The sequence below is a fragment of the Microchirus variegatus genome (genome assembly GCF_963457635.1).
Source record: "Microchirus variegatus genome assembly, chromosome: 13".
Classification (NCBI taxonomy): Eukaryota; Metazoa; Chordata; class Actinopteri; order Pleuronectiformes; family Soleidae; genus Microchirus; species Microchirus variegatus.
The window spans coordinates 22144064-22205011 of NC_139814.1; the positions used below are offsets into that span (position 1 = coordinate 22144064).

The 60948-nt window shown below is 41.0% G+C and overlaps 4 protein-coding genes across 4 annotated transcripts; 3 read left to right on the plus strand and 1 right to left on the minus strand.

Moving 5' to 3' along the window:
* Positions 1 to 22791: 22791 nt before the first annotated feature.
* On the minus strand, positions 22792 to 30934 carry LOC310935838 (tubulin beta chain-like). Its single transcript, XM_083899801.1, has 5 exons — positions 30806 to 30934; positions 27441 to 27549; positions 26416 to 26526; positions 25577 to 25821; positions 22792 to 23933 (listed from the first exon to the last, which is right to left on the minus strand). The coding sequence occupies exons 1-5, from the start codon at positions 30860 to 30862 to the stop codon at positions 23121 to 23123; spliced, it is 1335 nt and encodes a 444-aa protein (XP_083755927.1). The 5' UTR covers positions 30863 to 30934; the 3' UTR covers positions 22792 to 23120.
* A 2164-nt stretch (positions 30935 to 33098) lies between these two features.
* Positions 33099 to 37217, plus strand: flot1a (flotillin 1a; the record flags this gene model as incomplete). Its single annotated transcript, XM_083900248.1, has 12 exons — positions 33099 to 33141; positions 33405 to 33480; positions 33997 to 34087; positions 34223 to 34366; positions 35012 to 35131; positions 35237 to 35332; positions 35688 to 35840; positions 35924 to 36105; positions 36249 to 36294; positions 36400 to 36537; positions 36695 to 36859; positions 37092 to 37217. 12 exons carry the CDS (start codon positions 33099 to 33101, stop codon positions 37110 to 37112), a joined length of 1275 nt encoding a protein of 424 aa, XP_083756374.1. The 3' UTR covers positions 37113 to 37217.
* Positions 37218 to 40218: 3001 nt separating this feature from the next.
* Positions 40219 to 53057, plus strand: znf384a (zinc finger protein 384 a). The gene is made up of 11 exons (XM_083900016.1): positions 40219 to 40323; positions 43906 to 43973; positions 44597 to 44879; positions 45672 to 45794; positions 46809 to 46972; positions 47055 to 47131; positions 47615 to 47839; positions 49111 to 49278; positions 49795 to 49873; positions 49997 to 50155; positions 51325 to 53057. The coding sequence occupies exons 2-11, from the start codon at positions 43911 to 43913 to the stop codon at positions 51724 to 51726; spliced, it is 1743 nt and encodes a 580-aa protein (XP_083756142.1). The 5' UTR covers positions 40219 to 40323; positions 43906 to 43910; the 3' UTR covers positions 51727 to 53057.
* Positions 53058 to 55324: 2267 nt separating this feature from the next.
* Positions 55325 to 59723, plus strand: kifc1 (kinesin family member C1; the record flags this gene model as incomplete). Its single annotated transcript, XM_083899776.1, has 16 exons — positions 55325 to 55414; positions 55762 to 55861; positions 56147 to 56200; positions 56313 to 56396; positions 56806 to 56998; positions 57095 to 57260; positions 57364 to 57531; positions 57631 to 57744; positions 57827 to 57913; positions 57992 to 58189; positions 58420 to 58584; positions 58668 to 58806; positions 58900 to 59039; positions 59132 to 59205; positions 59353 to 59428; positions 59679 to 59723. The coding sequence occupies 16 exons, from the start codon at positions 55325 to 55327 to the stop codon at positions 59721 to 59723; spliced, it is 1893 nt and encodes a 630-aa protein (XP_083755902.1).
* Positions 59724 to 60948: the final 1225 nt, after the last annotated feature.

The window sequence follows — 60948 nt, forward strand, 5'->3', positions numbered from 1 at the left end:
AAAGAGTAGCGCTACAAATAACCAGCGTACCTGTGTACTGCGTATATGTGCCTCTGTTTTTAAAGTTTAAAGTACAGACTCATTTTAACAATCTGGAGTTACGTAAACATGATGTCACGCGCATCTTTTTCCAGTCAGTCGTCATGGAAACGCGTCATGGGCTAACGTTGACGCCGTTAAACGCTTTTGTTGTATTGAATTTCTATACGCAGATTAAACCTACACACTGGACATTAGAATAATGCAGGATGAACAGTTATGAAGAGTGCCTTTGAATAAATTTACATGAGGGTAGATGAGAACATTCAGATGGGAACTAAGACCTCCCTATAGTGTGATAGTTATGATTTACTTTAACCGTTAATTTAGTATAGTTTTAGAGGTGGAAAATCGCAGGGAAACTCATGATACAACGGCCCATAATGGTGATTCTGCTGTAACGGACATATTGAAAGATAATGATATAAAGATATGTCAGGAAATCTGTCTGACTGAAGGATCAAAGTAGACATAAATAGGCAAAAGTCCAGGATTCGTAGGCGTTGCGTTCCATTTTCCGTTGTGTGGAAAATGTGTTTTTCAATCGCATCGTCTGGAAATCTGATGAGACGACTGTTTTCGCTTGTTCTTTCACGTTAAAATATTGATATTTGGTGCCCGTGTATCAATTATCAATGAGAATGACCTCCTTTTCTATTTTTCATCGGCCAAACAGACCCGTACACCTCCACTGACTGTGGAACGTCTCCTTTGTTTTCCTCTGTGAAATACTCCACACTGCGCACACACAAACACTCATAACCACTTCTCAGGCTCTTTCCATCAGCGGCGGTGTTATCGCAGATTGATCCGACCGAGTGTCTCTCTCTCGACGGCCTCTTCAATTTTTGGAGAAACAACCGCGGCCGACAATAATCCGAGTTGCTCCACGAGGCCGAGATGAAAATAGGAGGCTTTCAATCATGCAGGCCATTTATTATCTGCTCTCCTGAATAGCGCCGCGTTCCATCACTGTCGTCGTCCTTTATCACCGCTCCTCGCCTTTATATACAGTCTGGATATAAATGTATATACGTGTGGTGCCCATGAATCTGTCTGTCCGCAAATAGGCTGAGAATCCAATTACGTTCTCCGGGAGTTGTTCCAAACGTCCTGAATGCTGTTCAGAAACGCTCCGTCATGACAAAGGAAAAACACTCTGCATTTCATCACTCTTGTGTGTGAGCGGGTGATGTTTCCACTTTTTCGATTATTTCAAAACGGTTAGGATTTGCTCGCAAAGTCAGTCGTCGCGTGCTGATACTCGATCTGTTTTTTTTCCGTGGAGGGAAGTTTTCGTCATCGGAGTGCTGAGACGAGCACTTGTATCTGGAGACAAAGGCGGCTTCGTTTTGTTGTTTTTTGTTCATGAGTGACATGCTTGTAGTGTTCATAATAGAGTCTGTGAGTGTGTGTGTGTGGGCGGGGGGGCGGGTGGGATGAAATGCAATCATCGCGGTGTTTATGTGATGCTGTCGGGGAGGCAACGCGTGAAGTTTCAACCAGGGAGAGACTTTGTTTTTGCTGCCGTTGTTGCTCTTCAGTCAAAGTCTGTCAAACTCCTGCGTTTTCGCGCCGTTTTTCGACATCATTCGAACCCCTAATAAGTGCTAAAGAGTGTTTCCGCGACGTCTTTCATCACATGCAGGTCAATCTACTCTAACGGCTGCAACGTCCTGCAGCTCTGAAACTATGACATCTACTTAAATGTTGAATTTAAATGCATGCATTTAACCATACGCACAAAACTGCATTGTTCTTCTTTCGATGGGAGCTTCGTGGGTGAGGGAGGTTGTTTACACTTTGCATATCATCTTTCCAGTGCATAGTGCAGTAAATTTTTGCATTGTGCATTTTTGTGCGACATACTTTTTGTTATTTTTCATCCAGCTCCAGGCATGAGTATTTGTGTTGTTGTTGTTTTTTTTTGCCGATGCCATGATCAAGGACTTGGTGGTGGTGTTTGGATATGATGAAGGTTCTCAGAAACGCCAGATGTGGAACATCAACATAGAAACGACACCCTCTCAGGTGCTCTGAGCAGGTTCCTCTTTCAGCCCAGCTTCTCCACTCTCTCCTCCTTCTGTCTTGACTGAATCCGACCCGGTGGTGTCCCTGGAGGCCGTCCCCGGTGACGCAGCTCCATGCAGGCTGCCGTCGGGGGTCGCGGCTGCCAGCGCGCGAGGGTTGGAGGCCGGGCTGGCGCTCATGGCGGAGTCGAGAGTCCGAGCGGCGCTCAGGTCGCCGTCGGGGACGGCGGTGGCCTCCGGGCTGTCGGCGTAAACTCCATTGGTCACGGCTGTCGGGGAGACGGCGTTGAGGAGTGGTTTGTTGGAGGCGTAGGTGATGGCGGCGTCAGTGTCGCTGTCAAGCGGGAGGCCAGCGATGGTGAACTCCACACCGGAGTCACTCATATCCAAGAAGTTGTCTGAGTTAAGAGCCTGGTAGCGACCTGGTTTGGACACTTCAAGGCCCTGGTTAAAAAAAGAAAAGTGAAATAAGGAAGTATAGAGTGGAAAAAAACAGGACAAAAGGAGGGAAATGATGGTCAGACGAAAAGATTTCTTCCCCATGCAGACAACAGGAGATGGAGGAAGGAAAAAGGAAGGAAAAAGAAGCCATAAAAAAAAAATTGAGGTCAGAGAAAAAGCAACGTGAATAATTGATGTTCATGTTGCTGGGACCACATTTATAGATTTACTGTCCACTTACACGCAGCCAACACGACTAATTTCTCTCGTTACATGGAGACAACGGGACGTGTACGTGAATGAAAAGCATAAATAGACGTCTGGAGGAAAATCAATGAGATTTGTACAAAAGGTAAACACACGCACAAACACGCCTGCTTTATCCATTAAATATAGAGCATATTTATTTAATCATGTACAGAGGATGGATTGAATGTCTATGCTCGGTCATAATGTATAGTAGCACAAGCTAAAGCCTTATGGTGTGAACGTTCACTTACATGTAAAGTCAATTGGTTGTTGTTTAACTATTTTGATAATTGATTCATCGGATTGTGATTGTTTCAGCTTCTTAAATGTGAATATTTTCCTGCTTTCTTTGCTCTGTACAAAACAAGACAAAGATTTGAGAACATTATGATCATTTCCAGGTTTGAAAAACACTGTATTCAATCCTTCTGTAAGAGCTGTGACGTGCACAACTTGACAAGGTCACTTCCTGTCCATTTAAAATGAAGACTTATCGGTCATGTCACAATTATTGGGATTCTTAAGTAGCAGAACTGATTAGTAAAGGATTGTATTGGATAGTAATGTTTTTTTTTGGTTGTATTAACATTAATTTTACATTAAGCGTTTCAGCTGAAGGCTACATTATGCATCTGTACCGTTATGAAACACCATTAGTGGAGTCAGGTCATCCATTTAATAGTTGATTCAGAGTGGGCCATATGTATTTTACATATAAATATATTTATTAGTTTGGGATTTTATTTTGAAATACATTTCGATGTGTTTTTGTCCATTCGTGGTTATCTCTGTAGCATTAGCTTCTTAAACTATGTATTGACACAAATGTGTGTGTGTGTGTGTGTGTGTTCTTGTACTTGCGACATACTGAGGGGTTTTTAACCAACAAAGTGAGGTCATTTTTACGAAGTGAGGGCATTTTGGCCGGTCCTCCCTTTGTTTTCATTGAAATCACTTCCTTAGGATGTACACATGCTGTACTCTGTTTTTAACTGAGGTCCTCAATTTGGTATAAAACCCCGTTTTCCAGCCCTGGTGTTTCACACACTTTTTGCTCTAGGGCTCCACCTGCAGACATTTTATGGTACTGCACCCAGTAGTTCTTTATAGATGTCATTCATGAAGTAAATATTTGTAATTGTGTTGATTTATAAAGGGGAAATGCTGGTCCTCACTTTGACAGCACTTTTACCCGGTCCCCAGTATGCAGCAAGTACAAGAATGTGTGTGTGTGTGTGCATGTGTGAAATGTGCAAAGCAAATAAAGTTTGCTTTGACGTTCTGAGCTCCTTCCAGTTAACTGTATTTATTATCTTTTTATCACTTGGTTTTCACTGGCTCCGGCACTGACCTTGATGGTGACCTCTGTGCTCTCCGTAGGCTGCTCACACACAGACTGAGCCAGCGACTCCTCGGTGAACCTGGTGTACGCATCATGGACGACCTGCAGAGCCACGCGTACACACATAAAACAACAACACACATACACACAAACACACAGAGGAGGACGACACACAAGAACGAGAAGAGACTTGTCAAAATCTTCGTCATCATCAAAACTACAACAACACTGCTGCAGGGACATAAACACACACTACTTAAATAATCATACAGCTTCACAGAAATACACACACGATGCAGAGGACGACACTTTTTTGAGAGACAAACAGTTTTGTTTTTGTCTTCACAGTGAGGCTGGAGGTTGAGAGGAAACAGCCTAAAATCGTGTCGTGTGAACGTCAGGAACGATAAATTAAGGGAGGACCAAGAGGCAGAAAAGAGGAAACTTGAAAATTGAGATGGATACGTTAAGACAAGAGAGGTAGATTTATTAGTCAGAAGAAAAATGGAAGGAGACAGGCAGCAGGTTTGCTTCATTTCAGAGAGAGACACATAAAAAACGGTGCCTCAACTGAGAATCATTCCCTAAAGAACTATAACCATCATTTAGCCGGTAATTTACGATGAATAAAACACTTATAATTAGTACAATTTATTGCTTCTTTCCTCTAAAACACCAAGTTTTTTGTTAGTTCCCTGTAGTCATTATTTTTATCCTTCCAGTGTTACAGCACTTAAGCAGCAGCAGCAGCAGCTATATCACAGAGTGTTTTATTTCTAAAAAGGTAAAACGCCACTACACTATCTAAGAAACAAATAAAGCAGGGGAGTATATGTATATTTATGTTAAGAAAGGGTTGGGTATAACAAGCGTCAGGTGAAAACAATTAGGGGCGGGGTTAGAAATAAGGCCACAGGAAGTAAATTATCCGATATGAGAGAACAAAAGCAATACCAAAATAAAACAGGAAATCAACGAATGAAGAAAAGAAAACATCACCTTTTGCACTTCAAATATATATAAATAAAATTTAAGGACATTCTCGCTAAACTGTTCTTGCTGTGGACGGACATATGCTCATCGATTTTTAATACCTACTCCTGTTTGAAAAGTGAGGACAAGGAGGAAGCAGTTAGCCACCAGGGGGCGACTCTGCCTGACTGCAAAAAATAAATCAGTTTGAATGGAAGTCAATGGGAAAATTAGCTAGTTTCAGGTCGTCTTCAATCAAACATTTAGTCAGTTTTGTCAATTATGTTCCTATTTAGAAGAAAATGGATAATAAAACAACACAAGGTGGGGGGAGGTAGAGACCGAGGAGGGACGGTGGCGAGGACACTGATACGAGTTTTGTGTCGGCCTCTCGGGTTACGTCGCGAAAGTTTCCTGACACGTGTTTGTCTGAACCTGAAAATCTATAACGTGACATCAGGGCTGACTGCTGTCATCTCAACCTCCACTGTCGATAAACACACACACACACAGACACACACATTATAGACACCTAAACACAAACGTAAGGTGTGTTTCTGTATTTATGCATAAACACACACAAACAGGGACACACAAACAAAACACACTGAGATAGAACCTGTGTACGAACCTGCTGCTTTAACATTTATCCCAGTGTTCAGTGTTAGCCTAACTATTATGTTGGTGAGTGTTAGCCTAAGTATGTTAGCTGTATGTTGAACACGAAAAATAAATGATTAATAAGTTGTAGTGTAGAAAAGAGGAGGTAGTAATGGTAGTGAAGTCACCTCAAAACATGGACACAAACGTATCTAGGCTAGCCTCTGTTAGCCAATGTTAGCAATAGCAGTGGATAGCAACACGCTACACCGTATATTGTGCAAAAGCAGCGTAGCAACATGTCCACGGATAAAACTATGTGTACGACTTATTTAATGTGACACAATATTGGAGTTAACGGTAAAAGTAGAAAAGTGTTTTTACTATTTACTATTAAAAACGGCAGCCATTTTGGAAAATCATATAGTTAAATCTGTCACATTCACATCAAGAAATGTGTTTTTCAAAGTAAATAAACATTGAAAGCAGCTTATTTCTGGACGAGAAAAATGATTGTAGTCACTAAAATGTGAATATCTTTGGTGACTATGACGACATTTGGGAATAAATGTAAAAACAGCAGGTGTTTTCAATGTCAGGTCACATGTATCTCTTATCTATTTCTTATAGTTGGAGTACGACCACACGGACATATAAACATTGACAGCACATCCACAGACAAGTAGAAAAATAAATCTACAAGATATTACGTGAAATGTGGTTGTATGAGGTACTGACATAAGGTTGGGATTTTCTCCATATGGACTTTGGTGCGGGAGAAAACGTGAATGTATACGGTTTACTTTACAGCCAGAAAAGGCTGATTAACATCAAGATCAAGCACTTAGTCACAGCATTTATGCATCAATACCTCATATAACCACTCATAAAAACTTCAGACGTTGTTTTAACAAACGCACATAAAGCAAGAACACACCGTACACATGAAATATTTACCTCATAAATCAAACGTCACAATAAAACAACACCAAAGTCAAGAAATAAATGTATTCATGAGCTTTGAGCTGACGAAGCATTACATTTTGTGCTGCTGTGTGTCTAAACACAGCAGAGCAGCTCTGATGGCTTCAGTTACCATGACGAGTAACTGCAGAGCGACGTCCTACTTCTTTATCAGCGGTGAAGAAGAGAAGAAGAAGCGAGTCAAACAAAAATAAAGCTGCTAAGCCACAGAGAGCAGAGGAAAAAGGAGTATTTCACTGATGCTGAGAGACACAAAGAGCCTCACATCAGTGATCAGACTTTCTCAAAGCTGCAGTTATACACACACACACACACCAGCAACAAAGAGGTTTAAACCATCTCGAGACAGTTTGTCCCAAGTCCTGGTGCCAGATTCACTTAACGTAATTCATTGACTTTTTGTCAAATTAGATCTTTGATCAACTCCTGCTGGTTCATTAAGATCGGCAGCAGTTTCTCCTCAGCGTCCGGGGTTTACCTAATCGATCGCCGTATCGCCGTAAGCTTAGAAAATGTCACCAATAATCTCGTCACGAACGCAGCGAGTTGATCAAGGAACTGATTTGCCCGTAAAAAAGCAGCACATTTCTCTTCTCTAGACACCGATACAAGGAGGGGAGGAACAGAGAAGCCACACCAACACATTGCTCTCACCGAGAAGAGGCTCCGCGTGAGGCTCCTTAACATGAGAGGGAGAAACGTAACGCACAGGCGACAGCGTTAGCTGGGCCGACAAACATACGGTACATACATTAATATTATACTATGCTTAAGTCAATAATAGCTTAAGAAAAACACTCAGGAATGTTTTTTTTGTGTTCACCAAACTCCATTGAAAAAATCTGTGCTTTTAGCTCGCGTTGACACAGGATTTATTAGTCCACTGCTGCGTTGTTTGGTAAGTTAGCGTCACTGAAGTGAATCCAAATAAAGGATTTCAAAGCAAAAATCACAAAAGAACACATTTGAAGTTAGTGATAGATACAGCAGTGGATCAACAACTCCTGTGTGTGTCATGATTTTAAAATCGCTGATTTTCTCTATGGGGTTTGGTGTGGGTGAAAACTGACCTGTCCCTTTAACACATACACCTGAATGAATAAGTAGGTCATGTTACATCTACCGTTATAATGTGTTTAATTCCTTAGCAAAATCTACTGAACGTCCATGGTTCTCAAACTGTGGTGCGTGAACCACCAGTGGTACGCCAGCTTCCTCGTTGGAGGAAAATCAGAAATACTGTTCTAGGAAAATAATAATAGAAACATTTGAATAATTAAGTCACCTTATCTCTCTTAATCTAAATTAATCTTGATCTAATTTCACTAAACTTGGGTTTGGATAAATCTACCTCATGTGAAAAAGTCTGTAGAAAAGAATCTAAAGAATTCAAAAATTGCTAAAATAAGTTATCGATTCCATCTTAACAACCTTATCTTATATTTCATACCTACACAACATATTTTCCAGTCTCTTCTCCAGGCAATTATCTGTCTAGTTAATTAATTTAATAAACGGCACTCGGGGAACGAGGGGTTAACAATTCCTATCTCACAAAGTCAATCATCAATTAAGAAAATGGGCCGCTGTAACAGATTATTCAATTTGTTTACGTTGTGCGTGATTAATAGAAAAACCCATGAGTCGCGTTGTAAATAATGATAATGTGATGAGATTTATCACTACTCTTATTAAGCGCTTATATAATCAATCTTGGCCTATTTCTTTATGCCACTTTGTTGTTTGCGTCGAACGACTTTCCGCCGGTACACAGATCAATACCTGAGCTTGATGTTCAGGTGTCTCCTATAGGCGAGTCATCGGTTTCTAATGGCTTTTAAATTGGTCCATAAATTCCGTTGGTTAACATACTCCCAACAGAGCCCGGGGCCTGATGAATGGCGCTGTGTTGACTGGAGGTTTAACTGTCAACTGGTCTAAATTTTCCATTCAGTCAGTTAAATCAGCAAGTATTGAGCCGTGGCTGTGTGGAGCGGCGGCATTTTTAAAAAATATGACCGACGCGATCGATGGAAGAAAGAAAAAAAACCTTCATAATCCATTCACGATTAAAGAGGTTCATTGAAAACTGACAGGACCGAGTGAGGAGGACAACGTCTCACACCACACGAGTCACTTGAAATTTAATTTTAAAAGTGTACAAGGTGTTTTCTTATCGTAGAAATATCCATTTGCCCACATGGAAATAGTGACATATACCAAGGAGGTATATGTTTTTGCCGGAGTTTGTTTGTTTGTCTGTCTGTTAGCAACATAACTTGAAAAGTCACGGACAGATTTGGATGAAATTTTCAGGAAATGTCCACAATGGGACCAGGAACAAGTGACTACATTTTGGGCGTGATCCGTACACGTTTTAACTATTTCTATCGCTATTTTGTAGGCACTGAGCTGCCTTGGAGGAGGTCTGCGCTCTCCGAGTGCTTTTCTCTACACTGTCCCTTTAAAACAAGTAGCATTTAAAGCAATCATGACACTTTTTAAGTTTGAGTTACCAAAGTAAACTTTCGTCAAAAGTATTTTCTTTTGTACGTGAGGACAAAAAGAGGGACAGCTGTTGTGTGGACGCCTGTTTGACATGCTGTTTAAAATGGGCCAAAAAGGACAGATCCAGCACTGTGGGGGACAAAGTCGGCCATCTGTCCAATCAGCGGCCAGCGCCACCACCTCAATCATTTCCCCATCAACACACAAACAAACACACACTTTGCTTTCAAACCCACTGCAGCCCCCAACAACATTCCTCCATCACAGGATGATGGCGTTACCTGTCTGAAAGCGTCGCCGTCGCTCTTGCCCGCCTGCTGCGCGATCAGCGCCAGCTTCTTGCTCTTCTCGTTCCTCTGGTGCACTTTGAAGAGGCAGGACAGCAGGCACACCAGCAGCAGGAAGGCGATCAGGCCCAGCATGGACAGGATGGTGACAGTGAGACGCGGCAGACGGTAGGCTGAGGAAAAATAAAAACATGGGTTTGTCATGGGGGGAGAAGGCCTCCATCCTTTCATATGTCTCCTTTAACAAAACTGTTTTAATCTGCAGAGTACGGCTTATGAAATTTAAATAAAAATTTGTTGGATAGAACAGACTCATAGTCTGGGACGCTCTGCGACACCCTGATGAGAATGTTAGCATGTGCCACTGTGATTGATTTGATTGATCGTCTGACATGGCGACCATTGAGAAAGTCAAAATTACAAAACATAATGTAATCTGAACCCGACATAAGTCAATGCAATCATGTCACTCACTCATAAATATGGATGACAGCTTGACTGAGTGTTTTCTGAGCTCTGGTATTTAAAATAGCACTTTAATAAAAGATTATATATATTTAAAGGCAAAGCAGGATTTAAAAGAAAGAGAAAACCCTCCATACCAAAGTACATAGAGAAAAACGGCAAATTTTCATCATGGTACATAGGAGTTGTTGATCCACTCCTGCCTCCGTCAGTAAGTTCAAATGTCTTATTTTGTATTTTTGGTGTTTGAAATCCTTCATTTAGATTAATCTGAGTGACACAAGCTAAAAGCATTGATTTTCTCTATGGACTTTGGTGCAGGAGAGTAATCGGTTTGCAAACTTCAGTTTTCACTCAAGAGTCTATTCAATGGCGAGATGATGCAGCGTGTATAATCTAAAGAAGTTGCATCTTCTTTAGAAACATCTACATACCCTCCACCTCTATGTAGACGTGAGCCACAGCAAATCCAGCCAGGTCGGTCACTTTGAAGACGCCACTGTCCGCCTCATGGACCTTCTTCATGATGAGCTGGGAGCCCTCCACCGTCAGCCTGCCCTCCAGCAGAGGGTCCAGCGGCGTCACCAGAACCCCCTGGTCCACGACAACCCGGTCCTGCTTGTCTGCTTTGGGCCTGTAGACGATGCTCACGTTGGTGTATTGCAGGTAGAGTTTCATCTGCAGGTTTGATCCGTAGGTGAGTTGCTGGAATTCCTGGTGTTCTGTGGACAAATCGTGAGGAGAACTGTGAGGCAGTTGGACAGATCACTTTGAAAACAGTCGATGATTTTGTCCCATAAAGTTGTTCTTGATAGGTTTATCTACAACCTATTCTTTCTTGCGGCACTTTATAGTTTCCCTAATGGCAAGTTTAAATTAATTTTACATGTATTACAGAGGCTTATCACCTCCCGGGAGATTACGCCTTAATGGAATTTTAAGGGCAATTTGCTCAAGAATGAGATCATGCTGTCTGATTAGTCTGAGACACACACACACACACACACAAGCTCAACTTTGACAGAACACTCAGTCAAAGCTTACTCAGTCCTCACCTCTGACATTCAGACAGTTCCTCCTCCTGACTTTGCCCTCGCGGTCCAGCACAGTGAAGCTCCCCTCATCCATCATCCTCACGGCGTGCAGCGCCACGCGTTTCTCTGACACGCTGAGGCGCCCCACATAATCGTCTGCCAACACCCCCGTCTGGTTGTACAGCACCACGGGCGGCGCCTCGGTGGTGTGGTGGATCTCCGTTTGATTGACGTGAATCGGACTGGGCCTTTTACACGACAAGAAAAAGAACATTAAATAGATCTAGTGACAAAAGAGGGCAACACTATAGGCTCAAAGAGCTTAAAACAGTAAAACAGATATAAAATGGAGTATAAACACACACATGCATCGCTTTAATGATTGATGGTGGGCATGTCTGTGGTAGCTATTAGCCATTATTGGCTAACTATGTAGCAAGCGCTGCTAATGCTGCTCAAGTGACAGTGATGTCGTGTTCGTTGTGTCCACCATTGATGGATCGCTTTAATGATTGATGGTGGGCAAGTCTGAGGTAACTATTAGCTATTATTGGCTAACTACGTACGTAGCAAGCGCCGCTAATGCTGCTTAAGTGACATCGATGTCATGTTCGTTTTGTCCACCATTGTTGGGTGCAAATTTTTCTGACAAAAAAATGATAGTAAAATAAACATATGACTGTAATTGGATTGGCTAGCACCTGTGCTACAATATTTGCATAACGCTTACGCCGCTACAAGTAACTGACCCACGCTCTCTTGCTCTAGTGCTGTAATGCTAACCATCTGTTCCAATAGTTCTAACTTTTAGGGGAAAAAATGGCAAACTCTGCTTGTATGTACTGTACTGTATTTCTTCAGGGGCACTTGTCCTGCACCTTACCTGAACTCCAGGGTGATGGGGCCTTCGACGTGGTTGAGGTGGATGGAGTAGGTATCTCCATACTTTACCACTTCCTCCAAAGCGCAGTCTGATCCACAAGGAGAGAGAAAAGAAAAAATGAACACTGACAAACACCTTTTGCCACATAAATGAATCAGACATAATAACTTTGAATGGTTTAAATCATCAATATCTCATTTGCAGTTTGTGTATTTTGATTTTGTGTTGACACAAATCTAATTCCACAGTCATCACTCCCGGTTCCGATCTCACCATAATTATCGATATTGACTTTTGGCTCAGCTGTATTATCTCATAAAACATTCTCTTTGCATTTGACAGCACAGAGCTTACCCCTAACAGCGAGGAACAGTCTCTTGATCGGGTGGTTGTTGTTCTTGATGACGTACACGCCCTCGTCCTCTTCCTGCACGTCCTCCAGCACCAGGTGGCCCAGAGTGTTGAGATAACTGCGCGGGCTCATCACCTTGCCGCCTTGCATCAGAACCACCTCATTGGACTGATTGGTCCGCGGTTTGAACACAACCTCGCCGACCTTCCCGGGCGGGACGACCATGTGGATGTCCTCGCCGAAGAACGCCGTCCTGCGTTCCTCTTTGACTGGAAGAGACAAACATTATATTATATTAAATATGACACATATGCTTTTTAATGTCTGTTATTTTGATAGTTAATTAAGTGAAAAACTGTGAAACTAAAGGATCAAATATGTCTTGACTATTTCGTATACTGTCAAAATGTCCATGTTGTGTTGTGAGTATAAATATTTAATGTTATAAAAAGTGTATTCAGACTGGAATTATAAATAAGCAAATTCTGTCTTTAAATACAGAATTTTACCTATTTTATATAAAGGCAGAAAATAACATTTGAACTTTGAATGTGTCCAAAATAACATACTGTATAAATAATCCATTTATTACCAATAATAATCCACATATGCTTCATTACTGAAAACAAACTTATGTAATATCATTCATTTTAAATTACATCATGGCCTACCTGAAGTGTTTATATGGTCCACCAGGGGGCCACAGCCCACACTTTGGACATCACTACACTTGATAAATACATTTTTATGATTTCAGCTTATCATGAGTGAATTTATTCTGGTTTCTTTGTGGTTTTGTTGTAATTTTGATGTTTGGGAAACAGTGATGGACATTTTAAAGAACAAATAAGTGATTAATTGATATAATATCATTTTGATAAACTTGAATGTACAGCCCTAATCTCTCAAAAGGCATTCTTATTCATGCATTGCTATCTTCAAAGGTTTTGGTGTTTACCTTTCAGAGACGCTGACACAACTGCGAAAGAAAAAAAAAAAAAGATTTAAGTGATTGCATCTTTTGTTCCACATCTGTTGACTCAAACAAAGATCTTTAAACAAGTCAGAGTTTCTTTGTTCGACAACTTTGCAGAAAAGTAGCAAAGCGTTTGAAATGCAAATGTCTCACACGATGACAGCTAAATATAAAAACACGACCTGGCGCCGTGTAAGCAAAGAGAGGAAATTAAACAGATCACAAAAATAATCAGCTGAAGCAAATTTATACGGTTTTCACAGGAAGTGTGTTTCTGTCATTTTTTTCTTCTCTCTTTCATTCATCTAAGCTCCTCCCAAGTGACTGATTATGTTTGTGCTCACCGGTGCAGAACACGGCGCCGAGCACTGCAGCGCTGATGACTTTCATCTTCAGTGGTTCTCTGGGAAAAAAGAGACAAATAAAACCAACAGTTGAAAAAGTTTTTACAGAGGGACTTTGTTTCTAAAGGCTCAAAACTAAATATAAAAAAAGACATATATAATAATAATAATAATAATAATAATAATAATAATAATAAATAAGAATGATGAAAGAGGTAAACTATAATCAGAGCCAACAAAAAGTCAAGTTATATGAGATACGGTCTCCACTTCTGTTCCCGATGTTGAACTATGGACACAGCTGTGTTTTTAGAGAACATAATGAGGTCATTGAGGACCTTTTGGACATAAAATGTCACATTTTCATAACCAAGTTAGACATTTTAATGAAAATGTGCCACACTCTTAGAAATAAAAGTGCTAAGTAGACCCATATAAGGTTCTTCGGCTTGTCCTCATAGGAGAACCCTTTTTGGCTCCAGGTAGAACCTTTTTATAAAAGTTCCACCTGGAACCCTTTTGGAGGGTTCCACCAATAACCCCTTTAAAACCCTTTATTCAGGAAAGGGTGTTTAAAGGGTTATCTGGATCAAAATGGTTGTTACTGGAACCATTAGTGATACCAAGAACCCTTGAAAAACCCTTTCTTTGGGAAAGGGTTTTTCAGAAGCAAATGGTTCCAGGTAGAACCTCAGCCCTTGTAGAAGGACCCTTTTTTAACCCTTATTTCTAAGAGTGTACCTACCTACCTACATACCTACCCAACTACCTACTTTCCTACATACCTACCTACCTACTTCCTTTGTGTCTACCTTCCTACTGACCTATGTACCTACCTACTTCCTTCCGACCTACCTAACTACCTACCATTTCTTCGGGGAAAGGGTTTTTCAGAAGCAAATGGTTCCAGGTAGAACCTCAGCCCTTGTAGGGCCCTTTTTGGAACCCTTTTTCCTAAGAGTGCACAATTAGTGCAACAAAAGCAGAATGGATGGCACAAAAAGAGCCGTCCGGAGCTTAATCGCCATTGTGTGAACTCATTTTGCCAATGGTTTTAATTTAATAGTTGGCTTGTAATTGACATTTTTGTTATACACTACAGTTTAAGTTTGTGAGGTCATGGCAAAAGTGCTCTCGAGGTTTTCCTGGCAACTTCACGTCCAAGGGAATAAATCATATGAAGCAATTCCGCTGTCAAAACCTCCCTACAACTGTGTGTACACTCGCACCAACAAATCATCACTCTATTTTTGCCTATGGGCCAAATATTTAGGGGCTGCTCGTCACAGCAGAGATGCTTATTACAGCACATCGCCAGCACAGAAGCAGCAAAATCTCTGCAGGGCAGAAAGAGTGCCAGCTTCGATCTTTGTCCTCGAGTTGAGAGATTTAAGTCTCTCTCGCCCCGCCCTCCTCCTCCTCCTCCTCCTCCTCCTCTCGCCGCTCTGCAGCATCCTGCCATGCTAAAGAGTACATCACATATTAGCCCTTCAAATACCTGAGGGAGAACGCAGCCAAATCTGCTTGATGCTCCTGCAAGTCTATGTTAAGACCCTGTTGAGACACAACGTTGAGCTAAAGAGCCGCTACGACTCCTGTGGCAACACACATGACCACAAACCATGATGAGGCCGGAGTGCAAAGAGAGTAGCAGACATTGGCATTAACATGCAAGAGTGCACGGTCATCGCTTTGGGTCAGTGTGTGTGTGATGGAGAGGAGCCAGCTGGCCTGAGGAGGCGCTGACCTTTTACCAGCTCTTGCACTGGATTGGAGTAAGCAGTAGTAGTCTGCAATAAGATATTTAAGTGTATAATAATACAATAATAATAATAGTAGTAGGCCACAGGGGTTTGGCATTTTTTTTGCTGCAGGCAATCACATTAAAAGTGATGGTGTCAGGTTCCGGGGTCACAGATGCAGCATTCACATCAAACCTCTTACTTTTCTGTTTCAGCCTGACCGATTTATTGATTAACCGACAAAATGTCTGCCAATAAAGAAAAAGACTTTGGCCGTTGGACCATAATTGTTTTCCAATTACTTATTGTTTAAACTGTATGGTCACATTGTGAATTATAACGGCTCAATCAAATGTTTGTTCTTTCGTTTTAGATCAATTCGTCTTAGGGATTTAGGTAGGAAGAAAGGAAGAAAGGAAGGAAGGAAGTTGGTAGGTAGATACATACATATTGGTCAGTGGGAAGGTAGATAGGAAAGTAGGTACTTGGGGAGGTAGGTAGGTAGGTTTGAAGGAAGGAAGTAGGTAGGTACATAGGTCAGTAGGAAGGTAGGTACTTGGGTGGGTAGGAATGGAGGAAAATAGGTAGGAAAATAGGGACTTGGGTAGGTAGGTAGGAAGGACATAGGTAGGTAGGAAAGTAGGTAGTTGGGTAGATAGGTAGGTAGGTAGGTACACACACTCTTAGAAATAAGCGTTCCAAAAGGGTCCTCTTACAAGGGCTGAGGTTCTACCTAGAACCATTTGCTTCTGAAAAACCCTTTTCCCAAAAAGGGTTTTTCTAGGGTTCTTGGTAACACTAATGGTTCCAGTATGAACCATTTTGATCCAGAGAACCCTTTAATACCCATTTCCTGAATTAAGGGTTTATACATATATATATATATATATATATATATATATATACATACATATATATATATATATATACATACATATATATATATATATATACATACATATATATATATATATATATATACATATATACATATATGTATATATATATATATATACATATATATATACATATATATATATATACATATATATATACATATATATATACATATATATATATATATATATATATATATATACACAGGTAGATAGGCAAGTCGGAAGGTAGGTATGTGGGTAAGTAGGTAGGTAGGTAGGTAGGTAGGTAGGTAGGTAGGTAGGTAGGTAGGTAGGTAGGTAGGTAGGTAGGTAGGTAGGTAGGTAGGTAGTAGGAAGGAAGGAAGGAAGGAAGGAAGGAAGGAAGGAAGGAAGGAAGGAAGGAAGGAAGGAAGGAAGGAAGATACATACATACATAGGTCAGTAGGAAGTTGGGTAGGTAGGTAGGTAGGTAGGTAGGTAGGTAGGTAGGTAGGTAGGTAGGTAGGTAGGTAGGTAGGTAGGTAGGAAGTTGGGTATGTAGTAGGTAGGTACGTGAGTGGGTAGGTAGGTAGGTAGATAGTTACATACATAGGTCAGTAGGAAGTTAGGTATGTAGTAGGTAGGAAAGTAGGTACAGTATGTAGGTTAGTTGGTTGGTAGGTTGGGTGGTTAGGTAAGTTTACAGAAATCCGTCAGTCTCTAATTTCTATGAACAGCAGCATCCTCAGAACAAATCCATCATATTAATGTTACACTCACACAACAAAAGTCCTTTCTATCCTCACCACAGACTCGACAACAGTGGTCCTAATGAAGGAGACACTGCAGACGTGAACCTACAGAAGACCCTGAGTGAAAAAAGCCTTTCTATTTCCCTGAACAACACAGGTTAGACGAGCATGAAGACCAAAATCCCTGCTGACTTCATTTCACGCAAATGACGCAAACTTCCCGTCTGTTTTATAACCGACTGCAAAGAGTTATAAAAGAGAGATATTTTACTGTTTGTATCTGGCATTACAGGACACATGGGGTGACTCATTGCATCTGTACACTCTGAAAGAGAGAACAATAAAAAGCCATTGAATTCTCAGCAGCTTTTAATGATAAAAGATTAGAGTGCTATTTAAAGGGAGGGAGAAAAAACCCATTTATTTTCCTTCTGCACCTCAATAGACACAAAAGTCACTTCAAAATGACGCCCTAACATTAAAGTGGGCAGGAAAATTGCTCGAGAGGCTCTTAGTCCTTTGGTGTAAGACGGTAATCATAGCATATTACCTAATTGCTGCCCTGTGAAGTGGGTTTGAATCACCTCGATTTAATGTTTCACCGGGCCATTAGCTCATTGTATGTGTGAGTGCTCTTGATAGTTCTAAATCGCAGATGTGATTCGTGGGGAGGGGAAAGGAAAAAACATGATTGTTGTCGATTATATAAAAGTCCCACTGTATGTCACCGATAAAGCACACAACACAATACATGAAAAGTGTATTTAGACAAGTAGAGTCAGACGCACAGAGGCTGAGCGTTGACACACACTGAATGCAACACAAAACTTTCTCGCTAAGAGATTAAAAAGTTAGTGCAAAGATTAGCTTGGATTCCAAACTTCCAGTTTCCAACAAGCAAAACAACTCCAATGAAGTGTGGTGACCTTCACTTCAGTAGATCAAGTTTAAAGCAGAACTATGCAGGATTTTTACCCTAATTTAACAGCTTTAATGGAGTCGTTTTGATGGTTAAATGCAGGTTCTGGAGGCTTCAAGTTCAGATTCTTATACATTGAACATCATTCTGTTCATTGTATAATAAAATAAATGTTTATTCCTGGTCATCTCAGCAGCCTGAGCAGCAGATGTTGACGTCGTCCTTCAGTGGAGGGAGCTCTACCTTCTCAGAGGTTTGACTCTAAATGCTAAATGGTGTCAGTGCTCTTCCTGTCTCATGTTATCACCAATTACATCACTCCAGCAAATGAGGAGAAGCACCGACTGAGCAGCCTCCTCCTCTTTCTGATCTTCTCCTGCCATCATCTCTCTCCATATGCAGCATCCGAGTAAAGATCTGTCTCTGTTACTTTGCTTGGCCCTTACTCTGTCTGCTTTCATCTCTGCTCTCCTCAACAGCAATCTCAGTCTGACTGAGCTGCTGTTATATTAAAGCTATAGTCTGTCTCTGTTTTATTTCTAGTGTTTTGATTTATCTGGACATTAATTTTCCTGCTTTACCTAGTTTGTTGTCCTGTATTTATTTATTAAGGGTTGTGTTTATGTCCAAATTGTTCTTTTTTGTGGATTTTTCGATTACCTGCCCTGCCAAAATTAGTTTCACCTGTGCCATTTGCTTTGGTTTTGTTCGTGGTATACTTCAGCGGACAGGGTCCTGTATGACCCACTTCACCATAGGGTGGCAGTACAAGGCTGGATGCAGGGAATAGGACGCATTCCTACCAAAGAATAAGACAACAATGCCACAGCAATGCTTTGAGCGGCTCACAGCTGAAAGGCCAGTCGGGTATCAGCCGGTTTATGGGTTGCCAGGTCGAGGCTCGGATGACTATCCTTGGCGACTATTTCTGTTGTTGAAACGGGGATTAATACTGGAAGTACGTATACCAGGGCCTTTAGTCTGCTTTCGTTTCATATATTAAACAAGATTTTTACCTCCACTTGGGTCCGTCTGTACATCACAACCTGTGACAGTGCAATAGTCAGACACAGGTGAATCACATTAGGGCGAGGCAGACAGGACAGGAAGTCAAACCTAACAAGGTACACACACGAGGAAGAGGTACAAAATAAAACAGGAAACACAAGGAACCAAAAAGTAAAAGTTAAAGCAAGAAAAGATCCAAAGACAACTGTCCTGGATTAGATTACTGTATATTGGTACAGTACTTTAAACCCTGCGATCATTTACTCAAACACACAGTGCTCCCACTAATATGACGTCTCTTGTTGGTGATGATGACGCCTGCAGGGAGGTATTTTCTCAGTGCGTTCTGATGCAATAACCCCGTGTAGTTGTGAATTTAATACGCAATGAATCATATCTGAACAAATCCGAACTTGACCTTTTCGTTGTCGGAGTCGAGATAAACGACATATCCCCAGCTTTAAATCTCCTCCTGTAATTAGACACGAGAGAGTTTCATCCGAGTTGCTGCCGTGCGCGTGCTGAATCGCCAAAAGAGTCAAAATTACAATCTATAATCTTAAATCTGAAGATAATGAAATCAATACCACCAACCACCAGTCATCCCTCTCTCTCGCTCTCCTTCCGCCTCACTTTTTTTTTTTTTCTTGTTAATGCAGGAGCAGCAGCTGCTGGTGCAAAAGGGTGTGTCATGAATGGATGAACAGGGGCTGTCCCGTTACGGCGGTGGCGGGGATGTCCGGATGGAAGATGGAGGAAATGAGAGAGAGAGAGAGAAACACCCTGACGACACAGGCTGTGCAAGACACGGAAATCAATGTTAATGTAAGATGGGATGAAGCACTTTCCTTCATCTCCTGGGTCAGATTTGTCGTTAAAAAAAACCCTCTGCTGTCACTGTTTATTGTCATTTAAGTGAATGTTGTGTGTGAGGAAAAACTCACACACACAACATAGCATAGCAGCTATGTGAGTGAGTGTGTCAGTACATTGTGTAACCATTCACACTCAGAGCACGACAATGCAGCACTCATACTCTCTTTTAATCCCTCTGTTCTGTGTATAAATGTTGTGCTCCACCTCTGTTTTTCCCATATACAATCTGCTGGTACAGCAGTGAGATTAAATTAAATTAAATGCCATGGAGTCCTCATCAGCATCAGATTACATGCCACATGAGAGAATATTAAGGATTATTTAGGCCTGGAATTAACCCAGAATTATTATTATTATTATTATTATTATTATTGTTCCTGCTTCTTTCCCTCCTCCTCCTCCTCTTTATTGTTTGATCCTTGCAGGAGGATGCCTGCCTCGCGCGGCGTTGCCGTGGGTAACACGCCCTATAGCAGCCTCTCTCTCTCTCTCATCAGCACCAGAAGAACCAGCAGCACGAGCTCATTTTATTTCAGTATAAAAGGAAAAAACTGCAGGATTTTTAACCCTCTGCTGCCTTCTCTGTCCCATCTGTCCTAACCCGTAAAAATACTGTATAAAAAAAATAATAAATATACATTAAACAAGAGTGAGTGAGTGAGTGGGTGGGTGGTGCGGTAATTAGCCTACCTTTCTCACGCCTCCAATCCCCGGGTTTAAAAAAAAAATCAAATAATCCCAGGTCTTCTGGTTCGGTCTGGTCAGGGAGGGGCTGAGGAGGGTTTCAGGAGAGAAAGAAAAAGAGAAAGAAAGAGAAGGAGATGAGCGCTCTCCTCCTTTACCTCTCATTTATCTGCTCGACACACACACACACACACACACACACTCACTGGCATCAGACTTGAATGAGGAACAGCTGAAGTCACAGTTTCGTTTGCCGTCGGGGGCTTTTTTTGTGAGGACCATCCGAGTTCGGCGGTGCTCGGGCCGCACTCGGAAAGAATCGTCAAAATCTGGCTCACAGCCACAAGACGACGAAGGAGAATCTTCATCTTAAACACACATACGTTTACACTTATCTTACTATTTACCTTGTTTTCATTTGTTGCCAGGCGCATATTTAATAATATTTATTTTCTTATCTTTTTTTACTCCGTTGTGATTCCTAGCTAACAATTTTTAGTAGCGGGAACGACGTTCCCTGAAGGTTTCCCCCCCGGAGGTTCTCCTGTGGTTGATACGGAAAGTTTTCCTAACGCTAGTTTTTGTTTGTACATTTGCTTCCCAGAATGTTTCCCTAACGAAACTATTATACAACTTTCATACAACCTTTAGAAAACAAAGTGCATACAGTAAACTAGCTTTTATCCCACCGTAAACTCCATAGAGGTAACTTCCGCCCCAAGTTCCACTCATTCATTTGAGCAGCGCCCCCGTGAGGAGACATGAAGTAGCGACGCCCGGCGAGTGAAACTGGCAGAGACTTATTTTGTTAATTAAAATATCGATATTTATACCCGAAGAAGGACGACGATATATCACGAAATCGATATTCTTGACCTAACCCTAATTAAAATGGTGCAAAAATAGATAATTTGTTGTTGTTTTTTTTTATATCTATATATCATTTTGAACTGTTACTTCAGACTCATGGTGGATATGTTTTGACTGTATAAATAAACTAAAGGATAAATGAATGTAAACATCAAAAATGTATGAAAATTAATCGATAAACAACATAATAACAATAAAGCAATTGTATTGAGGCGATGCTGGATCGTAGAATGGTGCACATTTATAAGGCATTTCTTTATTTTTTTTAGAGTCAAAGGTAACAGTTTGGATGGCGGGTGTTTTATTATTATTATTCTTTCCATACAAATCCAGGCATAAATTCTCACTGCAAGGAAATAATAAATGAAATCCTCCTCCTCCTCCTCTGTATCACCGCTCAGTGCTGCCTGTGCTGTTGATATTTTCCAGAGCCAAGACCCCAAAAATATTCCACATAAACAAGTCAGCAGAACCACTGGGGCTCAGGGAAATTTATCACCAGTGTTAACAACAGTGGGAGACGCAGCCAATGTAATTACACATCTTTTATTTTCTAAAACTTGTCAGATTCATGTTTCTGTTCCAACAAAAGCAGAGAAGCTGCTGACTGGGATGAACTCGGCGGTGTACGGTACTAAATGGAGACCAGGTTTGGTTAAAGCGAACCTGCTCAACTTGAACTAGTTGAACTGAGAAAATAAAATAAATCTTGTCCTCTTCTCTTACATTAACTGTCCTCATGTCCTCCTTCACATCCATGGTCTTCATCTTCTTCTTCTCCCTGTCCACCAGCTCCATCTTGACTCTCTTTAACTAAATGTTATGCTAATCCTGTTCATCCTGGTCACTCCCAATGAACATCTCAGCATCTTCTGCTCTGCCACGTTACTGGAGAAAAAATGTGGGTGGAGCCTTTGGAGAACCTCTGTCCAGAAGAGTCTTCATCCCAAAAGTTAAGTACAGTAGATGAAACAAACCAAAAAAATTGGGGTATTTTCCTCACGACCCTGACGACATCAGCTTTAAAATATTGTAATATGTAAGAATATGTATTGCATATGTAAGAATGTGGCCAAAAAACGGTTACTACATTCAAATTCAAAATATCGAGGTCTTTTAGGTTTCGTTTTCTGACGTAACTGGCAACACGTAGTTGCTCGGCAGCTGAGACTCTACTGACTGCAATGATTGGTAGACGGCGGTAGGTGGCGCCACATGCTAAAACAGGATTTCAAAACACAAACATGATTTGCAGTCTGCAAAATGGCTTTTTTTTATTCAAATATTTTGGCTGCACTGTTGTTGTTGGTGAGTTCAGTTTGTTATACGAACATTATTCCTGAGTCTCTGTGACATATTAGGAGGATTTTATGGCCAGTTGCTTTAGATTTATTACATAATGCACCTTTAAACTTGAAGAAAGACAACACAAGTTCCATCTCCCCAGATTGGTTCTTTAATGAACACTGACTGCAACAGATTTTAACACTGATAACAAGCATCATTTTTCACATTTATGATCTTCATGTTCACACTTTCACATATCCTGGTTCCGCACACACAAAAACAACCAACACTGACACGTCAAAACTTATTTAAAACTGTTGAATAGAAACATATAAAGTTGACCGCGATTAAAAGAACACATCATATGTTATTAAAAGGGATCTTGAGTGCAATAATATCAGATTTTAATCTGTAAATTTAACCATTTAACGTGACATTTGTTCACGGTAGAAATCACAGTGTGAAGACAAATGTTGAATTGTGGATTTGATACAACACTTAGATTTGGTCACGTCACTTTCGTCCATGTCCGTCTTTTCCATTCACGTCGTCACATCGCTATTCCATGCTTCTTCTTCTGCTTCTTCTACGTCTTCGGATCACAGTTGCTGCTTTGTTTTCAGGCGTCCTCTTCCACCTCCTCGTCGAACTCGCCCTCCTCCTCGGCCGTGGCGTCCTGGTACTGCTGGTACTCGGACACCAGGTCGTTCATGTTGCTCTCGGCCTCGGTGAACTCCATCTCGTCCATGCCCTCGCCCGTGTACCAGTGGAGGAAGGCCTTGCGGCGGAACATGGCGGTGAACTGCTCGGAGATGCGCTTGAACAGCTCCTGGATGGCCGTGCTGTTGCCGATGAACGTGACGGCCATCTTGAGGCCGCGCGGCGGGATGTCGCACACCGCCGTCTTCACGTTGTTGGGGATCCACTCCACGAAGTAGCTGCTGTTCTTGTTCTGCACGTTCAGCATCTGCTCGTCCACCTCCTTCATGGACATGCGGCCGCGGAACACGGCGGCCACCGTGAGGTAGCGGCCGTGGCGGGGGTCGCACGCCGCCATCATGTTCTTGGCGTCAAACACCTGCTGGGTGAGCTCGGGCACGGTGAGGGCGCGGTACTGCTGGCTCCCCCTGCTGGTCAGAGGCGCAAAGCCGGGCATGAAGAAGTGCAGGCGAGGGAAGGGCACCATGTTGACCGCCAGTTTCCTGAGGTCGGCGTTGAGCTGCCCGGGGAAACGCAGACACGTGGTCACGCCGCTCATGGTGGCCGACACCAGGTGGTTGAGGTCGCCGTAGGTGGGCGTGGTGAGTTTGAGAGTGCGGAAGCAGATGTCGTACAGGGCTTCGTTGTCGATGCAGTAGGTCTCATCGGTGTTTTCGACCAGCTGGTGGACGGACAGCGTGGCGTTGTACGGCTCAACCACGGTGTCTGACACCTGCAGGCACAGAGAGAAGGAACATCTGAATACTTTTACCTAGTGGTGATTACAGTGTACTGCAACGCACATTGTAAACAAACAGGATATTTGCCCTTCAGTTGATTAAAAAGCCATGTTTCTATGGTTGCACGTTAACGTATGATGCGTTTCCATGACGATTTACCGGAAAAAGACGCGCGTGACGTCATGTTTACGTGCCGCGACACCGGAGTCCAGGCACCGTTTACCAGTTAGCTCCGTTAACGACATTAGCTCCTTTTAGCGTGCCTACAGTGGAACTGGAGCGGTCTGTTTATTAAACGAAAAGAGCAGCGCTACAAATAACCAGCATACCTAAACATGACGTCACACGCATCTATTTCCGGTTAACGTTGACGGTGTTAACGCACGTTGACGCCGTTAAACGCACGTTGACGCAGTTAATGCACGTTAACGCGCCAAGCACTAGTTTTAACCATATCTATGGTTTTAACCCTTTAAGACCGAGTGTATCGCTGACGACACGTTTTCACAAGCGCACTTTTCGTTACCGTAGTTACGCAACGGTTTGTGTTATCGTAAACATTCCAACAGTTTCTGAAAGCAGAGAAGTTGCTTATTAGAAGCCAAGGTTATTGGTTATTATGGTCATTTCTGTTTCAGGAAGCCGGAGAATACCTGGCCATAGTTTCCATTTTTTGGCCTGTTTTTGCACATTGAGATACTCTCAAAGACTCAAATACTCAGAAAAAAACTCAAAGACTCAATTTCAGTGTTTTTCTAAATAAGCCCTTTCGTTTTTCTTCATTTTAAATTGTCAAAACACTATTTTAACATGCCGTACGTTGTAAATAACTGTAACTATACTTTAGTTTCAGGACATTATGCAAAAAAAAGTCCGGTTGGACATTTAGAGGGTGTGGTATTAAAGGCTTAACATCCATCTAAGCCAAGTGGACAGCTTTATGTTTTGTTTAATTACATCTGGCCCCTAATAAAATATGCTTGAAAACCCTTTGGGTAGGAGCTCTTCTGGGAATCAAATTAGGTAAAAAAAAAAAAAGCACTCTCTTTCAAACTTATAATAAAATACCTTTTATGGTTGTGGCTTAAATCTTTAAAAAGCCACAAGCCTTCATCTTATTTTAGACCTAAACCCAAGGAAGTCTTCTGCTCTAAGTTAAAGTAAGAGTACTGCTTTATAATCTTTAAATCAAACTTTTCAAGCGTTTTTAGCTTGCGGAGGACACAGGAGCTGCTGGTCTGCTGCTGCTGGTTTTCTCTATGGACTTTGGTGTGAGAGAGTAAGTACCACAAACCTCACCATGTTAAGCAGTTAAAATCTGTTTTCCCACGCGTCTCATAAGACACTGGCACCGTGTCAGGCTGTGTTTCTATCTATGCATTAGTAAACACATCAACAAAGATATTAATTACTTGTTCCAAGTTTTGGAAATGAAATCAATACCAAATTCGCTATTGATGGCAAGAACTGACACAACAGGGCATTTTATAAGAGATAAATAAACCGCTGCTGCCTGATGTCTCTATAACAGCAGCACTAACGCATTAATATTTTATCTTGACGACAACAGCGCTGACAGGAGTCGTCAATAATAACAGAGAAAAGGGAAAAACACTTTTGGACAGCGATGCGTCACCTTGGGGGAGGGCACCACGCTGAAGGTGTTCATGATGCGGTCGGGATACTCCTCTCGGATCTTGCTGATGAGCAGCGTGCCCATGCCGGAGCCCGTGCCTCCGCCCAGTGAGTGCGTGAGCTGGAAGCCCTGCAGGCACTCGCAGCTCTCCGCCTCTTTCCTCACCACGTCCAGGACCGAGTCCACCAGCTCCGCCCCCTCCGTGTAGTGACCTTTGGCCCAGTTGTTTCCCGCTCCACTTTGACCTGGGGAAAATGAAACCACGATCAATTATTTTCCTGTTCACAAATAAGATTATTGATTTTTTTTGGAAACGTGAGCAGTGGCAGCTGAGGCCCGTTTCACTTCATTATTTGAAAGAAAGCACAAGCAGAGACGTCCTCGTTCAGATCTGAGGACTTAAAACCTTCAGGGACACTCGTGCTATAAAGGTTGTGACCTTATTCTGTCCTTTGGAAGATGATAAATTCACCCATGACCTCTGACCCTGAAGCCTCAGGTGAAATCCACACGGGTTATATTTAAAAAGCATCACATCTGCTGTGTTATTACATCTTCAAGCCTTTAAAAGTGCTGTAGGTGAAGTGTTTTGGTCTGGACAAACAGAAACATAATCCACTTTAACTTTTAAATGACAAATACTTTTAGAACTGACCAATAGTCAGTAGTCAATAGTATTGATTTCAGCTTCATTAAATGTGATATATCCTGTTTTTTGCTGCTCTGTGGCAGCAAACCAAATATCTTTGGTTTGAAACCGCTTTTTTTCGTACATTTCATGCATTTTATGGACCAAAAAAACCATCATTAACAATAATAATAATAGGGCAAAATCTTACCAAAGACAAAGTTATCAGGTCTGAAGATCTGTCCAAAGGGTCCAGAGCGGACTGAGTCCATGGTCCCGGGTTCCAGGTCGACCAGGATGGCTCTGGGCACGTACTTCCCACCTGCACACACACACACACACACACACACACACACACAGATTAACACAATATATCTCAAAACATTTCACACGTAACTATAAAACCATAAGAAAAGAGGTGTTAAAAAGTCAGAAATCTTCATGTAGGGAGAAACTCTCTGTTTTAAAAACAACATAATCATTTTTGGAAAAGTGCTTTTGTCTGGTTTATGTTAATTAAAGTCCACAGTGTGTTTCATCATCAGCAGGGGTTTTTGTCATTTGAGTTTTGAAATAAAAATCCTTCTTTGTGTAGCTTCACGCGGCGTTCATAATGTTCAAACAATGATAGAAAATCTGACAAACACAAAGAGATGATTAAGGATAATTATGTCCCTGACTTTATCTAAACACAACATCATTTAGGTGTCTGGCATTTTGAGCATTTATTGATCGTTTTAGAGACGCAAAGTTTAGACTTTTTGATTTTGATTTAAATACAGACAAACTTGACTTTATGTGCATAAAAATACTGGGAAATTCGGAATTGTTGAGAATAAAGAAATTAACCACATGTGCTTTAGTTTAATAGAATTCGAGAAACTGAAGTAAAATGGCCCTGCAGTACAGTGTAGTACTTCAAATGTCCACTAGATGGATGCTTTAGGTCCTCAAGGCATCGTGTGCCCTGCTGCTGTAGTAAGCCAGTTTCTCCACCAGGGGGTGGTGTTCTAACTTAATATTCTTCTATGTATATCCCTGGAAAAAAACGCACACCTAAATTTGTCAAATGTAGGACTTTTTATTTCAGTTTATTTCATTAAAAAATTAAGGCATTTTAAGGCAAATCACCTTCATTGTCTGTCGTGTCTGCATAAATATCAACGTAAAGTGTATAAGAGCGTATCTGTATCTACAGCGTCACAGTACGTACAGTATGTGACTGCATGTTCTCACCCGAGGCTTCGTTGTAGTAAACACTGATCCTGTCCAGCTGTAAGTCGCTGTCTCCATGGTACGTTCCTGTTGGGTCGATGCCGTGCTCGTCGCTGATCACCTCCCAGAACTAAAACAAACAAACAAACAAACAAACAAAGGACAGTCAACTACTGAAGCTTTGTGTACGTTAAGCAGATTTTTTATGTTTTTTTATACCATTTTCTTGAGATCATGGAATAACCATTTCATTATGACAGGATTAAGGACAGTTTTCACAGGATAAAGAGGTGAATTAACACGTTTCCTCCTAATAATCAGATAAATGAAGGCGTCATCACGACATAATGATGCTAATTTCCTCGCAATAACTTCACGACGACAGGGCTTGTTTTCTCGTGATGAAATGGATAAATTAATGCGTTTTCTCTTGATAATGACATAAATTGATGCATTTTGTCGCAATAACATGAAAAAGGTGCGTGTGTTATTTCGGGATGTCGAGATAATGAGGCTCATTATACTGGCATAAATCGATGTGTTATCACGTGTCAAGGGTCGTATCTCGTGAAAAGGAGATAATTAAATACTTTTTCTCGACTAAGATGCTACACAACGTTTTCCAGTATTCACGTGAACTCCCAATCCCAAAAATATGCCATTGTTTACGTTTTTGTTAGTGCTTTTTATCGCGTAAAATCGTTCCATTCTTGTTTTCAAGTGTCGAGGCTCGAGCGTAAATGTAAACTTTCACTTTCAAACCTGTGTGAACATCTAATAAGAACTAATTGTGTGGTGTGTGTGTGTGTGTGTGAAGTGACATCACATGAACCTCCAGAAATAAGCATCCGTTTGTGCTTATTATGAACGCTGTCACTGCTAAACTCATTTCACAGTGAATGGCTCCTCTGTGTCTCTGTGTGTCATGTGACCCCGTATTCAACAGGAGTCACAGGATCGTCACCTGAAAACATCATGTTCTCTCTCACACACACACACACACACACACACCTCCATTTCTAAATATAAATACTGTTAACGTGGCGAATTGCTATAATCCATGCCTTCACACACTGTGCACAGAAGAACAACTGTAAACAACATCCTGTCACAACAACTCCACCAAAGGCTGTTTTGTTGTTTTGATTCACATCACAGCCCCGAGGTTTGATAAAGCAGCTAAAAACAGGCGTAAGACATAAAAATAAACAATGAAAATTAAACACAGACGCGTATTATGTAAGCCCCTAAAACACACACTTTCACACATTTCTGCAGCTCATTGTCAAATTAAATGGAAGGAAATTACGGCACATATTAGTTCCAAATGTAAAAATGTGACAGTATTTCACAGCCACTGCAGCAAATTTACATATTTATTCAATTTCTGTCCTGCTGTTTTGAAGTACTTAAACTAAGTGAGTAATGGGAGTAACTATAAATGTGCAGAAGTCACTAAATAAGACTTTTTCTTTTACGTTTGTTCGTAAAAAATTAGTCAAGAAAAGTTTGAACTGTGACATATTTTCCAAATTTCACAAATGTCACAAATTAAATTCGAATACTTTTTTTTTGCTCAGGTGCATTTATATAATTGGGGGAAATAAAAACACAAGTCACCCTGTATTGCACATTCTTATATACAGTATATGTTTTAACATAGTAATGGAAAAGCCTAAATGCTCTGTGTTCTCAGGGTTAAAAGGAACTGAATACAATGGTTTGGAGACTCGAGAGAGAGAGTGAGAGCAGAGCTGGATTGGGTCGACCTCGTTTCTCTAAACGTTGATGCCAAACTCCGTTAAGACGAAGGCGCAGACTGTCAAAGGAGCTCAGTCAACCGGGCTGTAATCTGTGCGTGAGTGTGTGTGTGTGTGAGTGAGAAAGAAAATCCATGATCATCTGCTCTTTAATTCTCACCATGGAGACCAGTGGAGTTAAGCTTTAATACAGATAAATTTAGTTGGCGATAACAAAATGAACAATTCAGAATATAATAAATAGATTATTTTCTGCTTAAAAATGTGACTCAAACTTTTTTTTTTTTTTAATCAGTAACACACAGTAGCAAATGAAGTGTGTCAGAGTGAATCGAGGCAGTGTTAATCTGCCCTGGACGACCTTAGCCTCTGTAAATACACTTGTCTCTCTGTGTTTAAGGCCAATGAGAGGAGTCTGAGTCACTCCATATGTTCCTGCTGCCTCATGCTGTCCAGACTTTTGTTTTTCTCGTTTATTTTTAACTTTTTATTATCATACACAAAGGAAGCAGAGTCCTAATGTGATGAAAGGATGGCCCAAGCCTTTATGAGGCCCCTTCATCAATAACAATAATAAAGAAGTAGCTAATTTTTCAATTATTAATCAATTACTGTGTTGAGTGTTTTTTTTCAAGCTTTCTGATTTTTCAGCTTCTTAAATGTGAATGTTTTCTGGTTTCTTTGCTCCATATAAACAAAGAAATCATTCAAACTGAGTCATTGTGGTTTGTGGACAAAAACAATCATCGTGTCCTGGTTCGGTAAGTACAAGTACTCGATTAAATGAGGAAAATAAGTAAATAATACGCTTAGAAACCGTCGTTGTTTAGTTGTTTACAGACTGGTGTGTGTGTGCATGTGATCCAGTGACTGCAGAAGGAGTCATTTAAATCACCAGTGCTTTCAGACGACAAACACACTGAGCCACTTGTTTTCTCCTCATCCTCCCTTCACCCCCACGTTCCTCTCCTCTGCCTCAGCAAAGTTCCCTTTTTTCTCTTGCTCTTTTCTCGGTGACTCTTCTCCAGCTCAGCAGGAGCTCAAAGCAGCAGCTGGCTCTTGTCTGGCCACGTTCATTCATTCATCCTGGCTCATTTTATTGTGTTTACACAGTCACACAACGTCCCTTTATAGTGCTTGTATCAAGACTTAAAAGTTGTGTTTACTTTAGTGTTGAATTCAAAGATAAACTTGAGAAGACCTGTTTGGACACAGAGCTATTTTTATAGATCTTAAAGTCAACTTTGGCTCACTTCAACAGGGATTTATAGCACTTGTTGCCAATGTAATACGGGATTAAATCACTTTTTCTCCTAGTTTGACCATTATTTCTAGGGGATATTCACAGTTTCAACACAACATTATGTGAAATGGGGGTTTAAAAGACATTTAAACTGTACTAAATGTACACGAGTTCAGTGCTAAAATAAGTCAAAAAGTAACTTTAAACATGTTGACATGTCTACTGTACAACTGTATGGAATACAAAAACACAACATATACATATATACTGTATATACTTGAATCTAACTCTAAAGACAACTAATGAGAACTTACGAAAAAACTTACGAAAAAAAATAATAAAAATAATAAAAACGAAAACAAAATGTCGGCACTTCTCCTTACCTTAGCTCCAATCTGGTTGCCGCACTGTCCGGCCTGAATGTGCACGATCTCCCTCATGTTTTCTGCCTGTAGTCGGTGGAGGAGGAGAGGCTGGAGGATGGAGGACGATGAAGCGGAGCTGCTGGAGCTTCTGACGCCGAGACAGAGAGCACGTCACACGGATACTTTGCTGGCTCACTGCGCAGCTGCTACTCCAGTGGGCGGGAGAGGAACGTTCCCGGAAGTCGTTCGCAATAATGATTGGATAATCAGCCCGTAAACCCCTGCGCTGATTGGCTAATTAAGTTTTTTCTGTAAAGGGGGTTTCTAATCCAAAAATCAAGGACCGGAAGAGGGGAGGGAGTGCTGTGTCAGGAATGCCCTGTTGGAGCTTCACTGACTTCAACTATATTATATTAAATATTCGGATTTTACTCAAGTATTTCCCCTTTCTGCTGCTATATTCTCACATCTGTAACACTAGTGGTGGAAAAAAAGTACCTTTATTTAAATGTCCTATGCGTAAAAGTTCCGTAAATTATTTCAATATTGAGATTTTTTATCAGGAGCAGGGTCAGGTCTAATGAGGCCACCATTTTGGGCATGTTTTGAAGCTAACTTGAAATACACACCTGGAAATGTATTCTTAAGATTAATGTGTAGTGTTGACCAATACTTTCAATTAAATACAGTAAGTATATTCAGTTTCATCACCACCAAATGTATCTTGTGGCCACTAACTACAAATGTTAGCATGACGCATAGCCAAAAGAAAGCAAACAAACACGGAAATACAGAGGTAATATAGTCGGTAAGTTCAGTAAAACGTCCAATAAATTTCACATCAGCTGATTTCAAAACGTTTAACTACTTGGTACTAATAAATAAATAAACAGAAATCATACTTTTGTCATTGAGTAAATGTTAGTACGAGTATAAGATGGAACATAAACATTTAAAAGTTGCAGTACCTATGTAAGTGCTGATTTTTGGCTATAAATGGCTCTACTACTGGTGACAGTTACCCCACTCCGCCACAAGATGGCGAGGTCGTGCCGTTGGATGGATGGGCGTGCTGGAAAAGAAGCCGCAGAGCTGGAGTCTGTGTTGTGTTTACTGGCATCTTCATCCTCATCATCATCATCATCATCGTTGTCATCGTCATCATCGGCGTTAGCAGGAGCAGGAGCCTGACGGGAAATAATAAACCATCACACCGAGGTACAAATGTAATGTGCATCTAATTCACTGATTTTAACCAACAAACGCCGCTGTTTCTCCACTGAATCCGCCTCCGTTTAGTCACTAACAGGTAAATATGTGTCCGTTACTTCACCGAGTACACACCCATTCACTGGTGTGTGTGTGTTTATTTGATCCTTTTAATGGGCAGATAGTGGATTTAGTGGATTTAGCCGCTAGCTGTTTACAAACAGTCACGTAAACGCTTACTTCCTCATATTTGTCTGTATTTCGTGTTAATTGACTGCTTTTTAGTGACAATTTCACTGCTGCGCAACATTTGCTCAAATTAGATTTTCGCTCCATGGTGTGGTTCCTTTAACCCCTCCTTCTTTGTTTTTTAAATTATGGGGCATAATAAAACATGAATGCGACGTAAACGGCGTCATTATAAAAGATAGCAAATAATAATGACAATGTAAGATTATTGACACGTATGATGCCCTAAATCTACAACTAGTGTTGGAATATTGTTCTTGAGAGGGTGAAGTAGACAATTATTCAGACTGATATAACATTATCAACATATGACACACAACTTAATTATATGTTTATTGAACAATGCTTGTGTGCTGTCTTTTATTCTGTATTTCGTGTACACGTATAGCAGAATTTATCAAATGTTTGAGAGCAGAAATAATGAAAAGAAATGGGTAAGTTTTTGAAGAATATAATATAATTTTTCATTTAAATGACCCCATAAAGTGCCACGTGCCTACGTTATGAATGTGGTTACTGTGGGACACTGCTGTGCACCTATTGTGTGGGATTAAGATTAATTTCCAGACATATGATAGATTTTATTTGGACAAACACTATGTACTCGTACTACTGTATGTTTATGAAGCCTTGTAAATGTACATTGATACACCCACATCTATTATTGTCTGTCTATTATTCCTGGTCTTGTTTTGGAAATATAAATTGGAGTTTTCCTGAACACTGAATAAAGATTATAGGAATACTTTCTATCGGCAAATATCAATTACTAATAATTATGTACGAGTTTATGAGCTTACTGAGTATCAACCTTTTCTTTTATTTACAGTCTGAGGAAGAAGAAGCAGCAAACATGTTCTACACCTGCGGTCCCAACGAGGCTATGGTGGTGTCAGGTAACACATTGGCCTGTTTGGTATCACTGTCAAATACTGCTCCATATTGACCACATTGAGCCTCATGTTGTTGTTGTTGCTCTCCACTCATTTGGCCGAAATATACCTCAGGATATACCTTAAGGATACCAGAGGCCCATTTTCCAAAATATCATCAAAAGTAGTCGTTGTATATGTCAATTGTCAATTTGTAAATAAAGTGTGTGACCCCCAAAAAAGTGGACACTGATGTGAAGCCTCACTCTGTCTCTAATCTCGTCCAGGTTTTTGTCGTTCGCCTCCCGTGATGATCGTCGGAGGTCGAGTGTTTGTCTTCCCGTGTGTTCAACAGATACAGAGGTAGGCGGCTAACGTCTGGATATTTTCTCGTGTTGTTTGGTCTGTAAACCAAAAGTATCAGAAAAATCCGAAAGGTTTTTTTTAATTATCTAAAGAAACAGTGACACTGCAATCCCAGTTTTTGTCTTATCCTAATAATATGAACATAATCCAAACAGATTTGTGAGTATAGCACACAAGGAAACATCCACCTCCCGTGAGCCGTTTTATTTCCATCTCCCTGTCAAATTAATTTTATTACTCTGCAAACAGAGCGGTGCAGTTTGCTCTTTAATGCTCATGCTGCTCCTCCTCCATTTATCCCTCAGTTCCTTTCATGGCACCACACTTTAATTGACTTAATGCTTTTGTGTCTCTCGATTGAAGTTGGCCTGATTCTTTACCTCGATCCTCAACCCCTGCACTCAACGTGTCAAACAAAACACAGAAGCGGAATCTTGACTTCACTTATCTGCATACGACGATAGAGTGGTTTATAATCAATCAGTGATTTCCTGTGTCTCTGCCTCTCTGCAGGATTTCATTGAACACTCTGACTCTGAACGTGAAGAGCGATAAAGTCTACACTCGTCATGGCGTCCCCATCTCTGTGACAGGTGTCGCCCAGGTCAGATTCCTCAACAATGGCATCAACTGGAGACAAATTACCAGTCGATACTTGCTTATATTCGTCATGGACATGGGCAGTGAAACCCAGTGTTCGGGTTCGGTGCTGGAATGAGTTGTTGTTGTTTTCTTCTAGATGAAGATCCAGGGTCAGAATAAGCAGATGTTGGCCGCAGCCTGTCAAATGTTCATGGGGAAGTCGGAGGCGGAGATTTCACAGATCGCCTTGGAGACACTGGAGGGCCATCAGCGAGCCATCATCGCCCACCTGACTGTTGAGGTGACTTGAGAGAGAGAGAGAGAGAGAGTAAAATATGCGGCAACAGTCGATCAATCGTCGACTAAATGGATCACCCAACGAGTTCTGTGATTTCAGCTTCTTGAGTGTGAACATGTTGTGATTTCTTTGCTCCTCAATGACAGTAAACTGAAAAGCTTTGGTTTGTGGACCAAAAAAAAACATGCGAGGACATCGTCATTTTGAGGTTTGGGAAACATTGATTGACATTTTTTCAACTAATCGATTAATCAAGAAAATGTAACATTTTGGTTGCGCTTTAGACATTTTGTCTACTAATCAGCAAAGTCAATAACCTTGTGTTGCTTTCAGTTGTCGTTGGGAGTTGGGATGTTTCTGAACTGTTTGTGTGAGATACCGTGTAGTGCGTTATTGCTAACAATGGCTATTCTAAGACACATTTGCGTCCGTTTTTATTCTGACTACTCAACTGGAACGCGGTCAGATAGATTGGAGGTGACGCCATTCCCTGTTCCCTCCAACACGCTAGCTTAATAAATACCTCAATAGATTTAAAGGTGGACCAAAAATGAGTGTTAATGAGGGTGATACAGAGCTCTGCACCCAACCATGATGCAATTTCTTTGGTTTTACGACCTTAAACTGTAAACGTCTTCCTCTAACTAGGAGATCTACAAGGACCGTAAGAAGTTCTCGGAGGAGGTTTTCAAGGTGGCCTCCTCTGACCTGGTCAACATGGGCATCAGTGTGGTCAGCTACACGCTCAAAGATGTTCACGACGACCAGGTGCGACAGGAGACGTTCTGCTCTTGTAGATTCATGTTTTTGATACGTGTGCGGCCGGCTAAACTGAATGAATATGTGATCTTTTATCTTTTGTTTTTACAACAGGATTACCTGCATTCTCTGGGGAAAGGTCGTACAGCCCAGGTTCAGAAAGACGCTCGCATCGGAGAGGCCAAGAACAAGAGAGACGCTGTTATCAGAGTGAGATATACATGGGTTTTTTTGCTTTTGGCTTCTCACACTTGATGTTTAAGCCGAATGTCCTTCCAGGCTTGGGACCGGCACTCTGAGTACACTGGATGTATGGCTCCCATGGCTGGGGTCTATTGAGAGTGTCCAGTGAACAATGAAGCATAGTTGCCCATCATGCATATTTTTAGCATCTTCACTCACAGTTAATCTCTTCAAGGGTTTCTTGTTGGGGGCAACTCACAGCATTAAGGTTCTTCGTTGAGTCTTAATGTTGTTTCTTTGCGTGTCGTCCAGTATTGGCTCCAGCTACTGCTGTGACAAGATGTACAGTTTCATGGATGGATGTTTTCTTCTGTCTCTGCAGGAAGCCCACGCAATGCAGGAGAAAATCTCTGCTCAATACAAGAATGAGATCGACATGGCAAAGGCTCAGAGAGACTATGAGCTTAAGAAAGCAGCCTATGACATCGAGGTCAACACGAAGAAGGCAGAGTCAGAGATGGCTTACCAGCTGCAGGTACACATCTGGACATGTTTAAATCAGTGTCTTAGGAGTCTACGACTATAACTACATGTGTTCGTGTGACTCGTCATCAACAGGTGGCAAAGACAAAGCAGCGGATTGAGGAGGAGAAGATGCAGGTGCGGGTGGTGGAGCGGACGCAGCAGATCACGCTGCAGGAGCAGGAGATCACCCGCAAAGAGAAGGAGCTGGAGGCCAAAGTGATGAAACCGGCTGACGCCGAGCGATATCGTCTGGAGAAGCTGGCCGAGGCTCAGCGGTGAGTTGCCTGTTCTGTTGTTTGACATGTTTATCGTTGACTCTTCAGAGTCAGACCTAGCATTCTGTCAGTTGTTTGATGGATTGCCTGAGTCTGGATCTTTGGTTCTCTTATCCTGACTGTGTTTCTGTCTCTCCGTTCAGGCTGACGTTGATCATGGAGGCTGAAGCTGAAGCAGAGTCCATCAGAGTGAGTCACAGCTATATTCATTTGGACAACTCTGTCTCTTGTCGGGTTTGAACCCCAGTATTCGAGTGTGTTTTCTGGTAAAGTTCGTCTTGTTGCCTCCTTCAGGTCAAAGGTGAGGCCGAGGCGTTTGCAGTGGAGGCCAAGGGTCGTGCCGAGGCTGAGCAGATGTCAAAGAAGGCCGAGGCCTTCCAGCAGTACCAGGATGGAGCCATGGTGGACATGCTGCTGGAGAAGCTGCCTCTGGTCAGAAACACTAACACTGCCTCATCACAAATCTAGTCCTTGGTTTCATTTACTCTAACAATTAGCTCGTTTTTGGCTTAGTAATTCAAATTTGAAGCCATTTAATTACTAAAATGTATTACTCTGAGTTTTGACATTTTTTGGTATCCACCACCAGATGGCAGAAGAGATCAGCAAGCCTCTGTGTGAGGCCAAGAAGGTGACCATGATCTGCAGCGGCGGTGGCGATGTGGGCGCCGCCAAGCTGTCAGGGGAGGTGCTGGAAATCATGACGCGCCTCCCTGCGGCGGTGGAGAAACTGACCGGAGTCAACATCTCCCAGGTAAATCTGAGAGTGTGTCATTCTTACAGACAGCCTCACGGTTTCTCCGGCGTATCCTGTCTTTGCTGCAATGACTATTTTGGCCACTAGAGACCAGAATACCTCAGACTTTTAAAATTGTTATTCTACCTTTATCCTAGAGTCAGATACTGTGGAATACAGTCGGAGAGTTTAGAGAGTTTTTCTGTGTTTAAAATTAGATATTGAAGACCCTTCTTCTCTAATCCTGCAGGTGACATCTCGCACAGGCTAAAGAGGATCCACCACCAAAGCTGCGTCCAGGCAGATCCACTCTGCCGCCACCATCTTTACCGTCTGCCTGGACTCATGAGTGCATGAGTCGACCCTAAACACCCGCCTCCTTCCTCTGACCCCACCCTCCACCCATCCACTCTCACATCATCTGTATCTGCCTCCGTCGTCATCTCGCGCTCGTGTTCGTGTGAGGTGACCGTGACAAAACTCCTTCACTTCTTGTTATCAGATTTTCCTCTGGGTCAAAGTATTGTCCTCGTCCGACTGCAGTTACAGTTATTTCATATTATTTATTTGTATATATTCGTTATGTCACCCCCAGCACAGCAGTGGAACAGCGTTTTCTCTGTGCAGTCAGATTTTAAATCGTGTAACTGTAGCCTCTGTGTGTGTGTCTCCTCGACTGTTGCTCTGCTCTGCTTTTTTTCTACTGTCACATCATGTGTGTGTGTGTTGTGTCACATGAATAACAAAGTCTCCTGTCACTCCTGTCCGTGTCTCTGTCTGTAGCCGCCCATGTTCACTGCCTTGCTGCCAAACCTTAAGTGCATCTTAACATGAAAGTTTTAATGCAAACGGTTCATAAGACTAAATGTGCAGCTTCTCACATCACGTGTTTGTGTCCTGAATTCATATTAACTCTGGCGTTTGACTTACAGGCAGTCAAATTTATAATATCTGCAGCATTTTAGGGGCTGAAATGTGCGTATTTTTTTTATTTCTCATTGTTTTTGCTATTTTATATATATATATATATATATATGTGTGTGTGTGTGTTTTCCACTCACAATTTCCCTATAGTCTTGTTTTGTTGTCCTTTTTCTTTTATTTTAGGACCCTTTACTTGAGGTAGCCCAGTGTATGCACTAACAAACATCATTTAAGGTTCTTTATCAAGCATCTCTGCAACATCATTTATATTTTCCATACCAGAGCAGCGTATTAATCCGTCTAATGGACTCTGCATTAAGTATTATGCTAGGGCTGCAACTTATTTTTATAACCAATTAGTCTGTCGATTATTTTGAAAATTGACATTGAAAATGTCAGAAAATGTGAGAAAATGCTGGTCAGTGTTTACCAAAACTTGATAATGATAAGGTTTTTTTGGTCCACAAACCAAAAATTATTCCGATTGAATGATATCTTTGTTTTATGGAGCAAAGAAACCAGAAAATATTCACATTTAAGAAGCTGAAAAATCAGAAAACACTCAAACTGATGAATCCATTATCAAAATAGATGACCGTTGATTAAGTAATTGATGCATTATTGCAGCCCTGATGTAAATATGAAAGCTACTAAAGTGAAATTCATTCACCAATTCATAAACTTGTTGCAACCTCAATATTCTACATTAATGTAAACACTACAAATGAAACAAAAATGTGAATCTTTCCCTTGTCCTGGACGTTTACCTTAAGTAAAGTGGTGCCTTTTGTTTTATTGGTGTAGAGCCAGTTATGTAGCACTTCTCATACCTGTGTGTGGAATTAAAGGTGAAGTGTGATCGTAGCAGTGTGTAAACATGAAATAACTGCATTGAAAATAAGATATTATTAGAGTTGTGATTCACCTTGAATCACAACCTTTTCACTCTCATCACCCTCTACCTCACTGTGACCTTTGGAAAACACATTTCTTTCTGTTTTTTTCTTCAGTGAAATTTCTTCTAACAAAATTAATCGCATGTCTTATTTGAATGAGCTGTGTTTGTTGTTGTTTTTTTTGCTTTTTCCTCCACCTCAGTATCTGCTCGTGACATCACTGCACTGCCGCTATGGTACGACCTAATGTATTCAGAATGGCTTTCTTTTAAGAAAAAAAAAGAAGAACTTATTTATGCTGTTAATTATACAGGCATTGATGCCTGTCACTCTTTGATTAAAGATTAGATTATTTATTGACTAGCTAAAGACATGGAAAAGTAACCTGTGTGTGCTTCTCTGATGGAATGTCTCAAGTGTAATGAAGTGGCGCTACGTATGGATGTAGAAGTATTTATACAATATATATATATATATATGTACACAGTATATATTTGATAGTTGGGAGTATTAGTATGTCGCACTGTTTGCTTCACAAATCACCGTTAACAATTCGACTAGCATTTACTAACTGCGGTCCCTGTGCTTTATTTATATAATGTGTTGCACCTCGAGTCCCGAGTTTTCTGTGTATGATTTCAAGTTTTGTGTACTATGAAATGGAGGATAATAGTGTGTTGCATTTTAAATGGTCTGTTTTTAACCGTGAACACAATTATGCTTGTCATTAAACTGAAAAAGGGGATAAACGGATGTTTTTTTTCTTCTTTTCTCTGTCTGAAAACAACTGACTTTGAAGCGGTATTATTTTACATTTAATACAGTCATCAAATTGTACTTTTGGGTTTAATTGCATATGATATATATTAGAAATACCCCAGAAGCTAGGGTCCTAATAAGCTTTGAAATAAAGTGTTATGAGCAGAATTCAGAAATACGATTGTACGAACTTTCAAATTAGAGGTTTTGAATTGTGTAATTTTGTTCTAGTTCCAAAGAGAAACATTTCTAAATATTTTAAACACTTTTTCGAGAAATTCAGGACAGTTATGTTAATGAAGTGTAGATGTAGAAAATTCCCCTTGTGTGCACTGGTGTAAATACAGTCAACAGTGTGTTCCTGTTGCACAGTGAGTGGCACTTTCACTTGTGTGTTTTTGGTGACTATTCTGATCAGTTTGGAAACTATGCTGAGGCCATTATAACCACACCGGAAGGCTCTATTTGCAGCCACGTCAAGTTAGCCAAAGAAAAGCCAAACTAATAACAGGAAGTATGTGTATAATAGTTGACAGTGAGGACAAACCAAATGACAAACAAAACAGGCTTGAGTAACACATAATAAAACATGATATTATTTCTCGTCTTTTAAAAAAAAATTATTGGAAGTATTTAATTATAATTATAGCGTGATAATAAGCACATCGTATACTAGTTCATAAGTTACTTGGAATGCTTTTATTTTGAAAGAAGTGCACGGAAACGCAAGCACTGGCTCTTGTCCAACTTGACGCGGACTAGAGCTGGAGGGAAAAAAAGGAAAAAAAAACTGAAGAAAAAAAAGGCACATCTGAGGGTTTGAGGGGCGGATTTGGACAAAGTTTCCCAACTGTCCCGACCCTAGGAAGCAGCGGGGGGGTTGACGGGGAATCGACTTCACCGGTAATTAACGCTGGAGTTCTTATTTGTCTGTAAATGAAGTGTTATTTTCAGTGTGTCTGAGAGCTCCGTCGTCCCGACCCGCCGGAAGTCTGCATGAAGCTGCGTCTCCCACAGAGGCAGCGGCGTCGACGTTTTTTTTTTTTCTGCCTTCGGTTTTTTTTTTTTTTTTTTTTTTTTTTTATTCGAGACTTTTTTTTTCTCTTTTTTTATTTTCTCTCAGTGAGATGAGCAGGGAGTGAGGAATGGAGGCGTAGGGAGCGCGGATGTTTGTGTTTACTCAGCGGCCAAAGCTAAAGCACATGAACAACACAGGCCTCCTTGTAGCTAAAGCGAACAAAAGGAGGAAAATTAATGGAGGCAAGTTAGCTAGCGCCGCTTGTCTTGTTGCGCTAACGAGCTAACGCTAGCCATGTTTTTTTGCGTGTGTGTAAAACCACCGACGTCTCATTTTAGCCACTGTCAGCTGCTAACGCTGGAGTGTAAACACGTCCTGCGTGGACGGGCTTTCTGCGTGTTTTCTGACATTCGCATTTACGCGACTTCTTCAACTAGCGGCTAACGTTAGCACGGTGCTAACATAGCCAATACTTTGCTACCAGCTTGTGCCTAAAGATAGAACAAAAACACGATATTATCTCACATCGCGATTTTTTTACACAGGTAGTCTGTTTCTATGGGCATTTTTGCCCATTAAAACGAGTTGTATACATATAAAGTAAAGAAGAAGCAGATATATTGTAAGAAAAGTTACTACACCTGTGGGAAATGGAAATGATAACTTATTGATAATGCTGCAACCAACGATTATTTTCATCATCGATTAATGTGTCAATTATTTCCATAGTTAATAAAGTAATTGTTTGGTCCATAAACTGTTTGATTAAACAAAATGTCTAATTTTGTCCACAGATCAATGTTTTCAGTTTAAATGTTCTCTAGAAACCAGAAAATATGAACATTTAAGAAGCTGGAAAATAATTGTATTATTTAGTTGTCTATTGAAACTGGATGGAAAGAGACATTTTGAAAAGGAACATTATTTTAGGATATAGCACAAAAGTAGATAAGTGGGCGTGTCGTTAAAAAGGTAAACATGAATATAGCCTGTTTGTATCAGCCCGTTTTTGTGTACACGTTTGCTTTGTGCATTTAAAAAGTCCTGAATGTAAACATAGTAAATAAGTAAAAATATTAAATAGACAGTGGAAAAGCTGGCACATCAATAAAAGTTAAAAGTAAATAAGACTCATAATTGAAAACTGCAGATGACAAGATAGTGTGTGGACAGATGAGGAAACCACAACAATCCACAATTAAGTGTATGGGGTGAATCCGACCACGATAGTAGACAGAAGCATCAAAAAGCTTTTCAATTAAACACGTTTCAATCATGCCCAGCGTGTCACATGATCACTTGCCTTCTTGTACTTTTGTGGTGACACGACTTAATTGCATAATATCAGCAGACAGAAACCGACATCTGTGCATTTTCCCCCCCCACATTTTTGAAATGTTTTTAAGTTTGAGATGCATTTAAATGTGAACCAGCCTAATATGTTGATTGTGGTGAATTTCCATTGTTTGTGAATACTTGCAACTTTCCGTCAATTTTGGGGAAAAAAAGATTTGCCTTTTTCATTCTGAAGCACCAACTTAAATATGTATCCTTGCTAACATGTATTTGAAACATCATAACCTTTATTTTGTCACATATTTTAATGGCTCTCAGATCACTGAAGCGTTTACTTTACCCTCTGAATGGCCCCCGTAATGGCCTATCTGATGCTTAGTTGTCAGCTTGCTATTATATCATCTGCCATTTGAGCTTGCCCCATCATTTATTTACAGGTCTGCAGAGAGGAGATGAGGCTCATGAAAAATAACTTTGATCATGCATAGAGCAATGCATCGCCAAAGTCCGTCTTGAATGAGATGCAACTTTTATTTTTCATGGGCCTGTACTTCCCCAAAATGGTTCAACAGTCGCCAGCAGTTGCATTGAATGTCAGCTAATCTTTACTAACATGTAATCACATGCATGCTTGTGCGCAATATGGCTATGCATGGCATATATATAAATATTCAGTCTCCACACATGCATAATGGAAAACCAAATCTCAAAGCTTTATCATATCATTTCTAACAGCAGCAGCTGTTGAATATGAAGTGCGAATGCATGTTAGTGTGGAATCATGACACTTCCTTGTTTGTGCTGCAGAGACCATGTTGCCTTAGCGTCAGTGGGAGATGACGACGATGAGGAGATGAGATCACAGGCTCAGTGATGAAAATGTGCAAAAGTAGTCTTTTAAACAGAGGGTGTTGTTCTTTAACAAACCATATTATGCACCAGGGCTGCACGATATTGGTAAAACATGCATCGTTGAATGTTGAGAGGACTGTATGACAGACACTATATAGTATAGTATTCGCTGTTAATGTAATTATTATGCTTTGGGTTCACTGCCAACAGACAAACAAAAAAAACGTTCCTTCCAACAGCATGGATTTATTAGAAATATCTTTTACTACCCGGAGTGTTGGAATTAACAAATAGATTTCTGAAAGCAAATAGATTTTAAAAATCAAAGAATTTCAATCCAGACTGCAATGTCTCGCATTGCAATTGTTAAACTCAGCTAATCCAAAATAAAAGAAGGTTGTGCGGAACCATTTTATACTATTCATACCATAAAATGTATCCATTTTACCGATTTATATATAAAAAGGTAAATAATTGTAAGAAATAGTCTTAAGATGTATTTACTTGTTGAGTTTATTTAACTTTATCATAAAACTTGATTTTAAGAAGACTTCAATAGTCTGTATAATGCATATGTTGAGTTTTCCATATATTGTGCAGCCCTTTTATACACTCCTTATATTTCTACAGGTACCGTTTGAGAAAACCTAGCTGTGTCATCTTTCCAGGCAGTAAACGAGTTAACAAACATTGGGCTGTTGAGTCAAAATTAGACTTGATTGTGAATTTTGTGATAATAGCACACACTGTGCAAGAGACTTGTGAGGAAGTGCATGGGCTGTTAGAAAAAAGACCTGGTTATGATCAGTGTTGTCTCAACTCCTGCCTCTTCTGTCATGCAGATTTTTATACATACATACATATATATATGTATATATATATATATATATATATATATATATATATATATATACATATATATATACATATATATATATATATATATATATATATATATATATATATATATATATATATATATATATATATATATACACACACACACGTCCCTTCTGGAATTCAACATCTTTATCTGATTTCTTTCTACATCCTCTCCTCTGCAAATCTTAGAAAAAATAAGATTGGAAAACAATCTCACCGGGACGAAATCTTGGAAGCATTTGCTTGTTATTATTTACCAGAGCCACCTCACACTGACAGATCCTTACACCTGTGACACGTGGAGGGGAGGGTATGTGTAAAGGAAACGGAGTGAGATGATTGAAATGCAGCCATGCAGGATGGTTCACAGCAGATCACATTGAGGAGGAGGAGGACGGCGGCGGGTGTTTTCTAAGTGTGTTGCTTTTTAATTACAGAAAATATGGACGATTCCCATTTCAACTCATCATACTTTTGGTCTCCCGTCCCCACTGTACAAGGACAGGTAGAGACAACCTTATTGTTGGAAATGTCTTGATGATGATGCTGTATGGGAAATTGACCCAATTGAACATGTTTGTAATGACACCATGGAATGATGCTCGCTCTCTGTTGGTGAACTTGGTTTTAACATCACACTGACGTCTGTTTTGAGTTCTTGACAAAGAGTGGAGGTTTCTCTGGATCACGTGGTCACTCCTGTCCCCTCTCCTCTCTCATCTCTTCGACCCCTCTTTGCTCTTTTTTATCATTTACTCTTTTTTTTGCATCTCACCATGCTTTCACTCTCTCTTTTCTCTCCCTCCTTGTCTTCTCCTGACCTGGATCTAACCCACCGCTCCACTCCCCTCATCCTGCCACCTTTTCATCATCCCACTTTCCTCTTTTCACCTTTTTGTTTACTCCTAAACAACTTATATCTTCCTCATACACCCCTCATTTCTGTTTCCTTCCCCACCCTTTGTCCTCTCTTTCTTCATTTGTTTTGCACTCAATCTTCTCACTTGAACCCCAAATTTACCTCCACCATTGTCATTCATCGTCACCCATCCCACACACCTTTCCTCCTCACCCCTTCCTTCCTCTTAACACCAACCCACCCATCCACCCCCCCCCCCCCCTTTCTAGATTGAGAACGTCATGTTCCTGAACAAGTCAAAGGACCAGCTAGGCCTGGAGAAGGGCAACGCGCCCTCCTTCCCGCACCCGTCTGCGTCTTCCACCTCGTCCCCACACTACCCCACGGCTGTGCTGGCCATTCCGGGCTCAATGGACCCAGGCGCTGGGATGCGAGTGGTGCCCAAACAGGAAGCAGGAGGAGGCGGCGGCAGCAGCGGGCACATGCATCAGACGCACACGTCTCAGAACGTCACCGTCGTACCTGTTCCGTCCACAGGCATCATGACTGCAGGTGAGCGCTCTGCTCTGACCATTCTCACTCTCCCAGTCGTGTTGGTATGTTCATGTCATGTCATGGTTGTATTTGCTGATAAGACAATGATGCGCGTTGTGTTAAAGTGGTAGTTCAGGTTGCGCGGGTGTGGCGTATTGTCTGCGCTGCCTGAGCCGTGCGCACATCCCTGCACTGAGGACCAGCATGAGTTAAGCATGGTTGCTCTCAGTCAAAACACGAGGAAAAAAGAGATTACACTGAACAAAAGACTCGCAAAATCAATGTACAATGTTTGCTCTCCAAAGTTGATACTTCTTTTTGTCAATAAGGTGAATCCTGTGTACTATGACGACAATGCTTCTCAAAGTTTATATACCATTTCAGTACCATTATTGACCACATTAAAATACAGTGGTGTAAATAGGCCTAGGAAAGTCAGCTACAGACTTTTCACGATTCACAAATAAGATAATTTCCTCTGTCATCATCATCATCCTCTTCCTCACATATACTTCGCACACTATTATAGCGACATTAGATTGAGACGGAGTTCCACTCTGATCACACACCCTGATTTTCCTCCACCAGGGGAAGCTCACGTATCACAGTTTGAGAACTGTGGTACTATGATGTTAAGTCACTTTTCTTTTTTATCTATGGCGCTTGGTGTGGGGGAGTGAGTGCTTTGCTAATAGACACCCCACACACACACTTTAAAAAAATATATATATGTAAATATATAAATATATGCAAAATGTTTCTTTTTAATGCCTGGACAACCAGATCATCGTGTCTTCTTCTTCTTTATAGCGGGGTTGGTGATCACCACCCCTCAAGGCACACTGGTCCCCACGGCCTCCACCCAGTCCTTTGTAGCAGGACATCCCACTGCCGCCACCATGATCGTGTCGGCACTTCACCCCTCAAACGCAGGTACAGTTCACTTCAGTCATTTTAAACGTGTCAAAATAAAGCAGACTTGGTGATGTTATTATTCTGCCTCTGATGGAGCGTGGCAGTGCTGGGGCGGGCGGTGACAGAAAAAAACCCAACTGTTTTGTTGCTGTTGCCTTTGTCTGTTTAGTTTTGAAATGAAACGAATCACTTCCTGTGTGCAGATCTGAACACAAGCTCAACTGATATATGTTTGTGTGGAACTAATAAATGGCTAAATCCACATTTTATGAACTTATTTGAATGAAGCAAACTCACTCAAATTTTGAAGTTACGCACTATAGCTTTAATGTGTATTCATGAAACTTGCTGCTAAATATGGGATTAAGACAATCTCCTAAAATTTGTCCATGAATTAATATATCTTAATTTTGAAGGTGAAGGTGAAAATTAAAACCATATTTCTCTAGTAATTCCTGCTTTTCAATCTTAATTTTTTGAATGTTTTTTTCCTGTTGTTACACCAATGCACATTCGCAATGATTTTTATTTATATACTGGCCATTATTTTCATTTTAGCAAATTGGTTTGAGTTGAATTTTTACAAAATAACAAATAAAAAAACAATTTTGTGATTTTTTTTTCAGATTTTCTTAATTGTGAATGTGCTCTGGTTTTCTTTGCTCCCCTTCGACAGTAAACTGAATATTTTTGGTTTGTGGACAAAACAAAACATTTGAGGACTTCGTCATTTTTTGAGGTTTGGCAAACACTAAAATCTATTTTTTTTTCCAGCATTACCTCGACCAAACCACAAATTGATTAATCAGAAAGAAATAATTATTTGCAGCCCTAATGCTCATGGATTCCACAATCGTGTAAACGCCTGTGCACACGTATGCTGATTTTGCTCATGATTAATCAATGCTCAACTACTCATCGATTGACAGTGTCTGATTTTTCCATCTCTTAATAGATTCTCTCTCTCCACCTTCTTCACTCGTCACTCCCCATATTCCACCTTCCTCATTCAAGTTTTTCTCTTGTTTCCAGATAAGAAGCAGGACCTGTCCCTCCCTCCTGCGGTCGTCATGCCGACGCCATCAAAGCGAGGCAGGAAGAGCAAGCAGTTGATGGGCAGAGTGTCTGGAATAGGCGGAGTCCTCCCTCCAGGAAGTGATGCATTGATATTAGCACACCTAGCTGCCGGTGGACAGGTGCTTCTGTTGTTTACATATATATGTATAATATATGCATCATCATTTTCATCATCACTAATACGCTGACATTGTGTTACAGCATCACTCTGCCGACCCATATGACCTGTCAAACGATGAGGACGAGCATCCAAGCAAGGACGGACCCAAATCCTACAGGTGATGGGCAGACAAATATAGATTTTTATATATTTATATCTGACTTATGCTGCTTTTCCACTACACGATCCCAGACGCGGATCGAGGCGGTTATTGTTATTCTTTTCCATTAGCGACAATACGTGGTACCTTGTACTTTTTTTTAGAACACAAGAATCAAACTGAACAATACCGAACTATAGTTCAGTCAAAATACTTAAAAATGTGCGTTAATCTCCAACGTTTAGCACGGAAATGCCTAAAATCTCAATATCTAACTAAGTGAAGGTACTGTTTTTAGTCTAAACACAAGCCTGACTTCGGGCTTTCCCAAATCGAACCATTCCGCGATTGACACAGTGCATTAGATGATTACGCTAATCCTGGAATTTGCCCAATAAACCCACTTCCAAAATAGCGGTGATGACTTATTGCCTATAGCTTACATGTAACCCTACATCATGTGTCATAAACGTTATCTCCCGTCTCTCCTCTCTTGCCAAGGTGTCGGATGTGTGCCGTGACGTTCTTCAGCAAGTCCGACATGCAGATCCACGCCAAGTCCCACACCGAGGCCAAGCCCCACAAGTGTCCCCACTGCTCCAAGTCGTTTGCCAACTCCAGCTACCTGTCCCAGCACATCCGCATCCACAGCGGAGCCAAACCCTACACCTGCACCTACTGCCAGAAAACGTTCCGGCAGCTCAGTCACCTACAGCAGCACACACGGTACTGGGATGCTTTTGTTATAAGTGTGTTTGAGGCAGACGGGGTTAACGCAAGCATGTGCATGTTCACACTGAGTGTGTGTGTGGTGAGGTGAGTTATGGGTTTGTGTGTTACACAGTCCGGCAAACCAGGCTTGAATTACACAATGGTCTGAAACTTCATATTATAGTCATTCATTCATTTACTGTGTGATGGCCACAAGGGGGAGCCATTTTCAGCTCTGACTCAGAGCCTGGGTGGCTGCTCTGGTGTTTGGTGGAGTTATTGATCTCACCATACCAGCAGTGTGGTTTCCTCATCCTGCTTTGTGTTCACATAGCAGCATTATACAGTCTGTGCTTTTTCTTAAACGCTATTAACATCCATCCATAGAGAGCTGATCATAAGTGAACAGATCTCATGATGCGTTCCAGTTGTAGTTCCGGTTCATAGCCGGAAATTTCCAATGGGACACCCCCCCACCCCACCGAGTCGGATTTACAACTCGGGATGTCAAAGCAACCAGAGAATTTGGTTCTTCTCTGTTTTTTTGTAGTTTTTAAATCAGAAACTCTAGGTTTGGCAGTGACTTCAATAGAGTCGTCCTGCCAAGTTTTCTCGGTTCTCTAACATGATCAAATCTCATGAGACTTTAACATAGATACAAATGAGTAAAAGGCATATATTACAAGATCGATATATAAGATACTGCAGTGATTTATGCTCAACAATCAATGTATCTGTGTGTGACGACGGAAAATCTTGACTTTTCACGTCTCCATTTCATATTTGACCCTCGATCATCATCCGCCTCCTTCATTTTGTCACTTCTTTAGTTGCCATTTATGGGTTTTAGGCCATTAATTAACAGGAAATGTACATTTAGGTTTGACTGCAGCAGAGTCAGACACATACAGTACATCACATGACACATTATACACCTTTACTCCACTGAGCACACCAGGGGGGACAGAGACTGAGAGAGAGAGAGAAAGAGAAAAGCGTGACTGTGCCTGCTGTATGTTTTTGTTCTGTGTTTTCACAACTCAGATACAGCACAAAGCGCACACTGTCAAACATAACGATCGACGATCAACGCCACTGATCTCAGATCCTGCTTACTTAAGCGCATGATTCGGTCTTCAGTTCATCATGAATTGTGGTCATGCTGCAGCTTAAAAATCTCTCGCTGTTTCTCTCTCTCTCTCTCTCTCTCTTGTTTCTCTCTCTCCAACCCCCAACCCCCCCCACCACCCTTCCTCAACGCTCCAATCCTGGCTCTACCGTGTTAGAAACCACACTGAGGCCAAGCCCCACAAGTGTCCCCACTGCTCCAAGTCGTTTGCCAACTCCAGCTACCTGTCCCAGCACATCCGCATCCACACTGGGGCCAAGCCCTACTCCTGCTCCTACTGCCAGAAAACATTCAGGCAGCTCAGTCACCTACAGCAGCACACACGGTACTGGTCTGGGCTGGGCTGGGTGGATAATATGACTGTTTTTATGTCTGCATGTATGGGAGCAGGTGCGAAGTGAAATATTTTTCATTTATTTGATAAAAAAAAAGGATATTTTTTACATGGATATACATGTGGTTATACACTGTAATGTGACATAGATCTGTCCTCCAGGAATTATGTCACCCACACCTGAAACATGGTAAATTACGACTAAAGTGTCCACAACTTAAAGCTATGCACATAAAAGTTGATAAAAACTGAAGCTCACAACGAACGACAGTTTTTCTGGTTACATTTTGTTCGCTGACACTCTTGGTGAAGAGCGCAGTGAGTTAAATGAGTTCTCCGTTTATTACAATCTGCAGACTCGCCATTAGATGTCACTAAATCTGGACACTGGACAGTAAAAATATGTGAAAGCAAGGGACCGAACAATACTCAGAATCACTTAACATCACTTACATTTCCATTGTCCTTATGCCTAATTAACTGACTAACTCACTCATCTCCTTCTAGGATTCACACGGGTGACCGACCGTACAAGTGTAGCCACCCTGGCTGTGAAAAGTCTTTCACTCAGTTGTCCAACCTACAGGTAAATTGGTCCGTGACCTCTACGGCAACAATTTTCTCTTGTAAAGCTTCGATGTCTTTTTTCTCCTTTCAACAACCTTCCCTCCGTAATTGTTTTCTCGCCGTGTCTCCAACCAACGCGCAGTCTCACCGTCGGCAGCACAACAAAGACAAGCCCTTCAAGTGCCACAACTGTAACCGCGGTTACACGGACGCCGCCAGCCTGGAGGTGCACCTGTCCACGCACACTGTCAAACACGCCAAGCTGTTCTCCTGTGGCCTCTGCAATCGATCCTACACCTCGGTAAGCTCGTAAAAAAAACACACAGTCAATAAAATGGCTTGATTTAGCTGTTATTTATATTAATATTATTATAACTTTATTGTACATAAATTAATAATATTTAATTGTTCTCTTCATGATGTGTGTCACATTTTTAGATGTTGTGGGTGTTTTTAAACAAAAGCAGTATTCTGGATTAGTCCGAGTGATCGCTTGGTCCTTAAAATGTCTTGTTTTGGTCCACAAACCAAAGACTATTCAGTTTTTATTGATTTCTTGTTATATGGAGCAAAGAAACCACAAAATATTCACATTTAAGAAGCTGGAAAATCAAAAACCTGTTTTAATTCTTTAAAAAAAACACCCAAGTGGATGAATCGATGATCAAAATAGTTGACTATTAATGTATTTATCGAGTAATAATCAATTAATCAGGTAATTCTGTGTCTGTCCCCCATAAACCAGGAGACACATACAATCATATTATTCTCTTCATGACATTTTTAGATGTTTTTCAAACAAAAACAGTATTTTGGATTAGTTATCATTTGGTCCTTAAAATGTCAGAAAATGTTGAAGAAAATGTACCTAACCTATAAACAATGATGTTCTCAAATGTCTTGTTTTTGTCCACAAACCAAATATTCAGTTTTAATGATTTCTTTGTTATATGGAGCAAAGAATCCACAAAATATTCATATTTAAGAAGCTGGAAAATCAAAAAACGAGAATAAGAATGTGGCCAAAAACGATTACTACACTCAAATTCCAAATACCAAAGTCTTTTAGGTTTCGTTTTTTCGCCGCCATTGTAGCTCAGACGTAACTGGCAACCCGTGGTTGCTCGGCAGCTGAGACTCTACTGACTGCAATGATTGGTAGACGGCGGTAGGTGGCGCCACATGCCAAAACATGATTTCAAAACATAAACATGATTTGCAGTCTGCAAAAGATTTTTTTAATGCAAATATTTTGTCTGTACTGTTGTTGTTGGTGAGTTCAGTTTGTTATATCAACATTATTCCTGAGTCTCTGTGACATATTAGGAGGATTTTATGGCCAGTTGCTTTAGATTTATTACATAATGTACCTTTAAATTCTTCAAAAAAAACGGATGTATCGATGGTCAAAATTGTAAATTTTTGCAGCTCTACTAACTCGCATTTCTGTGTCCGTCCCCCATAAACCAGGAGACGTATCTAATGAAACACATGAGGAAGCACAACCCCGACCCGCTAACGGTGGCAGCGACCCTAGCTGCTCGGCAGGCTCAGGGCCTCACACCAGGCAGGGGTCGTGGGCGTGGCCGGGGGAGAGGAGGCCGAGCGAACCAGCTCCAGCTCCAAAACCAGAACAACCTAAATAACATCAACCAGAACCCTAACCCGGGACCCCCTGGCAGCTACCAGTCATCCCAGCAACCCTCAGAGTCTGTGGTCCCGTGTCCCTTTGACCTGCACCAGTACAAGACAGTGTCGGCCAGCGAGATCCAGTACAAACCGGTCTCGGTGGCAGACCTGCCCGTGGTCCACAAAGACCTTTGCCTCACCGTGTCCACGTCGGCCATACAGGTGGAGCACATGAACTCGTAGGCTGCATCTCCACACTCTGTTTTAGGATTGACTTATTATTATTATTATAATAATAATATCTGCAGTGTAAAAAAAGAAAGAAAAGTCCATTCAATCAAGTAGTTTAAATGAATTCAATGTTGTTGCCTTTTTAAATCAAGAGAAAACAGAAGATGTAGTGGACGTTTTTATAAAATAAGAACTAAACTGACTCTGAGGCTTCACCATTGAATCCAACCTGAAACAAAATACTTTTAAACGTAGGTATTTTACAACTTAATTCATGGTTCCTGAGCTCACTGTGTTCAACGCTGGTATAAAAACTTAATCTAAGGTTCATTTAGTCAAGTAATTAAATCCATACGTTGTAAAAGAAACTCTCAAACCAGCACTTCAGCTTTGATTGTCTTCTTCTGCTCTTTAAAAAAAAAATTGAATTGTTTGCATTTAAAACCACAGTAGGTTGCAATGCGCAATCCCATGATGCAACACTCGGAACTAAAACGGCAGCCATTTTGACAGGAAAACCAGCATCTGTTTTCATATAAAGTGAAGATGGTGGGGACAAGCGAACGGGAAAAAGCATTTTCCCAGATCCCCAAAGATTCTGAGATCTTGGATCTCAGGTGCAGAATGCAACTCTAACCATCTTTATTATCATGTTTTTATTGCTGTATGTAAGCATTTTCTGGATTAAGACGACTTAAAGTTTATCAGAAAGTTGGAAGATGTTTCCATGCTCTCTCGATGTGAGATGCTTTTCATTTTCCTTCCAACATGGCAGAGTAAACAAACTGAGTCATGTGACGGCTGGAGCTCTAAAGGCATCGTCTGAGGATTAAGGTGTAAAATATCTGTGTAAAGTCAAAGTAAAAAAAAAAAAAAAGAGCATTATTCTCTGCGCATTCATGGTCCAAAGAATGATGTATTTTTAAAAAAACAACAACAAACATATTCAGATCACATTAATCTGAACATTTGCCAGTATTTAGTTCAAGCCAAAACAAGAGAGTGACAGAAGAAAACTGTAGACATTCACTCATCACTGAGAGCAACTCTAACAGCGTGAGGAACGAGGATGAGTGGATGTTTTAATGACGCTGTGGCAGTGCCGTGGATCAGAGGAGCGAGGTTCGAATAAAGGACGAGGAGGAGCAGCGCTGACGTAAAGGACGAGCCGCGGACGTGGAATCAGACTGGATTTCTGTCTTTATTTTCACAACCTGCACCTCAGACGTCAACGAGCGAGAGGAACCCCCGTTTCTCTTGCCGGAGCCCAAAGTATTGACCAGGTCACGGCTGCACTAAAAAGGCGAGGATTCCTGCAGCGAAGCTAGATGTAAATACGAGAGACGGACACGGGGTTCGGTGGAGAGGGAGGGAGGCGGGGTCAAAAAGAAAGCACTTGATGAAGCTTATACTTCATGCCTTTTTGTTTGTCATCATTGTACTTTTTTCTTTTCATTTTAAATATATCATGTATGTATTTTTCTACCAATAGAGGAACATGTGAACTGAGGAGAGAAAGTCCAGAGATGTGCGTGAATGTGATGGAAGCGGGAAAATCCCGGACGCGGTTGTTGTTGTTTTCTGTTGTTTTTTACTGACTGTCCTCCAGGGAGTAAAATCAGCCCCAACGTTGTCGTTGGAGTGTTTGCTGGAGGAAATAATGATTGTGTGATTAAAAAAAATGGCTGACAGGTACTGTTATCAATTTTTTTTTTTTTTTTGAAACAAAAGACATTTTTTTCATACATATAATTACTTCTTTCATTATGACTGTATTGCAAATATTATCCACATTATTATCGAAACTGAGGCATTATTGTATTTCAGTATGCTGTACATAAAATAGATAGAAAATACTCTTCTTTTTGTTTTCATCTCTAAAAGGGAAGTATGTCCTGTGTAAACCGTATACGGGAAACTAAAGGAACTCCAATTCATAAGAACCAAATCTTCAGCCGTGTCCTGGGGCAATTTTAAGTGTCTGGACCACTTGCAGCCACACTCTCCTGTTGAACTTAGCGATAAATCACCGTAATCATTAAAAAAATATTGATTTAAAGTTTATTTGATGACTTATTTGACTAAAACTGTGGCCTGCAATCTAAAAAAATCCAAAAACGAATTAATCTCAAATGACCCGGGACACGGCTGCAGAGTGACACTGGACCCAGTGTCACTCAGGTTGAAGCAGATTCTTACACCGGGCTGATGTCTTCATATATATATTTACTCCTCCTCCTTGTGTTTCATTGTGTCTTTATGTAAAAAAAAGAAGAAAAATAATAACAATAACCGACTGTTAAGGTTATTTCCAATGCTCCTGATGATAATATTAATACATTAACTGCCCTCTTGCGTACTGTACGCACAGTTACACCTCCTGCTCATCTGATGAACAGACTGTTTCTTCCCTAATGAAGAATAAAGTTCAACAACAGTTTATGATGAAAACACATCATTGTCTTGTGTTTCTTGAGGTTACGAAGAGCCACACCTGCATAGCACTGAATGTTATTATTAAATAACTATCCATCTATATAGATATTATTTTTACTGTTTTGAAGCAGATGCACTACATTGTTTGGGTTTAGAAGTGTAAAATATTGTTTGGAAATGATGAAAAAGTAATTGTTTATCTATTCATAGACAAATTATTTACAAAAGAATGATGTAAAACATCAAAAATACAATTCATATTTTTTTAAAAACAAAAAACATACAAAGACAAAACATTTATTTAATATCATAGGCTATATTTTAAAAATGTAAAAAGTTATAAAAAGCACATTACATTTTTTTTCCCGAATGGTGCTACCCTAAGTGTGGGCCCACTGGTGGACGTAGGTGGTATTGCAGGAGGGAAGGATATCCGTGTCAAGGCTTCTTATATTGTTCAATTTTTATGATAATTATTCCATATGTTTTTAATAATACGTTCTTGCTGTTTTACTGTAACGTTTAGAAACGTCTGATTTAAATTAATTACATTAGTGAAATAATAATAAGGCAAAAAAAAAAGAATGTGATGTACACGTTTTCTCAAGGAAATGAGGAAAACATGGTTCGTTTTACTTATCAGCTTATCGCTACATGGAGGCAGCAATGCGAAACAGCGTCTATCCCGCCCGAGCGGGACGCTCTTTACGTTGTGACAAACACAATAAAACACGGGAGGCGTGTCTTTGCCATGGCTGGACCAATCACAGCCGCTTGAGCGAAGCGCCCACCAAAACAGCCCAGTTTGAAATTCAAACGGTTTGAACACGGCAGAGGATTGAACCGCACAAAACAGAGAGAGCGGAATCGACGTTAAGGTGAATGGTTTTTTTCATAATAATCTAATTTATTTCGCTGTAAAGCGCGCGTTGGAGTCGATACGAATACAACAGGTCCAGTCATTTCGTTAAAATCGCAAAAGCTAACTTTAGCAATAACGTGATCGTTAGCTTGTTTGTTTTTACGTGGCTAACGGACAGGACAGTGCCGTCAAAACTGTTTTATTTATTCAGTAAGTTTAACAGAAATTCTTCTCAAATCGCTCTGTGCTCTGTGTTCATTGTTCATTTATAGTTTATTGACCATTATTTCTCTCTTGTGTTGTGAATATAGCATGTCTCGTTTGCCCGTGATGTCAGGAAAACGGGTTCTTACGAACAGCAGCAGTAGCTCAGAGAATGGAGCAGACATGGCTCCAGCTCAGGTTTGTATTCAGCATATCGTCATGTTTCACTCTTGTTTATCTGTCACTACTACTGCTGCTGCTGCTGCTACTGCTCAGACCTGTTATTGTTTTGCAATTGAAGAAAGATATATTGTGATTATTGAGTCATTGTCGAAGCTGTAGCATAATAATCATTGCTGTGTGTTTTTAAGGGTTTCTATGGATTAAGGGATGATATGGGGCTTCTTTTTTGGTCATTAGTCACATTGAGGGATCCTGACATGTTTGCCAATAACACACTTTAAAGCCAGTATTGGCCAATATTTGATATCATGGATCCCTAAGTATTTCTTAAGCTCAAGCACTTTACGCTGTTTGATTTACAGAAAAGAGTTCGTAAGGACCCAGAACCTGCTAAACCTCCACCTGCAGCTACAGTCGTGGGAAGCAGGCGGCCTCTTGCTGCAACAACCAGGGCACCTCTGTGTAAGTTCTCTTGTTTCATAAAATCTCTTCAACGCGAAGGTCACAATGAAAGCTTTGCACTGACATATCTGTTACACACTGTAAACGATCGCAGAGTGATTGAAGCACGATATCACTGTGAAAGGAGTACATTTATCCTGATGTTTGTCATAACACATTGATAATATGCCTCTATATACCACATATTAACTCATTTAAGCCAGTGTTTTGGAGATAAAGGAATAATAAATCACATATGATCTCTCTTTTATCTGACACTTTCTCTGTGATTTGTCCATCATGCAGCAAAGCCAGTCAGGAGTGTGGGAGCTGCCACTGTGGCTGTCGGTCCTTCCAGAGGTACGAAAATGATCCGACTGCTTGGCCACTTGATTTAAGCAGGGATTGAGCATTACAGATACAAATCAGCTAATTTGGCTGCAGTTTTAAAACAGAATGATCATCTCTTCAGGTGTTATGAAATCATCGACCGCTTCAGCTGCAGCAAGGGGAGTCAACGTAAAACAACCGGTCGCGTCCACTGCACCAAAGACAGGTGAGAATGGCGTTATACATTTGGGCCTGCACACACAAGAGTGAGTTTTAGGAGAATTTGCAAAGGTTTTTTGTTGTATTGACAGTTTGACCCCACGGAACCAATATTTTTGGAGCCGTGAAATGCTATATTTGGAAAACGGCCACATACAGGCCTGACCGATACTGAAATGTTGAGTTACAGTAGTTGTTTTGGAAGACATTTCTTGAAACAATGCTGCGTTGAATGGAAATTATTATACCTCGAAAGCTGTGTTTCCGTGTGCATATGTCTTTTTTTATGACTAGCACAGTACTAGAACCACCAGCCTCTCTGACTAATTACAAACTGGTTAAGGAGGTTTAGCTTATTCTTTACAGTTGAACTGAACAGAACTTCTCACCTCACATGATGGTTCTCCTTGTCACAGGCGGGGGCTCTCGACGGCTTCCATGGGACCTGAAGGGTAAGGTCTCGGACATGGAGGGAAAGATTCGTAACTACCAGACCAAGTATAAGTCTGTCAACGAGGAGAATGAGAATCTCAAAGGCTCCATGGTCCAGACTCAGACGAAAATGGGTGATTTGCAGAAAGAGCTCAAGAGACAGAGGAATCAGATCGGGTACAAGAATAAATATGATTTAAAATGAACATTCTACCCTCATTAGATTGCAGCATAAACTTATGTGTGTTTGTCATCCATTCAATCAATTCAAAGTGAGTATGAGGAGGAGCTGCAGGAGCTGGCTGGAGTCCGGGACGAGTTGGAGCAAGTGTCCAGCGAGAGGCGCACTCTTCAGAGGGAATTCTCCAATTTAGAGGGCAAATACAAGGTCATGGAGACTCTGAGAGACAGCCAAGAGACAGAGCTACAAACTCTCAAGGTACAAAGTCAACCGCCTCAAATGCATCATTACATAAATCCAATCAAGGATTTAAGAAACACATTTTGTGAAATACAAGATGTTCCTTCTTTTTCTGCTCCAGATGAAACTTTCAGTGCAGGAGTCGACTCTGACTCGCGTGCAGGCGAATCTCCGAGACAGAGAAGAAGAGGTCCGCTGTCTCAAAGAGACTGTGGCCCGGCAGGAGGACGAGCTCCATGGCGGGGAAATGGAGCGCAGGCGGCTCCACAACACAATTCAGGAGCTCAAGGTGGTCACTGGTTACAGCTCTGTTGTTAGCGCTTTGCAACCAAAGCTTTCTCTCTCTGACAAATGAGACTAACCCCGGCCATCACCTTTCCTCACGTAGGGTAATATCAGGGTGTTTTGCAGAGTGCGCCCCCAGCTGAGTGGAGGCCTGACCAAACACATCCAGCTCCCGGCCTGTGACAACAAGTTGATAACGCTGGCCAAAACAGAGGAGGTGAGAACCACAGCAGGCCGATTAAATGCGCGTTTGTGGTCATGGATTTTACCGTTTTATAAAAATGTTCTCTGCTCTATAGTCTCACACAGGCAAAACTACAGACACCCAGAAGAACTACAACTTCAATTTTGACCGTGTGTTTGGCCCCGGGACTTCACAACAGGAGGTAAACGATAAAATTCTTAAATGTACTTTTTCTTTGTTCAGTCAAAGCAGGAAATTTCGTCACTTTTTTTGTCTTCAGGTCTTCGAGGAGATCTCTCTGCTGGTGCAGTCGGCACTCGACGGCTACAACGTCTGTTGCTTTGCCTACGGCCAGACAGGAAGTGGAAAGACGTACACCATGGAGGGAGACGAGTTTGATGACGCCAGAGGGGTTATCCCCAGAGCCGTGCGGCAAATCTTCAAAGCAGCAGAGAAGCTGCGAGCTCAAGGCTGGGAGGTTAGTGTGTGCGCTTGTATTTGTTGCTTGTTTAGGACATTATCTGGCATAAACACAACCAGCAGTCTAATGAGGCACCACCTCCTTTCTGAGGAAATACTGTGTGTGAGGGAAAGAAAGGTTGTAAAAACCGTTTTCTCCTAACTCGAGCTATGCTGAATCACCAATTTTTCCATACTTTTTGGTGATGAACGATAAGACATCAGAATAATTCTGTGTTAATTCTCCAGTTCTCCTTCACCGCGAGCTTCGTTGAGATCTACAACGAGACCCTGCGAGACCTCCTCTACACCGGCAAAGCCAACAAGAGGCCCGAGCACGAGATCCGCAAGTCCACCACCAACGAGGTGACCATCACCAACCTCACCTATGAGAAGGTCGCCAACGAGGATCAGGTACGATGGGAGAGAGTAGCGATGCTGTGAACGTTTTGAGGGTACGACTTTGCACGTCTGATAACTATGCTCAACTCCTCCAGGTTCACGGCCTGATTGCACTGGCCAATCAGAATCGCTCCACAGCGCAGACGGCCCAGAATGACCGCTCCTCCCGCTCACATTCAGTCTTCCAGCTGGATATTGAGGGAGTGAACACCGACAGGGACGTCAAATGCAAATGTGAGTATAGTCTCGTTCTTTTAGTGCCACGATCGGGACGACGGTGCCTTCGCTTCAACCTCCTCTAATAAAGATGTTTTTGTCTGTGTGTAGCCACTCTGTGCCTGGTGGACTTGGCTGGCAGTGAGCGAATGGTGAAGAGTCAGTCTCAGGGCGAGCGCTTCAAAGAGATGACGGCCATCAACGGCTCCCTATCCAACCTGGGCATCGTCATTGCCGCGCTGGCTAACAAGGTCAGTGAGCAGGAGCCTAGAAATAAAAACACTGACGGACGGTCTGCACTCGTGTAAAATGTATTTACACCAAATTGTGTTGTGTCTTCCAGGAGAGCTATATTCCATATAGAAACTCCAAGCTCACCTATCTTCTGCAGGGTTGTTTGGGAGGAAACAGCAAAACGTGAGTTAATTGTTATGTTTAGTTCCTTCACTTTTGCCACGTACAGGCCCGCCATACTGCGTTCAGAGTCGTTTCTGTGGCTTTTGTTTCCTGAAACGATGCCTTTTTGATTTACACTGGCTGCTATTTGCGTCTTCCTTATTCCAGCCTGATGTTTGTGAACATCGCTCCAGAGACGGACAGCTTTGGAGAAACCCTCAACTCCCTGAGGTTTGCCAGCAAGGTCAGTGGCATCTCTGCGTGTTTAGCTTAATAGCTTCTTGTTAAGGTCTTCCGTCATGAGATAATACTCGTACAGTAATCACACGGTGTGAAAAATGTGTTTGAGAAATACTGTGGTGCTTAAATCTTAATATTCAATCAGGGGACAATGTCTGAAAAGTTAATTTTACAAATTTAAAAGTTAGTTTGCGTAATTCTGCAATTTCACTATAAAGAATGTCATTTTAAATAAGTTTTTCTGTCTTCCACAGGTGAACGACTGTGTGATTGGGACTGCAAGTGCCAACAGGAAGTAGAGAATATCTTACTTTTTTTGTTTTAATGTTTTTTTTAAATCATTATAATCACAGCATGAAACCCTGAGTCTTTTTTACTAACTAACACACTGTGCTGTTTGGCACACACTGTGGTGCCGCTCTGTAAAAACCAAAAACTCTTTTGAATATTCTCAGGGCCTTAAACTCGTGGTCGCTAACAAAGGCTTTCAAAAATTCTGTCACCTTTTCCATGTAAATCGAGGTTGTTTATACGCATATAATCAATATTTCCTGTCTGTTTTTTTTAATATAGAAAAATACATGAACAACGCTCGATAACATAATCAGTCAAACGTGTAATTCTGATTGATTGCAAATAAATGTAGTACGTGTAAACTGTCACTGTCACTTTTCATGTAAGGCTTTTATTAGCCAAGTAGTCATTGTGTGTATTCTTTTTTTTATATGTGTATGTAGACATTTTCCATCTGTACTTTCAGAGCCAACAAGCTGAAATAAAGACATTCAGGTGATGGGTTATAGTGATGAGGATTTTTCAACAATTCTATTTAATTTGAATTCAAATTCAAATCAGACTATTCCTTACTGGCAACCTTTTGTTTTGTACTTGTCTCAAAATATTTATTGACATCATTATTTCCATTTTTTTTCTTAAAAAGTCATACTTTCACTCGGTAGCTATTTCAAAACAATGATATAGGGCATAGAGAGGGTGAGCTACCGCGGCCGTAGCAGACGAAGCGGAGAGAGAGGAGGCGGGACTTCCGCTACAAGTAAAGAGACGCTTGATTTGTTCTCTCGCGTTTGTCCTTACAGGCTCCCGTAGAAACATGGCGTCATGGCAATGCAGTAGCGGCCTGCAACCATGTTATTTTACATGACTTTTTGAAACACTACGAAAATGAAACACAAACTATTATACAGCGACTAGACAATACAGGAGCACATAATATGTATAAAAAAGTGGATTTTGGGTTATATAAACCCATAAATACTACACAGTGACCCTTTAATGCTGTGTTTTTTTTATATAAAAATAAAATCTTTGTATTACAGGAGTGTATTTTGAATCCTCCCCCCAAAGATTGTGCACATTTTTACATTTTCAGACCATAATATTTTAGTTATAAACCATTTGGTTTCATGTATTGATTCTCTGTGTCGCCAGTAGGGGGAGTTGCTGATTTTGCGGAAATATTAATTGAAAGATTTCTCTGTAAGTTTGCAAATCTGGCGTCTGCTT

What these genes read in the sequence shown, in the direction of transcription:
- LOC310935838 (XM_083899801.1), bottom strand. Translation starts at nt 30,862, where the DNA reads ATGAGGGAGATCGTGCACATTCAGGCCGGACAGTGCGGCAACCAGATT. An exon ending in TTACTACAACGAAGCCTCGG is followed by an intron (nt 26,527 to 27,440) that starts GTGAGAACATGC and finishes GTGTGTGTGCAG; the next exon opens with GTGGGAAGTACGTGCCCAGA. An exon ending in ACCTGATAACTTTGTCTTTG is followed by an intron (nt 25,822 to 26,415) that starts GTAAGATTTTGC and finishes CATTTTCCCCAG; the next exon opens with GTCAAAGTGGAGCGGGAAAC.
- znf384a (XM_083900016.1), top strand. Translation starts at nt 43,911, where the DNA reads ATGGACGATTCCCATTTCAACTCATCATACTTTTGGTCTCCCGTCCCC. An exon ending in CACCTACAGCAGCACACACG is followed by an intron (nt 49,279 to 49,794) that starts GTACTGGTCTGG and finishes ATCTCCTTCTAG; the next exon opens with GATTCACACGGGTGACCGAC. An exon ending in CTCAGTTGTCCAACCTACAG is followed by an intron (nt 49,874 to 49,996) that starts GTAAATTGGTCC and finishes ACCAACGCGCAG; the next exon opens with TCTCACCGTCGGCAGCACAA.